General features: G+C 48.6%; 1 protein-coding gene across 1 annotated transcript; it reads right to left on the bottom strand.

Annotated features, from left to right (window-relative positions):
• Positions 1-18,910: 18,910 nt before the first annotated feature.
• ATP1A1 (ATPase Na+/K+ transporting subunit alpha 1) lies at positions 18,911-45,297 on the bottom strand. The gene is made up of 23 exons (XM_052794267.1): positions 45,083-45,297; positions 38,407-38,514; positions 37,116-37,175; positions 35,896-36,099; positions 35,427-35,540; positions 34,756-34,890; positions 34,441-34,558; positions 33,221-33,489; positions 31,971-32,169; positions 30,436-30,545; positions 28,866-29,000; positions 28,121-28,313; positions 27,447-27,622; positions 26,768-26,904; positions 24,746-24,896; positions 24,036-24,204; positions 23,264-23,418; positions 22,784-22,907; positions 21,855-22,000; positions 21,598-21,728; positions 20,925-21,026; positions 19,709-19,800; positions 18,911-19,248 (listed from the first exon to the last, which is right to left on the bottom strand). Exons 1-23 carry the CDS (start codon positions 45,092-45,094, stop codon positions 19,220-19,222), a joined length of 3,069 nt encoding a protein of 1,022 aa, XP_052650227.1. The 5' UTR covers positions 45,095-45,297; the 3' UTR covers positions 18,911-19,219.
• Between the last annotated feature and the right edge of the window lie 25,777 nt (positions 45,298-71,074).

Genomic DNA, 71,074 nt, shown 5'->3' with positions numbered 1-71,074 from the left:
TTAATGAGGCAGTGGGGCTCTAAAGAGTGTGGTTTTGTTCCTGCCAAGGTCTGAGCTGGGAGGCTTACCTCTGAGCTTACTTTGCACTAGCTGCTTGCAGCGGGAGCTCTGCCTGCGACCTGAGCGAGGGAGCAGGACAGGGTGCTCGAGGGAGCTCTCTCTGCCTAGTAGGAAGGTAATTCACCGGCGTGGCTGCGGTTTCCAAAGCAATCTGCCCTTTTATTGGAAATCAAACTAGCTGACACAGGCAAGGGGAAATGTTTGTTCAGTTTGAGATCAGAGGCTCTTGTTTTGAAAGCTCAGTTTTATCCTCAGTCCTAACTTCTCTCCATACAGCATTAATCACTGGTCTGGGAACAGAGGATTTGAACTGTCTCCAGAGCTATACAAGCAGATTTGGTGGCTCTCAGTAGTACTCTGTAAATAAGTCCCAGCAGGCAACTGTGTAAGTAAACAGCTTCTTTGCGAGCACCAGTGCCTTTCTCCGCAGGTTACGTAGTTCGGCGGAGGGTGCAAGGGAAAGGCTCTGCTAGCTTTTGCAGGGACAGCCTAAGCGCCGCGCACAACAGGCACGGACGATCTGCAACTACCGATCGACAGTTTTCCCACCCGCTTCGCTGCAGCTCAGCAAGAGCAGGATTTGTATCAGGGAGCCAGGAAACCAGCTGTGTTGTAGAAACAGCTGTGCCATGACATCATCTTTGTCCCTTGGTGCGTATGTGTTTCAACATAGGCTTTAATTACACAAGCGTGAACTCACCTTACCTACAGGGCCAGGTTTCTTACAAAGCAGTTTGTGCCTGCGAGAGGAAAGGCATGGTTTTAGGATGAATGAGTGAGGCACAAATTCTCTTTTAATGCTTCGTGGTAGAATTCTAGAGCAGGGCATTCTGGTGCAACTGAGAGTAATGTATGCCCTGAGACCTTGCCAATATTTTTTGGAGTATCCCCCTCAGAAAATGACAAGTTTTTGACCGTTTGCATAGAATATTTCAGAAATTCTTTGTGCACACATTTGTGTGGTTGAAAATTCAGAGAAAAGGAATGCATTTGCCTTTAAAAGTGTTCATTTCCATTAAAAGGCTGTTTTTCTCTTAAGTAATACCTGTTGTGGGTCTTTTTCCAGCTGGACAATATTGCCTAGCCCTCGGGGGCCTGATGCTATCAGGCAAGACTCAAATTATTGAACCACCAAGGATATAAATAAATGCCGCTAAATGGCTTAGCTCAATGGCCTTTGCCCTTCCTGGGGGATGGAGCCGATCTTCCATCAATATGATTAGCGGAGGAGATTGTGTATTGATTAATTGTCCAGACTCATTTCTCATTAGCTGGCAGTAGCCTGTGATGCGTGACCTTTTCCACCGAAGTCAAAGCAGCACATTTTACTCCCTAGTGGTTGGGTGCCCAAATCCTGCAAGCTCTTGAGGGTCCGTGCTAACAGATTTGATAGCTGTCTCAATGAGGGTAAACAACCCCCCAGCCTCCTCCAGGATGCCCCTGGGGCAGAGCTGAAGCTGCCTGCCAGGTTGGGGGAAAATGCCCTGCTACTCCCTTCTTTCTCTGGGGGAAAGCACCCCTAACGCCCAGACCTACGGAAAAAAGAAGGACAAAATAGAGCCTGGCGTGCAGGTGTGCTCCTTGGCGCGCGCACAGCTCACGCGTTGGGCCGGTGCGTTGCCAAACGGGCTGCTTAATCACCCCGTCTGGGCATTGTCCATAAATCAGTGTTTTCCTGCCGGGGCTGGAGCGCAGTCAGCTGGGCGTTGCTGCTTTCCCGGGGAGGAACTCGCGGTCCCACGGGCGAGGGAGTGCTGGTGCAGCTGGACGGAGCTCCGGCATTTCCAGCACAACGTGTCCCCAGGCCTCCAGCCTCCAGAGCTGGCACCTCTCGCTGCCTATTGTGTGCGCGGCGGGGGTTTCAGCACGAGTGTTAACCTGTTCTTGAGCTTCCCAACACCTGGGCATTTGTACCGCTCTTGGATGGATGTTGCTTTTTCCCAGCAGGGCCTGGCCCTGGGACAAGTGGGATAAGGAGGTGGCATTCACGAGCTCTATTCCTGTCGCTGCCATGCGGCGTGACCTTGAGCAAGGCTGACGGGAAGCGAGGGGAGACGGTCCCGTGACGCTGCCGCCGTCCTTTGCCGTGCCGTGGCAGTTTACCTCTCGGCCCAGCAAGCGGGAGCATCGTGTCACTCGCCCCGGACAACGCAACCCTATCTGGGATGGAAACTTAACGGAAGAAACCCGAGCGATGCTACCCAGCGGTGCTGTGCTGAACGGCGCGGTCCCCAAGCGAAAGAGGCAGGAGAGCTGTGGGAAGGACTGTCGTTCAGGCGTTAGCAGAGGGGAGCCGGAGGTATCACGCTTGGACTAGGGTACCGAAGAGGTGTCCATCGTTTCTGCCTCCACCTGAGTTAATTGGCTAGGACCAGGGATTCTAGGCAACGCAGTCAGGTGGAGATACCTACAACAGGGGCACATCGCCCAAGTCCGGCACCCCCCCGGCAGCTCTCACCCAGGGCCGAGAGGCAGGCAGCAGCGGTGTCTATAGCTGTCTTCTGTCGATAACAACAAGCGGGTTACTTAACCTCTGTCTGTCACCGTGATGTACGATGTGAGCCGTAGTAGCTGCCTACCTCCTGGGGAAATGAGTTTCACAACTCAAACTTGTAATTGGAATTGCTGTCTCGAGGGAAAGGCTGTTGTATGTTCTGGCCTTGTGCTGCTGCAGCCTGCCTTTGCTGCTTGAAGTCAGCAGGTCACTTCGGAGCTGGGATCTGGGTAAGGCTAAATTAGGATTACGGCTTCTGTGCTGATGAAATCTCACAGCCCTTTTTCGGGAGTTCAGGTTTTCAGTACAGAGAGGGATGCACCCAGGTCATCCCTACTGTACCTTCTGAGCAAAGATCAGAGCAGAGCTTATCATCAGGCACGTTAGCAAGTTCTTTCTTGCTACTGCCTCATTTCAAGTTCAGGAAAAAGCTTGTGGACTGGCAATGGGGAGGAAAAGCAACAAGGAGAAAGGGAAAACTAAACCCAGCGGAGAATGAAAAGAGGAGATGATGGGGATGGCTCGAGGTCAGAGGCCAGGGAAGCGTGAGTCCAGGAACCTGCAAAGGAGGAGAGGCTGCAGGAGGAGCTGCAAAGGACAAGGGGAAGGGACAAAATGAAGCTGGAGACCCCCAGGACCACCAGGAAAGATATATCTGTGTGAGTGGGGAACCTTTAAGACAAATCATCACCCTGTTACGAAGGGGATCTGGAAGTGAAAAGGAGCCTGACAGGAAGAAAGAATAATCCAGCGATTCCCTTCATGTTGAGACAAATGAAGGAGCTAGATTTCCACTGAAATGGAAGAAGGATGACTGCAGATACTGCTCAAGGCACTTTACATACCTCAGTGAAACATGTCGTAGGAGAAGAAGGGCAAATCCATGGCCCAGACATTACAGACACCTTGGGAACTGCTGCCAGCAATGTGCTGTCTCTTTCTTTGAAGGCATCCACAGAAAGAGGGCTCTCCTTGGCAGCTTGAGCGTGCGCGTGGAGGAACGCAGCCTGCTGAGAGCGAGGTGGCCGAGACAGGCTCTAGACTAAGGCATGGGGAGAAGGACTTGGGATTTTGTGTGGGCTTTTTAGTTGGGACTTGTGTGGTTTCCGTGCTGGCTTTTGATGTGTAGTTGAAGGAAGAGCATAGATATTAAGATAGAGCGATGGCTAAAGGAACATATGAGAACAGGAGTGTAATATTAATTTGAGCAGGAAACTGATACTCCATCCAAGATTATAAAGCCATTATATATGGGAAACTGGGAGAAACAGTGGAAGTGCCTGAACACTAAGACAAGGAGCTCATGAGCAATATGCAGAACTGGGGTGTGAAACTGTGTGTGCCAGGGCTTTCGGAGGTAGGATGGAGACCTGGCATGGCTGGACCACTGAGACAGACGAACTGAAATATTTGCACTGCTGAGAAGAGCAAAGAAAAGTGGGGTGTGTGGTAGTATTGCCTGTGCATGATATTGTTGAGTGTGACGAAACAAGCAGAGGTGATAAAACAGAATCTGTTTGGGTTCAAATCACCTTGAGGAAAGACAGCTGTAGTTCTGCTGCAGTTATCCAGGGTTGCATCAGGATATTGATGAAGGCCTCTTATGTTTTTAGAAAGATATGCAGTACCAGGGATTGTCATTACTACAGGTTTGAATTTCTTGCGTGGAGAAAAATTGCTACTAGCATAGGCTGGGCCCAGGTATTCCTGAATACACTGGCTGACATATTTCTTCACTAAAGAGGCAGCAGACTAATCAGAGCCGCTGTTGTGTTTGACCTGGTCTTGGTAACCAGTGAGACATTACAGAACAATGTGGCAGAAGATAACTTTTAACCTTGACTGTGCACGGACTGATTCTGTTTAAATTAAATGGAAGAGTAAATATCATGGGGCCACAGCTAAGATTTTTCAGCCTCAAAACAGGAGTGGTCAGAGAAGCTATAGGACTGAAGCGATAAAGCAATTTGAGTTAAAAGTCTCAAGTACTTGTATGTGGAAGGCATTCAGACTCAGCATGGCAAAAGCTAACTTGCTTTCCTGACCAAGAGAGTGGTGGGAGAGCATATAGAAAATGTGGCTCTCTGGTGAAAAAATTTCCTCAGTGAAAGATGGGAGTGGTCAGCAAAGAAATCTACATTGCAGAGGTCACAAAGTTTAGGGGAAAAGACACGTCAGTCGGCAGAAATCAAGGTGAGATAGACCTGGCAGAGTTGCTGAAAGAAGTTCTTTGTAAAGGTAAAAAGGCGGCGGCAAGAAATCAGACCTCTGCACAGTGTGGCTAAGATCAAGGTATGCCTCAGAAACCCAAAGTTTTGCCTCATTTTGCAGGAAAGACAGCGTAGAAGGCGGCGACTACAAGTTGAAGGCTAAAAGTATCTGGAAATAGAAACAATCCCATTAGAGGTCAAGGCAAAACTCGCAAGGTTTATTCAGATCAGAAGGATCCTGGAGACACATCAAGTAGTAAATCCAATAGCATCGATGTTCAGTCAACTGGTTTGACTGAAGGTTGGATGGGGACCACGTAGTTGCACAGTATCAACAGCTTTACCTAAATTTGATTAAGGAACAAAAAAGGGATGTGGTTACTTACAGACCCAAGGGCTTAGAACAACTTTTTATCCTAGAACAAAGTAGGAATAATTAAAGATATTGAAGTGCATAGACAATGGGACAAAATTCAACATGGCTGTATGAAAGGTATTTTCAATTATTTTTGTGCTTGCAGGGGGAGAATAGATCATTTTTTAAACACTGGTTAGGTGCTATATGAAATGTATCTAGGTTTCACAGAAGGTGGTTGGGAAGCTGTGAAAGCAGGGAAGTACAGGGATTCACACTTGAACTGAAAACTGGGTAACGAATTGCTTAATGAAGAGACCCTGAAACATAAAGTAGTAGGCAATTGCTAATGAAATTCCTTAGGGACCGGTTTTGGCACCAGTTAATTTCATATCTTCACTGATGACCTTGGAGAAAAAATGTAAATGTTAGCTGAAGAGACAAAACAAGGAGGCATTGCCAGTACGGAGGAGGAGAAAAGTACCTTCCAGAAGAGCTGGGAAAAGAGAGAGAAAATTGTTACAAGTGCAAAGGCGGCACTAGAGTGATCTAGGGAAAAAGAGAGAGGATGAGAGTAGGAGTCTAGATGGTCTTTGCTTTTTTTAGCCCAGCAAAAGGAATGTTAAGAGGGCATATGATTGCTGCCTATTAATACATCGGATGGGTAAATCCCAGTGAAAGAGAACTGCTATTTCAGCTAAAAGACTGAAGAGTACTGGCATGAGAACATATATGCATCACCTACTTAAAATAGAGGCTAGATAATAAGAGGTCATTTTAACCGCAATAACATAGACGCTTCCTTCTAGCCACATGTAAACTGTTTTCAGATGTGTGCCATAAAAAACAGCTCTGGAGACAAACCCTATCTCTCCCTTGACCAATCTCAAATAAGCTTAAGCTCTTCCCCCTGCTCTGTTGTGGGAAACGTTAGCTAAGCCATGCTGTAGGTAACTTGTAATTCCTGCCGCAGAAGGTCAGTCCCCCCCAAATGTCATAGATTCAAGGGCATGTGTTTTTGCCCAGCTTCTCACGAGCTACGAAGTACAGTCCCTGGTCTCATTGCTCCTGAGATCTGGATGCACGGGTGGCTCCTATTAGCATAAAGAAGAAACTTCTTTGCTGACCTCCCCAAAAGGCGCATATTTGGCACAGCCTTTACCGGTGTGCACTCTCCGATACAAACGGATGCGTTACCGCAGCTCCTCACGGGGCTCTGGACAGTAGCCCGTGAGGTGAGAGAAATAAAGACGTATGGGTTAAGCAAGATGTCTTGCACCACAAAGCGTCTTTTACCTTCCCTTTTCATTTTTCTCCTGAACTTACCCTACCTATACGTGGAGTCATCTGGCCCATCCCTACTCTAAAAAAACCACCAGTCCGGGACTCAAACCCCAGAGGAGAGTCTGAGCTGTGTTCCTGGGCTGCCTGTGGAGACCTCAGGACGGAGGCAGGTCCGTCTTCGTGCGTGTGCACCAGTGCCTGCTAGGCTTCGTGTGAGTTGTGTTGCCTGGCATCAGACACAGCCCAAAGGGGAAAAATTACCTCCCGAGGAAGCGTAGGGAGAGAGGAGCACATTAGTCACGAGTCCCTTGTTTGCTTCTTTCAGCAGCGGTAACTCGCCCCTTCTCAGGTGCTGGCAAAAGCTTCTGAAGTCTTTTCTTCCACGCGGGGGGAGAAAGAGGTCACCCCGATGAACACCAGCTAAGACTTACCACCACCACCTCCCTTTCCCCTGCCCTCATCTGCCAGGAGAGGTGGGAGAGAGCAGAGTGCCCAAGTGACAAGTTTAGGAGGCGTTGAGCGTAACCAGAGAGATCAACCAGAAAGCGACAGGAGCACCGTGCGTGCTCCTGGTGTCCTGCAGACCCGTCGGCTCCGGACTTGTGATCTGTGGGTGTGCTTAGTACCAACGGGAGCGCGCGGCTCCACCGAGCGATACGGAGATGGACCTTTGCCTGTGTCCTCCACGGAGGGCACCGGTGCACGAGAGGAGGACCTGCCAAGGGGCAGGGGTGGCGGAGGTCCTGATGGACCAGGGACCTGGCCGAGGCGTGCCACCCATAGCCGATATAGTCTTAAAACACGCACTGTTCCAACACGCCTAGGAACAACTCGAGGGAGGTAAAGGAAAGAAGGGAGCCCTTTGTCACCGCGCCGGGAACAAAGGCCCGTCTGTGAGACCGAGAGGAATACTGACCCAACCAGCATCAGCTGCCGTTGTTTCTTCCGTCACGCTGACAATGCACAGTTGCAGGGTTTCTTTCCCTGGGAGGAGAATGGGATTTAGTGATACCGTAAGTTAGTCAAACAGCAGCCAAGCTACCAATTCACGTCCCGTTCAATGGATGCAGCGTGTGCTTTGTGTTGTTTTTCTCCCACTTCCTCTATTTTGCACTAAGTCTGATTTCCTCTCGCTCTCTTTCTCTGCAGCGTGAGCACCGCAAGCGCGCACACGCTTTCACTCGCTTCCATTTACCTCCTATTTTTGGAGGAAGCAGCTGGGCATTTATATTGCTAGGGAGATCAAATGTTTTTGCCAACGCGGCCCTCAGAGACGCAAACAATCGTTAACCACCGAAATCAGCATCGGCGTTCACCGGCGGCGGCGTGTCCACCCAAATGAGTGGGACGGCACACCTTGCTCTTTCAGGCTGTCTTTGCCGGGGTCTTGGGTAGACACCGGACCGGGGTCTTCCAGTAAGTTTCCTCCTGGGTTGGGAGAGAGGCCACAGCCGATCCCCGCTGGGTGCTGGTCTCTGGGCAGGGACCACAGGCGAGGAAGCAAGGCTGTGACGTTGACCGCTGGACGTACGGACGTCGAACAGGTCTGCCGCCCATCCGCCCTCGGCCAAAAGGTGCCTTCCCCCGTCTGCTGAAAAAGGCAGTCCTGACCCCACGGCTCCCACCACTGCCGGTGTCCTCGAACCTTGGGGCACACTCGATGGCCAGAAGCAGCCGCCGAGCTACAGCTTCCCTTTTCTCTCGAGCTGCGATCCAGGTGCAAAGAGCACTCTCTCAAGTTTCCTTCTTCGTCACAGATGTGCTCACCGTCTGCGTGGTCAGGAGGAAGGCATGCAGTCTGGCTAGATTTTGTCTCTGTCTGCAAGCCACTTGCTTAACTGCTCCCTGTTGAGCCATATTCCTGTAAAATCAGGACAGTTCTGGCTGGCTATCTGAAGGGCTAGAGGTTGGCCACAGATAGAAAGACCAGCTGGTATTTGATCAGGTTGAGCTGAGAAACCTCTCAAGGATCTCCCTGGTGCATCTTGTTCACGTATTCAAGGGTAAACCAGAGTCCAGAGCCAAGCCAGGAAACGATCTTTGTTCTGGTCAGGTAGGGAAGAATTGTGGGGATGTGATTTGTCCCCCAGGATTTCACCTGGCAGATCTAGTCCTGCTATTGCAAGAAGCTGGGAACTGGCAGTCCTGTGGCTTTTGTATTGAAGGGTTTCCATCAGTTATAGGTGCTGGGAAGCATTTCTCGGCACAGAGAAGGGGCAGAGCTTGCATGCAATAAACAGAAAGGCACCTCCTTATTGACCATAGGCAGGCCCCTGTCCTGCAAATTAATACCTGAATTACTGAGTAATCTCTGATGATCACACAGTGCCAGACATGCAGAGGAAACATCAGAGCAGAAGGATGGAGCACGCACTGAAAAGCTCCACTGGAGCTCTGGTGCTGTGGGAAGCAGCAGAGGAAGGTCGAAGGCTGTTTCGCTGCCTGCACAAGGTGCGAGGAAATAAAAAGGCCTCGAGAAATAGTCCTAGTTCTTACACCGGCTGGCTCTGATGTGCTTGATAGGTTTGGTAGTTTTAGGGGAGGAGAAAGGAAAAGAGGAGCATAGCCAACTCCCTTAGAGGAGACCAGCCCACGGCTGGAACTGAAAACAAGAAGAACTGCTGGAGAGCCAGAACTAACCCCGACTATGCCAAGCAACACAGCGCATTCCCTCCAAAAGCACGGCTACGGCTGGGCAACTGGGACCCTGAAACTGTTTGCAGAGCTGGGAATTCGCAGCACCACAAGAAAGAGAGTTAGGACCTGCAGAGCAAGGTGTGGGGGTCAAGGATGGCTGCACACAGACCTGCGGGCCCTAGGCAAGCCATGCAAGCCACGAAAATATGAACACGGCTGGATACAGCTGATATCTGATGCTGTAATGTGGTAATGCATGAGACTGGCTACAGTTCAGTGAGTCTGTGGTAGAGCAGCCTGCGCAGAAGAGATTCAGGCTGGTGGCTGCTGATGCCTATCATTACCAATGCAATGGAGGAACGGACAAAATGGAAAATAATCCTGCTTATTTCGAAAAAGACCCAAAGAAGGGCCTAAACTGGTTCAGAAACTTGCCATGGAGCTCATCTCCCAGATACGCCGCTATCACCATTTCAAGAACACTTCTACTGCAAAGCACTGCGGAGCAACTAGTAATATACGAGAATCGCTTGTGTAAATGTAGACACAGATGACGGAGATATATGTATGTTTGTATATGTATGAATATATATACACGCTCACAGGCAACATACATATAGTACACTTATTATATATATTATATATGTTACAACAGAGCACTTAATGAAGAGCGGGTTTCTGCCTGCTGACATCACCGTCAAAAGAAATCTGAAGAGAAAGACTCTGCTGCCCGGGACGGGGGGATTTGAAGCAGTACAAAGAGACAAGGAAGATGAAAAAGCCACCACCACCACCAAGGATCTGAGTTTGGGGAGCAGGAGCCCACTGCCCTCCTCTGCCCAGCCCGTGCAGGCTCCTTCCCCCGCCAAGGGCAGAGCAGCCTGGGGTAGGTTGAAGCAGGTGCTGCCCGGCCAAAATTAACGTGCTCCTCGTTGGCTAATCTGTGAGGAGCCATTCCAGGGAATCCTGAAAAAGCCTCAAGCCGTCGTACGCGGGGGTGGAGGGCAGAGCAGCACCTTGCTTGCGTTAACGGTACCATCACGTGTTACTCTAGGCAAGGGTGTGCTTTTGTCACTGTTATCACCGGGGTGTGATCGCTTACTGGAAAGCTTGCTTATCCTGGGGCACAGAATCTAAAGGGAAGTGGTTGGATTGCATCCCTGGCTTCGGCACACATAACTGAGCTCCCCAAATATTGCTTTAGCAGCGAGTTGGACACAGAGCAGAACGAGGAGGGTGTCTCTCTCGCACGGCGCAGTTTCACGTAGTTCAGCATAAAGGAAGAACAGCAGCAAAAGCATCCTTGAGATTCAGCCAAAATCCGCTCCGGAGGGCCCTTCGGGTGCCAATTCTGCTGGGAGGTCAGGCTGGCGTGCACAAGGTCAGATTCCTGTCAGAGGCGGCTCCGTTGGCTGCAAGGCGATTCCCACATTAAGCCTGAAATGGTGGTGGGCAACTGGAGCACCTCCACCTTGGCCGGCACCGCCAGGGCCACGGACACAGCATCCTTGTGGAAACTGTAAAGCTGGGAGCATCCTCGAGCATGAGGATGGCTTTCCTCAGCGGGGAGGGTGGACGGGGGCATTTTCCTGCTGAGGAGAGTCGGGGGGGTCTGGAGCGAGGCACAGCCGGTCCCTGATGGCAGCTCTGCTCTGGCTGTGCCCTCCTGCCCCAGCTCCAAGCCCGCGTGCTGGCCCTGCAATTTAAGGTTGGCTTGACCAGCAGGGACCGATGAAAGAGCGTGTTCGGTCTTTCTGGTGGCAACAGCATCTCCTTTAAGAAGGAAAAGGGGGAGTGAGTCTGGGTTGTTTGTTGAAGAGACCAGGAGAGTGGAGGAAGGATCTGGTCTGAGGTTCCTCACCTTCATGCAACTCAGCGTAAGTCAGAGCCATAAATGTGCAGGGCAGGAAAGAGGTTAAGTGAAGAAGAGTGGAAAAGGTAAAACCACAAATACCCCCATACAAAGGCTGGGAAGGGAACATTCTGCTTAGCTGCCTTGGACAGAGGTTTATGAATTTTTTCCTATGCAGTTCAGTGGTGTTATCCACTGTGAAAAATCATTGGCCGTGGAGATATCTGATAAGAACTGAGCTGGCATCAGTTGGGAGAACAAAATGTCAAGAATGCATTGGGCTGCACCCCCACTTTTACCAGCAGGCAGGACATGGAGCTGGGAACAGCGTGTTGCTTGCCCTTATCTCTAATTGCCCTGCCTGCCTAGCTTCTTTACTGCTTCCTAATGAGTGCAAATACAATGCTTTGAGATTTGATCTTCTCCTAAGAACCCCTGCTCCTCCTACGTCTCACCCCCTGTCCTGTGTTCCCTAACGCATAGCCTTGGCTGGTGATGGGAAGTTTAGGGAGCTGGGAATGAGGTGGGTACAGAGGAATACCTCTGATTTGGCTAGCTCTGCATTCCTAGGCCAAGGGTGACATCGTTTTCCCCATAGAGCAGCAAAAAGTTGCCATTTATAGCAAAAATCTGTCTGCTCCCAAGCGCTTTACAATGAAGGAAAGCAAAAAAAATCCCCTTTCTCACTTTTTTTTGGTGAGAAAGGGGATAGGAGCTGTGGGGTGCTGGACAGCCTCAGCCAACACTACAACCGTCCAGGGTGCACCGGCGATGTCCCACCGCCTGTCAGGGACGGGCACCAGAAAGAAGAACAGCTTCAAGGGGAACCAGTGGGCCAAAGTGGGACGCACCGTGCACTCCCCTACGGGGCTGCTGCGCGTCTCAAGGGCTTTTCTTCTCCTGCCTGTGCCACGTCGCCTTCCGTCAAACCTACCGCTCCGACGGCGCGACTCCCGCCTCACCTCTGCGAGGCTGGAGGGTTGTGTCCTCGCCGTACTCGGCGAGCGCAGAAACTCGTCCCACGGACGCGTGAAGAGCTGTTTGTCTAACAGTAACACAACGCATGGCGTCGGAGGACGCTTTTGCTCCTCAGCAAGGTGGGACAGGCCTTGTTAGGGCTGGATCATGGATGTTAGCCCAAAATTCAGAGAGGGACTGACTTCCCTTTTCCTGCTCAAGGCTTGATAGGAGCGAAGCTGTGAAAGAAAAAGCTTTGCTGTACTCCTTCCTTCCTCAAGCTTGACTCTAGTAGGGTGCCTTTCTCAAACCTGGCTTGGGAGGTTTTGCTCCCCCCGCATCCCTTGTGAGCCATCATAGAATCATAGAATCATAGAATCATTTCGGTTGGAAAAGACCTTCAAGATCATCGAGTCCAACCATTAACCATGCCCCCTAAACCATGCCCTGGAGTACCCTGTCCACTCGCTTTTTGAATACCTCCAGGGATGGTGACTCAACCACTTCCCTGGGCAGCCCATTCCAATGTTTGACAACCCTCTCAGTAAAAAAATTTTTCCTAATATCTAACCTAAATCACATACTTACAGCCCCACAAGGCACATCCTAAGCTGCTCCCCAAGGCTGCTGGCAATTCACTTAATTTCAGTGCAACCTTGGGCAAAATACCTGCCTCTCCCTGTGTTTTTTGAGCAGAGGGTGCAAGCTTTGTCCCTGGGGGCTGCTGCACCTTTCCAAGGCTGCCGTAGAGGGTATCCAGAGCCAGCTCTCTGCTCTCCTTCAGGGCACAACTGGGATGCTGAGCTGTTGGGGGGGGGTCAAGCCCCACCGATACCCTGGGAGCAATGGCATTGCTGTGCTCTCCCTAGACAGCGGACAAGCCTATTCAAGTCTGAAAGGTGGTCAGGCAAAAGAGTATTTATGTAGCTGTATTTATACAGCTGCAGCTGTAAGACATCTGTGGTCATGTATTTAAACAACTACACCTTGCCTGAGTGTTCAGGTGTTAATATTCCACAGATGTGAGTGAAGACAGGGCAATCCTTCAGGATAAGATGGACAGAAAAGTCCTCTTATAGCATGGTGGTTATACACCACACGGGTGTGTTTTGGGGAGGTGGGTTCGTGTGTGTTGGCTGAGGATCCAGCACCCACGTGCATGCAGCAGTGTGAGTGGAGAGCTTCACGTGAGGGGATAACTAACTCGAGGATGAGGCACAGAGAGGAGGAAGAGATGCTTAGTGCTTCTTCCAAATTTGGTAGTAATTTGGGGATTTCACATGACTTCATTGATAAAATGAAACCAGCGACATCCTGAGGGCGTGAAAAGGGACCCTGCTGACACCAGTGTAAGTTCCTTGACGCCAGTAATGACACATGGGGGTTTAAAGATGTTGATGGGTTCAGACAGCTGATTACAAAACCACACTGAAATCCAGAATGGACGAGGCAGGCTCAGACAAACTGTAGCTATATCTGACTGCTTCCAGAGGAGGTAGTGAGGATCCTGCCTTGACTGCTCTGTCTGTGACCAAAATAGATCTTCCCCAGCAGCTCCTGAGTGTGCTCATCCCAGTATTAAGTTTTCTTTCCTATCATACCTTCATATTTCCAGGTGATGACACTGTTTCCACCAGCTTGTGCTGGATGCCGGCGGTGCAGCTGACCCCTGGTCTACAGTAATGAGAAGACTTTGCTCAAAGCCTGCGAGTGGTATCTGTTGCTTTGGGAGCAGTTCATCCAAGATGGTCATGTTTCACCAAGGAGGAGAAAGAAGGTCGCTCAGAAGTATTCTTCTCTCCAAGGAAAAACTCTTCATTTCTATTTTAATCTCTCTGGGGATGAATCGCCTCCTAAAAAACCTGGGAGAGCAGAGAAGTAAGAGCGTGTAGGTGAGCACATGTGAGAAAGAGGAGGCTGGGGACAACCATGTTTCAGACTGGCTGTCACACTGATTTGCTTTTAGAAAGTATTTTTAAAAGGAAAAAAAAAAAGAAGGAGCAGGAAAAAAGTGCCTGGATGATTAGCTGTAGTTACAATTGAAAACAACAGGGGAAAATAGCCAAACTGGGGAAAAGAAAAAACCCAACTACCTGCTAAGCCTCTTCCCCCTCTCCTCTGCCCGTGGGCCCAGCTTTGGGTGCTGGGGCAGCACCGAGGTGCGGGGAGACTCTTCCCAGCCATTTCAGGTTGTAGCTTGATGATGTGGTAAACCTGACTGGAGGGCTCCTGACATCAGATCAAACACAGCCCAGCTGTGCCATGCACAGGGCAGATGAGTATAAACTTGTCAGTTCAAAATCTTTTGTGAACTTTTGAGACAATAATTCTTGCACAGCCAGGCTTCACGCCTGTGCTGCTCTGTTTTTTTTTTTTTTTTTTTCTGGCTGAGGTGCTGCCCATCCTCCCACACATGGGATGAAGCCATCACAAGCACCATGCGATGCTCTGGCTCATTCGACAGAAATGCAGCCCTGTTACCGTGCCTCAGCAGACCAGATTTATAGGGATGGGTAATGCAGGCGGGCACCAGTTGGATATAAACTATCAGATCCTCACCACTTAATACATATCGCCAAATACATGCATGGATAGACAGGTAGGTATTGTACGAATGAAGGGTTTCGGGAGGTTAGTTGAAAGCCCCATTCAGCAAGCAGCATCATGACTTAGCTGGGTCAGTTTGCCTGGGCAAGGGTCCACAACCAGAAACTCCTTTGGCCGGTGCAGTTGCTGAGAAGTTGCGTGGAGCTGCATCCTCCATAACGGTGCTTCTATCGACTTCTTGGCCGTCTCCCCATCGGGCCCAGATCTGTTTAGTTGTGAAACCTGAGACTAATATCCTATGTCCGGCAGGTATGAAGACCAAGGCAAATAACCCTCAATAGAAACCACACTTGTTAGGGAGAGAATGCGTGTTAGATTTCATAATTCACCTTGGGACTCATTCACCGAAGGCTGCTCTGAGCCCGTTAACGCCGATGTCTATTTTTAACCCTGATTCCAGTCAGCTGTGGGTCCCAGTCCATGCACGTGATGTGCTGTCAAGAATCCTTTTTTTTTTTATTTCCCTTTAACATTTAAAAAAAAACTACTGTGAATTTTTTCTGCTGGCCGCTCAACCTCCTCTCTGCAGCATTACGGGGAGGAGCGGAGCTGCTCTGCCCGCGGAGAGGTTTCCCATTCCTCACAGCTGATGGTTTTCAAACCAGCCCTCACTTTCTGGCTTGTTTCTACGCATCGGGGATCCAGTTTGGCAAGCAGACTGGACGTGGGGGTGCCGGCTGGGCAAGCCTCTGCAGGGGGTGACACCAACTTTCCCAGGCATGGGGACCAGAGTCCCGTGCTCCTTAAGCAGCACAGCTTTTTCCAGCTATAGTAGGAAAGTTCTGTTGGCATTTCACTGGAGAAGCTTTTCGGTATCTCCCTCCCCATCAGATCTCCCCTCTGGGCTGTTTGAACTGGCTGTTTGCCTGACAGCAGCAGCACAAGCCTCCCGGAGGCAGAGGGAATTTTTTTGTGTACCGTGCAGGAAATTTGGGGCCTTTTAAAGTGAAAGGAAGCATAGAAATACAAGACCCCATTGCTGCTGTTACCAGCGCTGGGCAAACTGGCCGTATTTGCTTTCCAGCCTTCTGAAAAGTCAGAGGGCTCAGAAGTTCACGCAAGTGAAGATGTTACCACGTTCGGGAAGCCAGATGAAAGAAGCAGGGAGACAGATGATCTCGTGGGAGGAAAGACGAATGTAATGAGAGGAATTTCTATCCCTCCCTATGGAAAGTAAAACTTTCCATAGACACAGACCCTCTGCCTTACTCTTTGTCACCAAAGTCCAGGGGTCCAGAGTCTCTTGGGAGGGTATGTGGAGTAAGGGGAAGAGAGAAGGAGGAGGGCTGGAGGAGAGGAAGAAGGAGAAGGAGAAGGAGAAGGAGAAGGAGAAGGAGAAGGAGAAGGAGAAGGAGAAGGAGAAGGAGAGGAGGAACACAGCAACCTCTGAAGCAAGTGCCGGTAGGGTCTGAGCAAGCCTGCAGCAGAGAGCTATGGGAGAGCACGGAAGGGGCCCCGAGCATCGGTATTGTTTGGGAGCTGATGGAGGATGAAGCTGTGAGTGGGAGCTATGGAAGGTCCCTGGGAGGTGTGTTCAAAGCCAGGCTCCCGGGGAGCCTATCCAAAAGGCTTTACTGAATATGTTTGTTTATACATTTCCACCTAATTGGGGTTAATCTGCTTTGTGTTTTGGCTAATCGGCTGGTTCAGAGGCCTAATAGGTTGGAGGGGGGTGTTTTGCCCTCTTCTTGTTTGCAGGCCGTCGGGTCTGGCAGAAAAGTGCTTTATCCCTTGAGGAACGGTGCTGGGGAGCAGGTCCCTGGGAGGGACTAGTGCCTTTCATCTCGCTAATTGGTGGGTCTCGTGAAAACGAAGGATTACTGGGGAAAAAAAAAAAAAGACAAAACCCAAACCCACCTCAGCGAGAGCCTGGCACTAAGCGAGGTAACTGCTCTGTAGGGATCTGCTGAGGCTCCCAAATCCTGGCGGGCACCATTCCCAGCTGGCCCCATGCCCTGCCCTCACCCTTCTGCCTCGGGCCCCCACCTCGAGCAAAGGAGACGCGTGGGTCGGGCACACGCCTCTTCTGTCCCTCTGTCCCGTCAACTTTGTCCCCTGGGAGCCCTTCTGCACCCGACTGCTCAGGAACTGTTGCTATTTCAGGTCCCTTTTCTGGCCGGGAGGAGGGTGACTCATGGACATCTCATGCAAAGTCTTCCCTGTCGCTTTAGGTTAAAGGAGACTCTGTTACCACCAGAAGCACACCCTGCCCTCTGAGGGTGGAAAAAAGAGTCAGGAGGATGAGTTCAGCCGTGTGACAAGAGCCCATTGCACTAAGGGGAAGCTGCTGTAAATGCTGTCTCTACCGCACATTGCTTATAAATATTGCCCAACATCTAGGGCCAATATAAAACACCTTGTGTTGCCGTCACCGTGAGCCTGGCCCCGGTTAGCTGCTCCCTTCCCCAAGCATCAGAGCCCCGTTTGCCCTCAGTCCCTTATCCAGGCAAGGATATTAAAGCGGCGTGAAGCTTTCCTTTAACATTAGCCAGTGCTCGCTCCAGACTTGGCTTCCGAGTAGTTTTCTTTTGGGAGATCATGACTAGACTGGCGAGTGACATCATGAAATGCAAGAGACATTCCTGGACTGGTACGAGATGTCCAGGTGAGGTGTTACTCCGGAGCAGCAAAGCGTAGCCACGAAGCATTCCTGCAAGACGTGGCTTGGACCTGGCTGCAAGGGAGCCTCAGCACAAGGCCAGCCTAGCGAGGAACCGTGTGAGCCCGCAGGGCACACATTCGGCTCTGGCATAGGTGCTCAGGGGTACGGGACCCCCGTCCTCCCTGCCGATATTCAGATCTCAGCTCAACAAAGGCCATCAGCAGCCTGACCATGCTTTGAAAGTAGCTGCGCCTTGAGCAGGCAGCTGGACCTTCAGGGGTCCCTCCTCACCTACACCTTTTATTTTAACAAGAGGCCCACTGCTCAGGCTGTTTAAAGCTGAAATGCCAGGGGGAAGAAGAACAGGTTCCTTTTTTTTTTTTTTTTTTTTTTTGCCTGCACCATACAAGCAACACTGATTTTGCAACTTCATTGCAGCAGGACTCTGAGGAAGTCTCAGGCACTAATCAAAAAGTTCAAGTGTCACGCCCGGGGTGGAACAAGTATCATTTCTGCATCACTACTCCATCATCATCAGATTCAGTAAAATTCATCCCACCTTCTTCCTTCCTCCCTCCCTTAGAGCAACTCATCTCCCCTTCCCAGCTAGGATCACCTCAAGACTAGTTGCATCAATTTAGTTGTCAGCATGGGCAGACTCCAACAATTGGAAGACTTTATTTTTTTTTTTTAATGACCTCCAACTGGGGGTTCCACATTAGAGTGTCCAAGACAAGTTAAAACAGTTGCCAACCTCAGCCTCTCATTTGTTCTCTCCCTAGTGCTCTCTTCACTATTTGAGCTTATATTGTTCAGCACATGAGAGAAGTGACCTGGCTTTAAAACACCACCAAAAAAAAAAAAAAAAAAAAGGAAGGAAGGAGGCACAACAACATGGAGTTTTAACCACAGATCGTTTACAGTGCTGTGGTTTTAAAGCAATCCTTTGCAGAGGTAGACACAGACCAGCAGTTCAGGAATAGGACCAAGGGCCCAAAGCATCTCCAGCTGGCTTTAGCACAACAGCACTAGAAGCACAAAGTTAGGACTTCGTGGTGACTGTCCACATGCAAAAAGCCAGCTCTCCCACCGAGTTCGCAGAAGTGAACCATACAAGCATTAAACAGTAAATCAAAACAGATGGAAAATGGCTAGATATTCAGAGGGAGGCAGCATGACCCACTTCAGCCCACAGAGCCAACTTGGCACCCAGACAACAGCAATGCCTTCCTCAGAAGTAGAAGATTTAAGATCCTGTACCCATGACCAGCCTCTGCCCCCACTCCACTGCAGGCACGAGCCACTAGCAGGATGGGACAAGTGCCATGCTGGAACAAGCGTGTGCATGCACAGAGGACACTAGGAAACACTACCCCTGGCTTGGCAAAGCAAGCAGGAAAATCAGTCAGAATTTTGAGAACAAGGCTGCTTGGATCCAAGTGCCATTCAGTGGAAGCCTGTTCTCATTCTGAACCCGGCAAGCAAGTCACAGCCTCTCAAAGCAGGCCAGAGCAGACATCCAGCCACCAGCTCTTCTCTCCACTCAATGCTACGTTTGCAGAAAGTAACCACGATGCATAGTTAGATGCCAGCAAGCCTCCTGAGCTTTAGGCTTTGAAATGCAAGTGTTTGCAAGCAGTTTGTCACATTAGGCACTGAACTACAGAGTGGGATACATCACGGCTTTTAAAAACTGCATATGCTGTTGCCTCCGGGTCAAGCAGCTCTGCTTCCCTGCTGCAAAAATGGGAAGCCAAGAGCTAACCCATGCTGTCACCACCACACCCTAAGCAGGGAGGGGAGGCTGCTCTGAACCATTTTGCCTTGAGAAAAACATCCACCTAAGACCATGTGGGGGCATCCTCTTATAATCCATCTTTATTTGTAAAAATCCACATATAAAATCTTCAGTTTCCTTTTACAAAAACAAAAAGGCACATAAAACTACTCAAACTCTCATCCCCATGGACTGATGGTCGGACACTCCCCCCACCCCAACCTCCCCCTTGCTTTCTCCTCCAGTCCATGTTTCTTCATGTTTCCTTTCGTTTCAGCTCGCTCCTGTCCAGGAAGTTCTGCACTTGCAAAGATGAAGTACACACACAGGGGAGATGGTGGAGAGGTGGCATGGGCTGTGCGTGGAATGTTTTACAGGTGCTTTTTAGTAGTAGGTCTCTTTTTCCACCCAACCTAAAGGAAAAGGAGGGAGAAAGCAGAGTTAGTCTTAAGGCAGACCAGGTTATGAGGTTCACAAGAGCTCCTTTTATAAGCTCTGGAAACTTGCACTGTAGCACCTGAGCTAGTAAGTGACCTGCCACGATGGAAACGTCTTGCCAAACTGTTGATGTGCTGCAGCTTTCAGGCCCTATTCCAGCTTTCTAGAACTACCCGAGCTTTAATCAGTCTTTTCCATCTACTTCAGTGCATTGCTACTTTCATATACTGCAGGATAATGCAGGGAGAGGGACAGAGAAAGTCCTTAATTTGAACTAACTGCACTATTTAATGCTGAGGAAGGGAAAACACAGCAAAATACACCCCTGCATAGGGCTCAGCACTGGGGGTCCCTGAGCATTATCAGAGCTTCTACAGAACTTGGCAGCATGAAGAGGTGGGGAAGGAAACACACAGATTAGCAGCATATTCTTACCACCAGGGTTGCGTCTGATAATGAGCTTTCTGACTTCATCATACAGGAATATGAGGAGGGAGTATGGGAAAGCGCAGAACCACCAGGTTGGCCTGTTTGGGAGAGGAGACAGTGAGAACGCAGGCAGTGGAGATGCTCTTTGCCTAGCAGAGCTCTGACTTGATGGCACAGAAGAGTGGAGGAAGGCTGGCACGTCCCAGCTTGCCAGCGTACCAGCTCCCACAAGGCTGTGGTTCAGCCGAGAATCCTCCAAGCCAAGAATTACCACCAAGTTTTCTGCTGCAATAGGTTAATCCGCTTTTGGGATATTAATTCCAACACGAGGTGCGTCACAGCACCTTTGTTCATCTCTGTACCAGCACCTCCCCACCTATTAATCTAGGAATATTTCCTCTAAGTACACATAACCTTTGTGCCCACAGCCTTGCTCGCTTAAACCGTATTGGTTTCCCTTACAATTTACACATGCTAACATCTAGCTGCTGCAGGCACTGGGCAGAGGCCAGCTTTCTTGTCAGGAAATGCTCACACTTCAGCATCAAACTCCAGACAACACTTCTGAAGGGAACGCAAGATGTACCAGGATTTTTTTTGCCATGAGAATTTCATGGCACTTAAGCCAGAGGACTGTTTGAAGTTTGAGACTAAACCCTGCCATGAAATGTTGCATGCTGTTGAGCAATAATGCTTAAGATGTTGGCACCCTCCCAACTGTTAGGAAAGTTACTGTGCGCCAACTGGTCATCTGCAGCTATGTAGCATCTTTCAAAAGACTTTACTACTTGTGCTATTTCTGTGGAAGGTAGAAAAATGCACAAGATGTCATCACCAGTTCTTTAGTAAAGAACAGTCCCTTGGCCTATGGAGGCTTTCTGGCTTTCTTTGGAGGTACAGTCCCCTACCCATAAAAATACCCCATGCAAGTAAGTACAAGAGCAGCTGCACTACAGCGCACTGGTACAAGTTGTGTTGCTAGTTTTTAGTGGGGCAAACTGCAGGCTCCCCACAAACTTTCCATAAGCAGTAAAGAAAAGCAAACCCCTGGCGTGCCACATTACAGCAAAGGATCACTCACACCCTCTAGGCTGAGCTCTTCTGGGTTAAGACTAGGTTTCATGACCCACAAGCTCACAACTACTTTTTATCCATCTCACCACCCAAGCACTATTGTTCTGTGGTACACAGCCTGCTGCACAAAAAGCATGACGCAACTTACTTGAGAGGGTACATCCTTAGAGCAACATCCATCCCAGGGCAGTAGGAGAGGAAGGCAGCCAGAGCAGTCTCCTCAAAGAGACCAAATATTAAGATCTTGTTCCTAGTAGAAACAGGAAAGCAGTCAGGGACTTTCACAGATGAAATCCTAAAAAAACACCTAGTGGCCACATGGTAGTGAATGGAAACAGACATTCTGGGCTAGACCAGAAGTCCATCAGGTGGGGACTATCAGGCCATCCAAGCTGATGGCACGGTTGTCACAAGGGTCTTTTATGTCTCTAGACAGAGATATTCCAGTTCACAACTAAGTCAACCAGCAATTGCTTTCATCACAAATTCAGGTGGCTGGGGTTCACGCCACCAGGTCTCTTGATACACCAGCTGCTCTGCTGCCGCACAAGGCTGTGTGCTGGAGTACGTCACTAGCCTCTGAGGTGGGCTACCTCCCACAGATAATGCCAGCAGAAGTCAGCGTTTCACTGTCTCAGCCTGACAACTGTAGCAGGTACTACAAGAGAGCACCCAGTCCCTCTTATTCACTGCCAAGGCACCAGACTGTTCAAGACTTATGCCAAGATGCCCAGACGCTGCTGGGACGAAGAACTAGAATGCCGTGTGCTGGAGAATACGCAGAGTCCCATTCTAAATCCTCCATGGGCAGCCTCACTTACTTCATCCCCTGCTGGAAGACAGAGTTTCTTCGGGTCTTACAAATGATCAAGTCCGCCCACTGCACAACCACAATGCTGACAAAGAAGGCTGTATGGCAAGTGAACTCCACTATTTTCCTCTGTTCGTAGGTCTAGGAAGCAGACAAAGCAGAGAGCACTCGTTCAGACATGCTGCCTTTGCTCTCTGGTGCTCACACCAAGTTCAGCAGGCATTAGTATTCTGGCTGGCAGCCTCTAAGCTGTGCCTCAAAACTTACCCATTGCTGCCCATAGCTGTCTTCCACATCGTTAATCCATCGGTCATCCCACTGAACTCTGATCCCTAGCAAGCCAGAAGGCCAGAAACCATTCTCTGCCATGATTACAAAATAGGTAAAGAAACCTCCAAGGGCCTGGATCATACCTAAACAGACAAGAAAGGATGATAAAACTGATGAAGCTACTGTGTGGTGCAATTGTAACAGAAAGCAGTTTGCAGGAGACCCCAACCACCTAAAAAATTACTCCTTGTGGGGCTCAGTCTGCCAAACAGCAGCTATAGAAATAGTTCACACTAACATCAAATTCAGCTGCAACCCTTTTGCTGAGCGGCTTCTGCTCCCAACTTTGTACAGAGTTACTTCTGTTCTGCCCTGTGCTGTGATGGCATGGTACTCAAGGACACAAGATAAAACTCCCTTTGTATTCTCATTAAGCCTTGCCCACCCCCAACCCTTGCAAAATACAGTCAAGAAGGTTCCCAAGGTCTGCTGCAATTAAGCATGAGCTCCCGTCCTGTGAACTGGGCACATCTCTGTAGCTGCCTTTAATCAAGGCTCCTAATACTGTGTGTTTAGGGATACGCTGGAGAGAATCCTTTACTTCTAATTAAACTAACAATGGGATCTATGTTCTTGCTGAACAAGTCTGAACCAGAGGAGAGCTGGTTGTCAGCCAGTTCCTTTACAGCGCTATGCAATTAAACAAAATTACTGTGAAAGCGATTCAATGGATCAAGCTGCACAAGCCACCGCTATGTGCCATGGGGGCAGAATCACGGCAAGTTCTTAACAGCCTGAGGTTCTGGTTTACACATCCCAAACCTCAACCCTACCAAAATAAGCAGAAAAGTCACTGACTCAGGATGGTGTATAACCCCCGCTACCACCAAGTTCAAATCAGTGCCAGAGAAAACAGACCAGCTTACCAATCTGCCCATAGGCCATGCTGATCAGCCGTTCATTCACCAGCTTGTCTGTTTTGGGATTTCTGGGCTGCCTCTTCATGATGTCACTCTCTGCTTGCTCATATGCCAGGGAGATAGCAGGGACCTTCGCAAGTGGTAGAACTGCTGTTAGAACTGTTTCAATTTTCCACTGTGTATAGCCTTCCCTGCCCCATGTTTTCAGCCTGAGAAACAGCACTGCCTGAAAGCCCTAGCTGTAGTGTTCAAGGAAGGACCTTACCACCTTCCCCATCCCCAGTTTGTCCTTACATGGAACTGAAGGATCCTCAGACTCAGAGCCATGAGACAGGGAGTGTGGATTAAGGGAATATCAAATGGTCGCTTGTTTTAAATCAGAACACTAGAGAAAACCGTATTTAAGCATTTTCCTTCTACCTGTCCTTTCTTTAGGATACCTAAGAACACCCACATTTCTTCTTGAGACAAAAAAAAGACATTCACCATGTCAGTGCCCAAGTCAATGCAGAGGATGGTGACTGTTCCCAGTGGAAGGGGTATGTTCGCAATGATGAAGATCAGGAACGGCGTGATTTCAGGAATGTTACTGGTCAAGGTGTAAGCAATAGACTTCTTCAGGTTATCAAAGATCAGACGCCCTGGGGCAAGGAAGAGAGAACATAACTCTCACTTATCAGCAGAAGGCAGCCAAGTAGCTCATAGGCAGCTTCAGTGGTAACACTGAAAGGCAAAATGCTAGTGCAGCAAACCGAAGAGGTCTCTTGCATGTAAGGGTGAGACTGTGTGCTCCACCACAGCATCACCTATACAGAGTAACATTTCTGGTCACAGCAATCAGGCTTCACTGCATACAGCAGTAAGATACTAAGCCCTGGTTTCTGAAGATCATCAAGAGCCCCTGGAGGTATCCTCTGTTCTGCTCCTTTGAGAGCTACTGCTCCATCAGGGAGGAAAATGTGTCAGACTCAGCTGGCAAAGATGACTGTAGGGTCAGTGTTAGGCAAAAGGACAAAGTAGCTTTTGTTACTCAGCTGCTTTCTACTGTTACCCATCCCAAAGGGTCATGCTGGTCCCATGGAAAGGGAGAAGACTTTGAATGGAGGAGGGAAGTGCTGTCCTCCTTGAAAACACTTGTCATGGAGACAAGCTCAAATAAAGGAGGGCCCTCCAGACACCTTTATTTCAGAGGGAATGAGTAAGTAACATTGCCAAAGCACGTCACTTCGCCACCACTGCACACAAGTGATAAACTCACCTTCTTCAACCCCAGTGACAATGGAAGCAAAGTTGTCATCCAGCAGAATCATGTCAGCTGCCTGCTTGGAGACGTCTGAGCCAGCAATACCCATAGCAACACCAATGTCAGCCTTTTTCAGGGCTGGGGAATCATTCACACCATCACCTGTGACTGCTACAATGGCACCCTAGTCAAAGAGAGGGATATAAAGACTGAAATCATCATGTAAGATGTTTTGGGCAGAAAAAGCTTTCTTCTGTCTTTCAGGAGATGAAGCATAAAAATCCCTATTTCACTTTGCTGTAAAGAGACCTCAGTTTCTCCTTGCCCTCCCCTCACCCCTTTCCCCATTCTGATCAGGCTTATCAGAGAACCATACTGCTCTCTCCAAAGGAGATGTTGGAGAATATCTAAACTTGTTGAATCCTCTGCCAAGCATCTCCAGAGCATTTAGGAATTAAGTGTGTTAAACATCCTAGGATCAGAAGAAAGCCTCAGTACAAACCGAAGGTGTTTTCCTGCAAGACCCTTTTATTTATGTATTGTACAGCAGCCAGCCATCAGCAGCTGAAGGCTGCTGACAGATTGAGATCTAGTCTGGCCCTTTACCTGAAGGCACTGAGAAGAATAAGCCCTGCCACTTCAGAAGGCAGCACTGGTTAGTAGTTTATATATCTACATGTCTGGGGATTTCTCCGATATGAAATCCTTGGACTCCCTCTCTTTACCTGTCGCTGACAGCCTTCCACAATTATAAGCTTCTGCTGAGGAGATGTTCTGGCAAAGACAATTTCTGTATGATGAATCAGGATGTCATCCAGTTGCTCACTAGTCATGTCCTTCAAATCTGAGCCATGAACAACACAAGCTTTGGCATCCCTGCAATCAAGAAACAATATAATGTTTTACTTCACAAGTTAAACTAAGTTTCTCCTTAGTTGTATTTGCCCCTTAAAACTATGGCTCTTCAGTGCTCTAGGGAAAGACCAACGCCTGCTGTGACTGAATACTAACCCAGGCAGCCTCTGCACAAAAGTTTGATGCTCCAAGTTTAAAAGGTAGATGGGGAACACAGACAACAAGACAGTGCCAAGCAACAGCAAAAAACCCCATGAGCAGACTAATTCTTTCTATGGCTTTTTAAAATGCATCAAGGCAAAGACTAGTTATTTCCACAGCTCCTGGCCTCTCTGCAAGAAAGGAACCCCTGGCTCAGGCAGTTAGCTTCCAACATCACAAGAGATGCTGTGGGCTTCTGCAGGCAATCCTTTTTGCAATAGACTGATGATCTACATGTGGCTCTTCACAGAGAGAGCTCACGCAATGCCAGCTCAGACTATTTTACACTCTTCAGCAACAAAAGCATGCAACGTTATATTTAGACTGGTTTGGTACCCTGCATGCTACAGCAAACTACCACCTCTCTAACCCAGCATACCATCCCTTATAGGTCTAGAAGACTATCCACACAGCTCGTGCTATCACCCAGTTTAGACAGGGAAATTCCTTCCCCACCCTTACAGCCAGCTGCTGACCTGCTCAGTCACACAGCCCAGTGATCCCCAGCCTGCATTGCTAGGTTGTGAAGTTACCCTCAAAAAAAAAAAAAAAAAAAAAAGAATTCAGTCACAATACTTGTCTTCCCCAAGCAATTTCATTCCACAGGGTGTCTCTATTCACAGTTCATAAGCTACATGGCTACCCTCCAGCCCAAACACAGGCTGGGTCAAGCTAAGCAATGCAGACAGCCCAGCCATTCTGCAAACAGCCCGCTTATGCCAAAGCACATTTTCTGAGGATGCCTCAGTTCTGCACTAGGCTATGAAGGCAAACATTAACCCCTAAGAGGAAAGAATTCCATTGTCACATTTATTCTGCTTGTAGCTACTGACTAGTGCCAATTCCTCTACCCAGTCCAAATCCTGCTCCCTTTGCCCACCTACAATCAGACCCAGAAAAGAGTCTGAGAGCAGGAGGGACAGAACTGGGCTTTGAATGATCAAGTTTAGAAGTGGCATTTCAGTTCTTCTCTCTAAACAGCATAAACCAGTTAAAGAGAGTTTACTTTCGGTAGCACATTCAGTCTGGATTGTGACTAACAAACTAGGCATTTTCTTTTTACCAGAGTTTTCCCATGAATCTGTAAGTTATCTTACTAAATACGCTTGATTAAGTATATGTTTGGGGGCAAAACTAGACCTAGCCTCTGTTTAAAGATCTGGAATCACAGGAGCATGTGGTTTCAGGCTCTGCAGCAGCATTGCTCAAAACAGTCCCCAAACAGCCACCTCCCTCCCCCATGCCGTTTTAGATACTTTTTCCTGCCTGCTACGTTGGGCCAGTACATGGTGCTTGTGCAGCGACATGAACCAGGCAGGGCAAATGCTTAGCTCAAGGGGAAAAATTCAGCCCCCCGAAAGACTCCACCCAGCCAGCTGTTTCTTTCCCCCAGCATGGGGACAGACCATCAGGACAGGCAGGGCAGAGAAAGGACAGAAGAAACTGCCCGAGTTTCCTGTATCGAGCTTGCTCCTAACTAATTCCTGTGCACAAGAGACATGCACATTCAAGACAGCCTTTTGCATTCTTCACATAACTCATGATACACTCTGAGGAGCCACAACATGCTGAGCTAAGCAGATGCCAAGCTTTTCATATCTAGGGAGAGATGCTGAGGGATTATCCAAGGCAAGGAGAGAGGCAAATGCTTAATTCTTTGAACAGCTCTGGCCTTCCCCACCAGTCAGTACCTAGGGTTGACCTGGCTGACAGGAATGTTGAGTCGAGCAGCAATATCTTCTACTGTTTCATTGCCCTCGGAGATGATGCCGACACCCTTGGCAATGGCTTTGGCTGTGATCGGATGGTCTCCAGTAACCATGATAACCTGAAATGCAAACAGACCGCCGTGAAAGCCTTGCCGGTACTGCAGAGCAACACTGCCCAAAAGGCAGGTTCCCTTGAGACTGAAAAGGCCACGTGGCTTTTGTTCTACTAGCAAGCCCTGGCACAGAGCATGCCTGAGGTACAGGCAGTAACCTGTTACCAGTATGCAAGGGATTGAGGTGGATAGAAGACAAAGAAAATTGTTAATACTGAGTCAATAGATCTAGTTCCGTTTCCAGCCTGTGCTTTGCTCCCTCGTCTCAGTCAGTACTGTGGGACATGCAGAACACACCTGAGCCAAATCACATGCTTGGGGACACCATGCCATCAGCACCTGCCAGTGCCCTAGCAGTCTGGAGTCTAACTCATTTTTCAGTCCATTAACATACAATCATTTGTAACTCAAATGAAGCCTGAAGTAGTACTAGTTAAAACCTGATCAATACGTCTCTTCATTCACATTACAGCAACACAGAGAGTAACAGAAGCCCTTTGTATCTACAGGTATAGAGCAAGGTGATTTTCAACCCTGAAATAAACTACCTTGATCCCAGCGCTTCTGCATTTGCCAACAGCATCTGGCACAGCAGCACGAGGAGGGTCAATCATAGACATCAGTCCTACAAAGCAGAGTTTGTCTACAGGAAAGTTCACGTCGTCTGTATCAAACTGGAAGCCTTCAGGGAACTGGTCATCAGGCAGAGCCAAGTGACAGAATCCTGTAACACATCAAACCCATGTTTACTCTGTTCCTACGTATCAGGACGCAGAGAGAGCAAACGCTTATTGCTTCTGCAAACAGCTACGCAAGAATAACAGGGCAGCATCAGAGGTTTAGCCAGGGCTATTGAGGCAGGAGTCACACTCATATTCTGATAACTAATAGCTGTTGCTAGGTGCCCAGACACAGCTTGGTTCACATGCAGTGGAGCAAATCTAATACCATGTGGCCCCGTGGAGACTGAAGGTACCAAATGCTTTGCTTCATTTTGATCTAGGCGACCCAGCTGCTGGGCAAGACAAGACCCTGCAGGCTGCCTTTTAGATTAAAGGCTAAAGACAGGACTGTTCCTATGTGAATTGCTGAAGTGACCTTGACTCAACACTATGGTTACACTGCAGGAACAGAGTACAACCCTCCACTTAATCTGTGGGGACTCCGCACAGGAGCATGAGGGACAAATCTTTCCCCATTTATTAAGGCTGCTTTTCCTTACCTAACACTCTCTCCCCAAGGCCTCCCAACTCAAGGTAGGCATTCTGAAAAGCATCTTTCATTTCCTCATCTAGTGATTGCTCTTTGCCATGAATAAGAATGGTGCTGCAGCGATCCAAGATCCTCTCTGGAGCTCCCTTCATCACCAGCAAGTAACGGGATTCTGATGGATTTGCATTTTTGTGGATAGACAGCTAGGGTGGAAGAAATAAAACTGTTTTATTGACGTGTACCACAAAGGTCACAAGTAATCACCATCGATCAGTGTTTTGTGACTAGCTCAGGACAGTTTGATATTCTGCTCTAGTTTTCATTTACCCACAACTTTAAAGAGGTTCACAAACTAAGGAATTACTACATTTTTTTTTAACATTAACATATAACCACAGATGTTGCAATGGCCTTTTTTATATCCAAGTTCCACCTGTTAAGGTAATTTCCCAGCAATTCATTCCTATTCCCAGATTTGAGTTCTTCCATTCTCCATGCACTATGGCTGCACAGGTAGGAAGCATGTCTGGTCTTTGCTCAGCAGCTGACACCTTAGTGTCAAGGCAGCTCCAGAAGCTCTTACACAGTGTAACTAAATATGGTCCGTTAACTTAAATTTATAGTCTTGAGCAGTCTACAAGCAAGCAATGGCTAGACAAGATTTTGGCACCAAAACAAGTTTTGAGGCACACTGCGTGCAAATTTATGTTAAGTGCTTCACATAGCAGCTCTCGCTCAAGAGGACACATGCTTACCTGGTACTTGTTGGTAGAGTTAAATGGTATTTCCACCACTTTGGGATACCTTTCTCTCATCTCCTTGACAGAACCACAGCACAATTCAATGCATTTCAGAAGTGCAGACTCAGAGGCGTCTCCTGCCACTGCTCTCTGAGGAAAGAAACAACTATCAAAGCGTACATCCCAGCAGACTCACCACAGAAGATCTGATATTTCAAAAAAAAAAAAGTGTATTCATCTCTGCCCAGTCCCAGCTTCTACATAACATGATACGAGAGCAAAGAATAAATAATTCTATTATCCAGTACTGACAAATACTGCATTTCAGAATGCCAGGCCTCCCAGCCTGAGAGAGCAGCAGTCTTCTGGTGCAAAAGTCAAGAAGCCCTTTTAAAGGGGGCTAAAGAAAGTCAGGTAGGCAGGTGCAGTCAGAGAAAGAGAGGCTGAAGGGTAAACTTTAAGAACTGCTGTAAGTTGCTTCCCATGAAGAATAGCAAATGTGAGATGAAGACTGATGACATGCACACAGAAAGACTTGTATGGGCTCTCCCACCCCAATATAAGATCAGCTTATCAAGCCTCTGGCAGGTAAGATTTAATCTGTCCATGCCTCCTGCCCCATAAAGTTAGCACTGGTAGAGATTGTAGATGGGGGTTCTCAGCCCTGGACATCTGTGTGTTCTCAATGTCCTGCTTGAGTTTCCTTTGCTGCAATTTAAACCAAATATTTCTTGCCCTTCTGGTCTCTTTGTCCATGAGAAATTTTTTTTTTTTTTTTTTTCTCGTTTTTATACTGCTTTTTGGTATCTAAAGACTTTCAAGACTCCCCCCTCCCAAGTCTTCCTTGGATGGAAAGAACTCCAGCTCTTTATCTTAGGTCTAAAAAACATGACATGAAGTTATAGTCAGAGAAGTGCTAGGGAAAAATAGTTTTTCCATCACTTCTGTTACCACAGCATCAGAACACCCTTGGGAAGTTTACTAAGCAACATGACTGATGTTTGACAGGTTATAAGCACTTTACAGTTAATTTCAGCCCTTGCTGGGTCACAGTTCAGAAGCAGGAATCTGAATTGATGTTATGCTATCATTTGCACCAGCGCTGAACCAGCAAAAGCTTAAAAAGTCAAGACTTGCCAGTGAGAACAGACTGGCTAAAGACAAACAGTCTCCCACGACTGCTGCTCCCCCAGCTCTGGTGTCTACTTCTCCCAGCTCCCAGAACCATGTGTTTGTAGCTTTTAAGTGTACAAATGCCAGAGATAGCGATTCTTGGAACAGCCAGACATTGGGAAATGCCTAGGAAAGCTTTCTGGTCTTTCCTAGCCCTGTCTGAATTGTCTGACCTCCCAAACAGACTGTAGATGCTAGTGGATGGCAGGGAGTCTGCTGTGGGAAATGTCTTCCCAGTCTCATCTCCTCTGCCCACAGCACATCTCCTACAAGAGTGCCAGACTGCAGAAAAGATTAGGAATGGCAGATACCTCTACTTTGCAGGTTCCTGTGACCCACAGGATGTAGTCTCACTACCACTATGGGAACATGGTGGTGGGGAACAGGACAAACGTTTCTTTTAGGAACTCACCTTAAGAATTGGTACATTTTCCTGGTTGGCCTGAAACACAGCACGGTTGCAGAGACCTGCAACTCTGGACAATGCACTCCAAGTAGCTGAGCTCTTGTCAAAGGAAGCACCTGAAAGCCAAGGAAGAATGTCAATAAGCCCAAAATCCCACAGGCTTAAGAGCAAGAAACCTTTACCTTAGAAACAGGAAACAGAGCCTGTTGGCACACTACATCTCTTTCAATCCTCCTCCCTTCCCAGGTACTTGAGGAGTAGCTGATTATTTTAAGACCAGAGGGTGAAATACCAACAGTGCAAGAGAACACCTCTGCTTTCAAGATTCCAGTAATGGCTGCATCCAGCAGCAGCAGAGGCCATGCTGACAGAGCCAAGGAATTCTGGACAGATAACAATCTTTCAGAGAGGCTTGAGTCAGGGATGCTGGGTTCCACCTCCAGGTTTTCTCACTTTATCTATCACCCAGGAACTGGATGAAATAGCTCCCAAAGGAACAATGCTTAAATAAAGATACTGCTTCTCCCATGCTGGCTCTTAAGTTGGCTCCAAGGGAGATGAACTGAACAGACAGTTAACTGATAAGCTAGTGTACTTTCCATGAAGTGAAGTCTTCTAGGTTTATTTCTATTGCAGCCAAGCCAACCGTTGCCAGGCCAAAACTGAGTGCTTCCACTTTATTTATAGCTTGTTACTTTGCACTAGTGTTAAAGACAAAAAAAACTGCTTTACTGTTCTTGAAGTGGTTCAGGCAAGCACAATGTTTTGGAGTGGTTGGGGGCAGGGTGCAGCACCACCACTGGAAAAAGTTTATGCTAATAATGTGTTGCAAGCACAACATTTCACAAGGTAGATGACAGCTAGGAAACTCCTGAATTTGGTTGTACTAAACAGTTCTGGAGAGATAAGTACCTCCTCAATTGCACAGCACACTGAGATTTCAGATTCTTATCAGTGTCTAGAAGAAACTTCCTGCTGAAGTCTTACAGTCACTTCATTCATTGCTACCGCTCTGCAAACACAACGAGGATGTTCTGGGAAAACCCCTGTTCGAGGGCAGCCATCTAGTTCAACATGGGAAATTTCCATCTATGTCCAGTTTATTAGACCCAATTTATTATCAGAGTCAACACCTCTGCTTCCCACACTTTCAGCAGACTTAAGATGGGGCAATTTAATCAGATACACTTCGGCAAAAATAATCAGGTACTTTGAAGTACAGAACAGCAAATATTTCTACATACAGGACAAACATAAGGGGCTGAACATTCAAGAGGCTCAAATTCCAATGGAGTAATTCTGAGCAAAAGCAGCCTATATGGAGTCTGATTAAACAAAACTGTGGTACAGTGCAAAGCTTTTTATGTGTTACTGCAAGTCTTTTAAGGCTCATTGTAGATCATATGTTAGAAGTCCTTGCACTATGAACTTCACTTGGACTGGAGAGCTAGAAAGATGGGTTCTTAGAAGTACAAGTGTACAAGAAGCCCCAGAAAAAGCCATTTTTTAATGAAATGCCTCAAGTGCAGAGATGGTCTTACCACTCTGGTTCTCGGTAGTATCAGCCTCATGAATCTGATTGTCAAACCACATGTGTGCAACCGTCATGCGATTCTGTGTCAGAGTGCCTGTTTTGTCAGAGCAGATAGTGGATGTGGAGCCCAGGGTTTCCACAGCTTCCAGGTTCTTCACCAAGCAGTTCTTACGAGCCATACGCTTGGCTGTTAGTGTCAGACATACCTGGAGACAAGGAAGAAGACAACAGGTTAGATGTGCTTGGCACTAATACACTGCTACCCAACTCACTGTGGGCATGGAATGACGACCAGCTTATGTGCCCTGCAGCAATTCCCTAACTCCATGCCCACCCTGCCAACGTAAAATAAATAGCAACATTTAGGCCCAGCTGCTAGGTTTAAATGACACATTTTCCTCATCACAAAACCTCCAGAAAAGGACTCACAAGGCTTCAGTCCCCAGCTTCTCAGTGCATTAGGAAGGAAATAACATGCCCCAGACTAACATTTTAGTTAAAGTTGCAGTTCCCTAATCATAAGAACTCTCAAAATACGTGAAGGCAGGTCACATACGAGAAGGCCCAAAATAGCTCTGGTGATAGGGCTGCAACCTACTGGTGTAGGAAGTGAGCAGCCCCAGCTACCCTTTCTTGCCAGAGGCTCTTAACCTGCTTCCAGCTCCCAACTGTTCACTCCCCAGCTCAGCTGCTGCTCTGCTTCCTAAGGCTGTATGGAAGCCTCTAGCCCTGTCCACCACCACCCTCTACACAGCCGAGCACACCTAGATACTCCCACCAGCTCTTCAGGAAACCAAACTTACAAGAACCTCTGCCAGGTCCCAGATCAAAAGCTGGGACTAGAGTGAAGCTTGCTGGATGCTCTGCCAGCCCTTCAGGGTTGGAGGGGCTGGTGTGCCTGTGAGTATAGAGGCCCCGAACAGTTGTAACAGGAAGGCCTCTTCTTGCCACAGAAAAAGGCAAGACAAGTCCAGAACTCCTAGTCTTGCTCACTTTAGTTCTATGATGCCAAGCCTCTGTGCAGGTCTAGCTTAGGGACTCATCTTCATTAGAAAAACAGCTGCAGAACTTGACACTGATACAGGCAACTAGTCTGAATACACCAAATTTATAAAGCCTAGCCCTACACACACACCACAGAGCTCCTTCCATTACTTTAGTGTTTACCCCTGTGAAAGCGCACTGATCATGAAGCACTCCGCTTCCTTAAGAACCATATACGTAACTCATTCAATCTTTTTTACCAGCTTCACTCACCGTGACAGTTGCAAGCAGCCCCTCAGGGACGTTGGCAACAATGATCCCGATGAGGAAGATTACAGCCTCCAGCCATGTGTACTCAAGGATGAGTGACAGGATGAAGAAGGAGACACCCAGGAACACAGCCACTCCAGTGATGAGGTGGATAAAGTGCTCGATCTCCATGGCAATTGGAGTTTTCCCACCTTCCAGTCCAGAAGCCAGACTGGCGATACGGCCCATCACAGTGCGATCCCCAGTGCTAATGACAATGCCACGGGCAGTGCCTAGAAGAGAGACAGGTTTTAGAAAACAAAAACCCTTCCCAAAACACACTAAACTCAGTTTGTTCAGCCTGTCCTAGAGTTTAGCGAGCTTTGCCCAAAATAATGCAGGTAGGCATTCCAATGGCCAAAGTCTCCCACTGCAGCCTTTTTCACTCTAGCAGCGTGAGAAATAAATGGAGATAAGTGCTGCACAGGATTCTCACGTGACTGGTCAAGCTGTATGCCCTCTGCCTTCTATCCCAGGGAATCAAGTGCCAATTGCAGGGAATGAGAGGAAGCCATCTTCAAGAAGTAGACAGCATTCTCTTCCCTTCTGTAAGGGCTCATTTTCTTTCCCTGAGGCTCTTGAGAAAGATCAAGAATATCCTTCAGTTTTGCTGGGTTGGGTTTTTTTGGGGGGTGGGAAAGAACAGGGGACAGTCTGCTGGTAAGAATCTGTCTGGAGAGGACACAATAGGAGTCAGGCAGAATTCTACACCATCACTGAACAGTCACACCTTGACACCCTGCGGGTGTGGAAAAGATGCTCTGGGCTTCAGCACAGAGTACCTACCACCATACCGCTGCAACAGGAAGTTCTGCCAGAGATGTGTGAAGCTCCTGCTTTCTGCAGCAGCTGGAGTATTTCTTATAGCTCTGCCTAACCATTTGCATTCACATTACGTTATCTGCACTTTAGCGCTGCTGTAATAAGGCAGTCATGCTTTAAGACATACCACCCCTCTAGGAGCAGCTACAAAGAAAAAACAGTAGCGCTGTGGAGCCTTCTTTGCCCATTGTATGGTATTGCAGTTGGAATGGGCAAAGCCTTTACTGGGAACCTCCAGCCTGCTCTTGCATGGTAGGAGTAGGCTACCAACTAACACACTGAACTCACACAGCATTTGCATTGTTTACCTATGCAGTTCAATCACTAGCATTGTCAATACTTTATAGGGGAGAGTCACATACCTTCCACACAGTTGGTGGAAAAGAAAGCAATGTTCCTGGTCTCCAGCGGGTTCTCATTGGAGAAGTCTGGAGACCTCGTCTGAGGCTCCGATTCACCAGTAAGTGAGGAGTTATCCACCTACATGGAAGACATTACTTTGTCATACGCAAGCAGGCAGATGCCTTCCGCAATGAAAGCGGATAAAACACTAGGCTCTCCCCCCGCCCTTCTCTTCCACTCCACCACCCATTCACAGCATAGAAGACATTCTTCGAAACCAGACTAATTCATCATCCTTCATAATAAAGTTTTCAAACAGCGTGTCACTGCTGTACCTTGCAACCATGTGCAGATATGATCCGAAGGTCGGCTGGAATTCTGTCGCCTCCTTTCACCTCCACTAGATCTCCAACTACAACACCTTCAGCATTTATGCTGATCTTCTCACCATTCCTGACTACAAGAGCTTGCTGAAAGACAGTAAAGAAACAAACTATGTCAAAAGCAGCTCTTAAGGGGCTCAAAAGATCTGAGTGCCTTAAAATAATTGTGCTATGATTCTATGAGGTTTCTATTTGTACTAAGATATTTATCTCCAATATGTATGTTATTTTAGAAAAACAGCTATTTTTGTTTTCTTGGTATTAAAGTTCCTTGTTGCCAAGGTAACAGTAAGATAGTTAGGTACGATACAGACTATCCATGAAGGAATCTGAGTTTTAATACTTATCACACCAGTTACTGAACTCCCCAGGCTATCGAGAAAGTGTCCTCTGAATGTTAATAAGCTGGTGGAACTCACAGGGTGCCAGGAACTGGCCCTGGCCTATTAGCATAGTTACTTGGAGTATATAGAGGAAGGAGTCTCATAGACCCCTCGAAATTAAGAGCTAGTAACCCACACTAACAGCCAGGCCTTTTGCAATTGAAGTCGATGTTTAAAACAGTTAATAACCCCAAGCAAGCTACAGCTTGGCAGATCTCAAGGAAATGAGGTATTCCATACCTGAGGCACCATGTTCTTGAAGGACTCCATGATCTTGGAACTTTTTGCTTCTTGGTAATAAGAGAAACAGCCAGTTATGATAACCACAGCTGCCAACACAACACCCAGATACAGCTACAAGGAGCAGAGAAAGTGAGTCAGAGGACAGTCTGCCTGAGAGGCTTCCAGTTTGTCCAGATAAATTGCTTGGTATTTAAGTGCCCCATTACAAAGCATGGAGGTACTTGCAGTCTCTGTACATTTTGTACACAAAGGCCGTCCGCAAGCTAGTGTTGCTAACACAACACGAAGGAAGTCAGCTGTTCATTTCATTATGTGGAAGCACTCCAAGACATGTTAAGCTCACACACTGAATTTCCCATGCTTATGGGAAAAGCTTCTGGACTGAATGCTTAGAGGAAGTTAATCTGCTTTGAGCCAAACAGGCTGCTCAACCTGCCTTTGAAGTAAACCAGACATTTTTACTTACATTATCGTTGTTGGGTTCCTCCTCCATCACACTTTGTATGCCGTAAGCCAGAAAACATAGAATAGCACCAATCCACAACAGGAGCGAGAATCCTCCAAAGAGCTGCCGACAGAACTTTACCCATTCAGGAGTGGTGGGTGGGGGTGTGAGGGAATTTGGGCCATCGCGAGCCAAAATCTCAGCCGCACGTGCAGAAGTCAAACCCTAGAAGAGAGGTTCCTTTTATAAGCATTGTGGCAAGACTGACTGGGGAAGGTAGCCCTGAAATTGTTCATGTTCTACCACAGCAACAAGGAGATGCTAACAGGTAATGAGATCTCCACAGCTGCCAGGGCTCTGCAACACAAGTGCAGGATGTGAAAGCTGAATGCCAAAAGAGGAGCTATGGGGTGTTGGATGCTCCTTGAGGAGCCTGCAGGCCATGGGCCTACAAACACTGAAGAGGGGCAGGACAAGAAGGCTCCAGCAGCAGACTTTGAGCTCTGAGGAACAGCCCAGTGCAATCCATCCTATCAAATTATAGAACTAGTGAAAGCTGGGGGCCATAAAGATGATGACACTTTGGATTGGCCTTCCAGGAAGTTCAGCTTTCAGAAGCCAAGTTCTCTCACAGAAATATGCAAGTCTCTGTGCTGTTATAGAGTAAAAGCAGACTTGTTGCTATATGCAATCATGCAAAAAACACATCAAGCAAAACAAACAAGAGCAAAGGTGCAAAACTGCTGCAGTGCTTCTGCACTGGACTTTGATGTTAGCTAGGACATTTGCACACTTCTTACTATAAAAGGGTAAAATTTTAACTGCTACTAGCCATCATTAAATCTCTGGGCACGTGCTAGCTCACTAGACTACATCTGCAATATAACAAACATTTGCCTTTATTACAAGCTCCTTGGGAAAAAAAAATAAATCCAAGAATCAACTTGACCTTGGAACAAGTCAGAGGCAGATAACAGTGACTTTGTTAGAAACAAAGTCACTAAAGTATTGCAGCCAGGCTGTGCAGTGGGAGGACGACGAGAAGTATTTGTGAGCTTGACAGTTCTCCCAAAGTCTGGGAAACTTAACTGGAGGAGGGGAGATTAAACAAGAGAGGAAAAAAAGAAAAAAACCAACAAAAAAACCCAGACCACCCGGATCTCCCTTTGTGAAGTGCTCTGAGCCAAGACTGATCCTTTTCAGATCAGGGCAAGGAAAGAGGGAAAACAAAGTCTACCTACCCGACTCAAGTCTGTCCCATATTTACGATGAAGTTCATCAAGGCTCAGCTTGTGGTCATCCTGAAAGACGAGAAATGGTTGGGGAGGAAAGAGATCAGCAAAAGCTCAGCAAGTCCACCCCCCACCCCAGGTTTCCTATCTGTAACAGTTTGGTGAGATAGCAAGCCTCTAGCTCACCTTCTCTGTGAAGAAAATCTCAATCTCATTCCACAACTCAAAGCAGCCTCATCTTCAGCATTGTGTCTATTTGGATATGACATAACAGCTTTTTAAACAAACTCTGACTGTATCTCAGTGCAGTCTTTATGCCCCCAGATTCTGTGAAGCCTCAGTGGGGTGGTTGGTTGGTTGGTTTTTTTTTTTTGGGGGGGGGGGGGGGGGGTGAGGAGGGGAAAGGAAAAGAGTTAGGAAGGAAGGTAGGAATGTACAGAAGAAGATTAACCCTATAATTTCACACATTTTTAAGTAATGCTGCCAGCTTAAGCAGTGTTTCTTCCCCCAAAGAGGCTCCTTTTTGCAGCCAGGCTATTTTTCAATTGGATCCTATTGGTGCAGAGCAGTGCCTCACTTAAAAGGTTGTACTGGAGGGAGCAGATGCTTTCAGTTAGCATCACTACTGAACACAAAATTTCATCTTAAAGCAAGCTTTAGCATCCCCTCTCCCTAACAGAGGGGACAAAAATGTGAAAGCCCAGACTCAAATCCACAGCACAGAAATAAAACCTGCATCACCTTCAAGGAGAGCAGCTCTAAGCCGGATGATGCTCATAGACAGATGTATAGCACCATCCAACATTCACAGATGGGGAGGGGAGACACTTCCCACAGACTCAAACATGATTACAAGGAATAATACTGAGGTCAGTCTGAGCAGAGGCCAGCAGTAAATGGAGCTACACAGACTCAACTCCTCAGCTGGAATGAAAACAGCAGTCTCACTCATATGACAGGACAATAAAGCCTGCAATGCTGCTATCCAGACAGCGCTTGCCCGGGTGAGGAAATACAGCTACACTGTGCTATGGGTAATGCAGGCAAGCAGAGACTTGGGTTCTGTGTCAAGTGCCTTTTGAGAAGTGATGTTTTCGGGGCCTACTGCGTGGTCATCTTGGTGCTGAAACACTTGCAGCATGTCTGGCTTGGAGACAGAGGGGACAAGAAGGGAGATCAATGCCTTCAGTCACACCATGCTGTCAACACACCAGCTCTTTTCTCTTAGTCACACAAGGCACAGGGCTTTGGGGGTAGTAAACGTTCTTAAAGCTCCTCTTTCTGTGCCCTACACTCTTACCATTGTGACTTCCTTTTTAAGCTCATCCATGTCCCTCTCCTTCTTCCCCTTTTTCTTCTTTGCGCCATGCTCTGATGTAGCAGTGGGCTCATACTTGTCTCTTCCAGCCTGCAAGCAAAGACACAGTACTGTTAGAAACACCTTACAGTCAACTTCTACAGTAGTAGACATGAACTATGCACAGGAGACTGCCATGCAGACAAAATGATTACGGTTTATTAAAGTTATGCCACTTCAGTAAACAAACGAACAAGAAAAGAGCTAGTGAGCAGACAAGTGTGCTCAACAGCATCCCCAATACACAGATCACAGCCAGATATTGTGCAAGTCTAGCTAGGAGGAAAGCAAGCTACATGCTACTCAGTCTTGATGTGCGAGCCCCAGCTCAAGCTGAAACAGTGATGAAGAGCAGAAGAAACCAATTCCTGAGTGCATACGTATGTTCCCTTCAAGGCATTAACTTCTCCTCCCCCCTTTCAGTCTTCCACATCCTCTGGCAAGGAGCAGCCTATCAACTGAAGGTAAATAAGAGGTGGTATCTCTGACTGGTCGAATCTGGGGGTAAATTCCAACACTTTCATTCTCAGTTTGGCACTCTAGCTGGCTGGTTACGCAACAGAAATCTGCTTTCAATTTATGGCAGTTGGACCAGCAAGAATGGTATACAAAGCAGCAGGACACTTTCGCAGATTCAATCTGTGCTCAGTCCTGCTTACACTTCACAGAGCAGATGATTCGCTTAAAGCCTCTTTATTCAGATGGATTTTCATTCACTGTCATTATGGTTAATTCTACATGAAATCATGCAGAGATTTAGGTCTTGTCACGATGGGGTAAACAAGCATCTACAGACAAACAAGTCATGATGTAGCACATATAAACATCACTTAAAAGACAAAAAAAAAAAGTACATAAGAGTTACAGGCAGAAATAATCCTGAACCGCAAGAAGTTTAGACACCCTGTGCGATACCAAAACCAGGTACCAGTACAGCCTCGCAGTGCAGTTCCTTCATTAAGTACTCCATACATTTCCTGACTCTTACAAGCCTCCAACAGCAGCTTTTTCCTCCCTTCCCTTCTGCATGGGTCCTATTACATCCCTGCCAAGTTTTATGCGATGAGGTTTTCACCCAATAAGATCCCCGAGAAGTGTTTTGAGATGAAACAGCAGTTAGTGGCACCAGAGTCAAACCGTTAACAAGATTAAGAAAAGGTTTCAAAGGCATCGCCTTGCTTGATCTTTGCATGAGCACCTCAAATCACAAACTGGATTCCAGAGAGCGATCTGGACACAGAAACTATTGTTAGGATCCAAGAACAGTCCTGTTGAGCGGCAAGCACAGGAAATTTTTATTATTTACTCCAAGAGAAGTAGAAAACAAAACCAAAAGTGAAACTACACACACAAAAAAGGAAAAAAGTAATGACTTTTCTAAAAGAACCCATCTAGACAAGGATTTTTATTGTTCCAAGAAAGCTCTGTGCACACCACTGCAGCCGTGGTCATACATTTCACATGCACAGAAGCCCTCTCTTGCCCTGTTCAGTAAAGGCAGGCTTTGCATCCCCCATATCCTTGCATGCAGCTAGAGCTGTGCAATGGAAACAGTTTTCAGTAAGTGCAACAGAGGCGAGCTGTTTGCCTCCTCTCGTCTAGGAAAAGGACACAGAACTACAGACTGTCAGCATTCCTAACATTCTCTTCCCTGCACCTAAATTCCCATTTCAATTCTTAAAAAAAAAAGCAAAAGCCACAGAACTTAAACTATCACGGTCCTCGCATTCCAGCATCACAAGAATTTGCCATAGGGCAATTCACAAAAAGTCACCATGAAGCATCTCTCTTCTTAAGTCTCCAAAGGAAACAACTTTGATTTCTGCTAGAGCTCTAGCAGACAAGTCCAAACACACTCCTGCACAAAACACATGCTTCTTGATTACTGCTTGGAGACAAGATGTGATTTCTAATGAAGGTGAAGGAGCTGGTGCCTTGACTAGCAGTCCCTCACCTTCAGCTTCACCCCTTCCCCCCAGAAAAGGTTGGCAAGCTCTTGCAGGTGATCTAAAAACCTCCTGGTACTTTGAAACTTCTGTGAGAAGTACAGTTACTCAGCTTGTCGGGGGCAGCGGTGGTGAAGAGCACAGGAACGTAGGAGTGTTTAGCCCTTTCAGCCGCAGAGACAACCTACAAGTGGGCAAACACGGAAAAGGCTCACCGCCCTTGTTCAAGCATCATTTGCTTAAAAAAAACCTGAACGAAAACCCCAGCGATCAGCTGCAGTCAGGACAAAAAGCGGATAGTTACTCCTTTCTTTAAGCACCCAAGTATTTGGGTCTTAATGAAGTCCATCTTACCGAGGAGCTCAGAGTTACACAGTTAAAAAAAAAAAATAAATAAAAAGAAAGCACAATACCTTCCCTTCTGTTACTTTAGTACCACATCCCACCCTTACAGAAAAGGTAAGTCAGTAGAATCAGTTTCAGCTCTTACTATAGGATCATTTCATGCAGAGTCTGAACTTCCCACTCCATCATTCAAATCTAAGCTTGACACAGACCGGAGTCAAAGTCCTGCCCCTGTTCTGTGCCTTCAGGGCCATTGTCTCTCTTTTGGCAAGATGAACCCGATCTGTTCAAGAAAGACTTGTGCTGGCTGGGCTGCCAGGGACAAGGGGTTCATCCCACCCCTCAGCGCTGTAGGATTTCCCAGCTCTCCCCTCCTTTTCCTGCCATACGAGGAGAAGGCAGCCTACAGTACTCCAGATTCACATCTTACGGAGAATTAATCACATGGCCTGAACACAAAGGAAGGTCTGTCTCATCAGAAATGTCACCCCTGTTACTTGACTTAGCCTAGGAACTCTGACTCATCAAAACTGCCACAGAAAAAAACCAACACAGCTTTTTTTTTTTCCATGCAAGATTTTTTTTTCCATTGGCTTAAGCACAACATTTGTACACACCAGTATAAGAAGTTTTATACAGCCCCCAGAAAATCCTGTTGTCTTTCAGATACAGCTTATGCTTTTCCGCTCTGGACTAATTGAGCCATTCATGGCTGATGTTCTCAACACAAGCCATGATTGACCAGGAAACGGGAGGGGTGCAAATCAGCAGACAAACTCAGAAGTACCCTATTCTAACATCACCTAATCCAACAAGAAATGTCAAGCAACAGCCAAAATAAATTACACAGTCTCTGGAGGCCTGGTCTGTTCTAGTACTTATGTCATTATAATCAACTGTGTAGAGAAAACAGAAAAGTTACTGTCCTGCTGCCTCATGAGACAGTCTCCAGTAAATATATTAACCAGATGAGTCATGATACGGACTATGCCTATTGGACTGGAAACACCACTCCATGACCCTATGTAATCTTACCAAGGGATGTGAATGCCTTCTCTGGATCCTTCTTACTCCCTCCGAAGAGCTGTGTTCAATCTCCTATCTTTAACCACGAGTCTAACCAACCGCATCAATTGAACAGACTCTCAGCATCTAGGACAGTACAAAGCAGTTTTTACTCAACAGCTATTAATTGCTCATTGTGAGCAGACTGCTGCTTCCCAAATTACGGAAGGACAAGCTCTCCTGCCACAACGAGGAATCTAAACCTTGCAAGGGTTTTCATCATCAGGGTAAAAACAGGACCACCCACACACCTTAAGACTTCTCTGGATATTAGCACAAACATCTCCACTTCTCGTGGAGCTGCTTGAAGACCCAAATGCAGAGCTGGCCTTCCAAATGCCACTGCTGCACAGCTGAGCAGCCCCTCCTGGTTTTTCGGCGCTGTGCCAACTACAGACTGTCATCTCCCACACTTCTTTGCCTGGAATGTTAGCGCATCTCTACCACCAATCCAGACATCTCTAGCAGTCAAACACATGAAGATCAGTAGACTGGACACAGTTCTCCCCCAGAGGAGCTGGTGACTTGACCTACCCCTTGAAAAGGCCTGTGTGAAGCATGACCTTCTGCAGTTTTCAGCAGGTCAGGATCCCACTGCGTTGTGGGATTGCAAGCCGCAGGTACAGACCACTTGCCAGAGACCCTTCATCCTGTTACACTGCTGTCGCAAAAACATGCCTTGACTGGACCCAGGGTTTTCTCTGGCAAAAGGAGTATCCTCTAGCCATTGTAATAAAAAGCAGGAATGAAAAAGATGGGGGAGGGGCAGAGTAATATATTAAGATTTCTTAATCGCACCAGATAAGGATCGCTTTAATTTGCGTAATTTTTCCTCAGTTGGTGCATTATGCAGTAAGCCTTCCTAGTTTCTGACAGGAAAAAAACCCCTTAACTGGGGTTCAGGCATTAGCACTGACCTCCAGAAGCAACTCACAGCACACACTAATGATCGTGTGCTGTGCCTATGCGGCGAGGGAGACAGAGCGAGGGAGACACAGCGAAACACGCTGCTGTCCGCAGACAGTTTCCAGGCACCTCTGAACAGAAATGAAATCCCGTCTGCCTTCCTCCACTACGCACACCCCCTTGGATAATCTGCTTTTTGGGCTGAACAACATTCCCCTGCAGCTCACGGCCCTCCCCTCGTCCCGTTACCATTTAAAGTAAAACAGACACTCCGCTCGGCTTCTCCTCACAGCCACAAAGACAAGGAACTTGTTCTCTCACACTTAACGCTCTTACTTTCTCTTCCATCGCATGCTCCCATGGGAAAGAGGTTTCCTTTTCGGGCACCCCAACTTGGGGCAGGCACATGCTGTTCAGCGTTCCATCCACACAGTGCCTTTTTCACAACCTTGCTCTCTCACATCCTCATTTTTCTGGTCCCCAACTACCCACATGCATTCTCAACACTAAATGAACAAGTCTTGTGACTTACTACCAGAAAGCCTAAGGCAGCCATACACTGCTGGATTATCCCTTGTGTCGGCGCTTCAGCTTCAGGCCAATTGCTCTATTATCCATGCAACCTACGAAATTTGAAATGGAAGCAAGACAGCTAACAGCCTTCTATATTAGAAAGCATTTGTGCCTCCTATTAGTCCAGCCAAGGCAGCCTAAGCCCCTGAAGCCTTTTGCACTACAGTCATACGTACACACACAAGCCTAAGGCTTCTTTGACGATTTAAAGCATCCAGAGGACTGCAGCAACACCAAAACCCCTCTCAATGTTTTATCTCTTAGGTGACCTCTTAGTGTGCACGCTGCCTGTTGCCCACCAAACTGAAATACATCACGCTGGGCTGCCAAGCATCAAAAGGACTTCACTGAGGAAAAAAACCACCCCCCCCAAATCCTGAAAACCCACCCCACACACTCCTCAACCCCCATTTCCAAGTAACTGTCCATTCAGCCATGTTCTTGCAGCTCCCCTACTATTCACACGGCTATGTCAACATTGCCACCATTGTACCGCAGCGATGAGGACAACGCAAAGTCAAGTCCATGTTTGAACAGCGCTTGGGAAGCGCAGAACACCTGTAGGCAGGGACACGCCACCACCTCAGCATCTCACGGCCCTGCGTGGTTACCCTCTCCTCGAGCAGCGGAGAGATTTGGGAATTTTCCAGGAGCAAGTCTAAAACAAAAGTAAGTAAAAGTCTACCCACATCCAACTATACAAGCTACACAGGGAAGTATTTGAAGGGAAAAAAACAAACATCCAAACAATAAAACCCAGCAACTAGTCTTTACTTTTTCAACATAAAATAAAAACAGAGCGACCCAAGAGGTGTTTCTGCTCCGCACACGGGTGTTTGATCACAACATCCCACTTCAAAAAGTCTTCACGCCTGTTTTCGAGCGTGGAGCTTCACATCCACTTTTCCTTAGTCAAAAGATACGGTCTGAATTAAGGGCTTCTCCTCCTTGTGGGTTACAAGGTGGAAACAACGCCGGTACAGGGCAGAAACCGCTGCACGGCCTTCCGTGAGGCTTTTATCACCCCAATTAACAGGATAATCACGACAAAGTCAGGGGCCATCGCCTCCCTCCTGCCACCATCTCCCAGCACGCCCTCACCGCTGCCAATAGGCAAATTAGCCCTAATAAACCCTAATAATCCTCACAACTCCCCTTCCCCCCCCCCGGCCCTCGTGTCTCGAGAAGTCTAAAGTACTCTTACGAGACAAGGGGAGCAGCCACGCTCCGCAGCTCAGCTCCAAAAGGGCATCAGATAACACCAGCCCCGGGGGCTGCGGGCCCCGCGGGCGGGAGGCCCTTTTTCGGGGGGGGGGGGGGGGACACACGACACAGACACACACACGACGTTAAGAAGAAGGCGGCGGGGTTTGGTTCCCCCCCCCCCCCCCCTTCCCTGCCCAGCCTCCACCGGCAACAGGGCCCCCTCCGCGGCCATGTCTGCGGCCGGGCCGGCGGGGAGAGGCCGCCGGAGTCCCGTCCCCCCCCATTCCCGCTCCCGTTACTTCCTCTACCGGCGGCGGGAGGCACGTTGTTCGGTACGGGGTGGGGGGGTGGGGGGGTGGCAGGCGGCACCGGCACCGCCCTCTAACGGCCGTTACCGGCCCTCACACACGACGTGGCCTCCCCAGACAAAGCGGAGCCCCGCCCGCCCTCAGCCCTGAAGGGAAAAGGGGGTGACCGGTCAACCGCCCGGCTCCTTGAATTTCCCACTCCCGGCCGCACGCCCACGCCCCGGCCACGCGCTCCGCCCCGCTCAACCCGCCCGCGTCCCCGCCGCTCACCCCTCTGCCCATGGTGCCGGGGCGACTGCGTGCGGGTCAGGCGGCTGGGGGGCGAGGAACGGGGCTCAGCGGCGCCACGTGTCCCGCCCGGCGGCAGGTGCGGAACAACAGCAGCGCCCCGGCCGCCGCTCCCCTTCTTCTCCTTCTCCTTCCTCCTCCTCGGCGGCGGCTCCTCTCCTTCGCCTCGCCCCCCCGCCCCGGATCGCTCCTCTCTGTCGCTGCAGCCACCCGCAGCTCCGAGAGCCGCCGGCTTCCCGCCGCATAAAAGAACCCTCGCTACGCACCGCCCCGCCCCGGCTCCCCGCCGCACCGCCCCTCTGAGGCGGCGGGTCGGCGGAGACGGGCCGGGCCGGGCTGTGGGCGGGAGCGGTGCCCGCCGGGGCCGGCCCTGGCTGCACCTTGGGGTTCTCACCTCGGCTGGCCCCGCCGCGCCTCACCGGGGGGAGAGGGAGGAGGATCGGGGTTCGGGGGCTCCTTCCGCGACGGGGAAAGTTCTTCCCGCCCTCCCGGGGGCGAGGCCGGGCCGGGCCGGGCTTCAGCGCCGCCGCCATGGCGGGCCGCGCCTCAAGCCCCGCTGCCTCCCCTGCCTGAGGGGAGCCCGCCCCGCCGTCGCGGCCGCCTGGAGTCTCGGCCTGCCCCGTGGGTTTCCCGCCGGTCTTGCATCCCCCCCTGCTTCACACGGAGGGGCAGGGGACCTCCGTGGAGGGGGTCATTTCCACTCAAAGCTGAGCCCGTGCCGCTGCTGTGGGGGGCTGCGCCGTGAGGGACGGGCGTGGGTGGCACGGCGCCCGCCACGCTTCGGAGTGGGCGACCCCGTAAGCTGGGAGATGGCGCGGTACACGCGCCAGAAGCCGGTTTAGAGCGTGGCGATCGGCACGCTTGGTGATCAAGGGCTCGGTGAAGAGTTACGGGGCGCCTTTCTGCCGCTCGGGGAGACGGCCTGCCCAGGGGACAGTCGTCTTTGCCTTACGCTTCAAATTCTGGGAAAGGCGGGTGCAGAAGTTGTGACTGTTTGTCTGATCGCTTTGCTTTTTACTTCTGTCTAGATTCCCTGGCAAAGAAAATCGGTTCCTGCTCTTTTTCGTTCTTGATGGCTTAGTAGAACCTCGAGGACCCTGTATGAGCTTGGAAATGAGAAAGTGTTTCAGCAGCCTCTTCCCCGCAGGAGGCTTCACCTGCCAAGGGCCCCCAAAATTAGCTGGGAACTTTCCTGCAGAGGAAGAACATAGTTACGGCACTTCCCTGCTAAGCAGGGCTTGAAGCTCCCCTCCACAGGAGAAGAGAACTGAATTCAGGTCTCAAACATCCTGGACAAGAGCTTGCTCATCAAAGTGTTTGCCCACAGACCCATATATGTAAGGGGAAAGAATGCCACTACCACCATCACGGTTCTTTAAAAGGTGGTGGAGGCACCACACCGCTGGTGGGGCTTGATCCTGTCGCTGTGCCCTAGACCAGCTTTTAGAGCTTCCGATGGATCTGGCACTTGCAGATGTGCAGGATGCTCCATCTTTGTGATTCCAGCTGGACTTATAAACAGTTCGACCCACTCAGTATTGAGGTGCTTCTGGGACCGAATGTAGTGAACTTAAAAGTAAAAACCAGCAGTGAAATCAGATGCAATGTTAGATGGCAGGCCAGCACTTCAGAGACGCTTTTTTAGCCTCCTGCATAAGCTCCATTTTGTGCCTCTGATGGTTTTTATTGGATCTGGCACTGTGTTGACAGGCTGGGAGACTGAAGCTTTTGGTTTACCTAGAAAATACACGGCACCTGGGCAGCCGTCTCCCTCCCAGGCTGCACCGTCTTGACCCTGAGGCAGCGCTCTCAGTTAGCTCTCATTACTCATCTTTGAGGTTTTCTTTTAAGACTTCCCAGGAAGGGCCTGGCTCTTGCAAGGGGGTGGGGAGAAGGGCATAGGCATTAGGAACGGAGTAGAAATTTCAGAGCCTGAAATCACCTCTTCATTTCATTTTCACTCCTTAAGAGCATTTCACTCAAGAGCAATCCACCGTACCAAACTTGGTTTTCTTTCTATGTGGCAGTGAAGCATCATGAATGTGACACTAAAAGAAGACCTCCAGACAGCTTCTGAGCCATGTTGCCCCTTGAAGTGCCGCCTAACCAGTGTAGTTGATTTGTCACACTATCAGTCTGATCCATCTTTTGCCTTGGGATAGTTGATGCATTACCATTTCTTCACAACATGAAACTGTAGCGTGCAACTGTGGTGCTGTAAACTCAGGCCTAGTGTCTCTTTCAGGAGAAAAATGCGTCTCCGTTCTGTTACTGGCAGTGATTTAAAGAGAGAGCAAATCCATATGGGTCAAAGGAAATTTTATTATGTCAAACCAGGCAGGGAGGGTAGAGTACTTGTGTTCTCCCGTAATAGGTATCAGTGAGATTAGCTTAAGAAAAATCAGGAGAGCTCTGTTTCCAGTATCTACAAGCAATTACAAACTCTTTTTGATACCTTGGCAGGGTGACCGAGAGAAGCAGAGATAACATACAGGGAACTTCACTGCTGCCAGTGGGTCATTTCCACATCAGGTTTTAATACCTGAAAATTCCTGCTTTTTGGCTTGCGCGTCCCTCGGTTCATCCCGGGAGTAATCATGAATCACTATTTTGCAGATTTGCAGCAATACATTGTTTTTCCCCTCGGACCGCTGACTGTTTGTGGTGCAGTTGTGGGCTGCTGAACAGCAGTCAAATTCCAGGGGTAGGTAGCATGGGACGAGATGAAAGGAGAAGGGTGGGCCTTAGGTAAACACTACAGGGCATTATGTGAATACCTGCTGCTGTGGACATCCCATGGCCCTTCTGCAGCATTTTTTACTTCGAGAAGCCGGGAGACTTTTACAGCGGGGAGTTTTATTCTGGCCATTTTAGGGATGCGAAAACCGAGTCACAGAGAGGGAAGGCAGGCATGCAGGAAAGCTTTAGCTGGTTCTAGTTAAGAGTCCAAGGGTCTGAAAGCCCTTTGCTCTTGCTGCTAGATACGACAGTTTCTGCTCAGGCATATTCCTGCTTCCAGCAATAGACTGCATGTAGCTCGACACAGAGAAGCAAATCTTTATCCCTTTGCAACTGCCACAGCCTAGGGCTGCATTTTCTGGGAAAACTAGGACCCCAGCAGAGGATACTACCTAGAAAAGGAAAGAATGTTATCTCCCACCTGTTTTTTCTTTCTGTGACATCTCCTGCGTTCACCAGCGTTTTGCATGTGTTGCAAGAAGAGCCACACTTTGGCCTTCACCTTGAAAATCACAGCCGCTTCTTCAGTGCCAATTAATATGCCCATGTTGGGGCAGTTTGCCTATGGACAGCACAGCGCCCTTCCTAGCAGAGAAGAAAAGCTCCCGTGGCTCCCACTTACTCAGCAGAAAAGAAAAGGAATGGAGCTGGGCCCAAATAAGCTCTTTTTCCCTCATCCACTTGTACCTTATCTCAAGAGTCTCCAGAGGATGGGGTTACCTACAGCAGACTAAAGCAGGCAAGAAAAGAAGCAGCTGTGCAGATAAAGCGAGATGTGCTCCACCATGAGGTCTCCATCAGTGTGGTTCAGAAAGGCGGTCAAAAGGGATTCATGCTTTTTGAAGGGTAATTCCCTTAAGAGGGGACCCAGAGAAGACAAGGTGATTGTATGTAACTGTATTTCTATCGACCTTCCCTCCGTAATTGGAGTTCTCGCACCCCCTGCTGTCTTGTCCCCTGCTTTTAATGAGATCACTTTAAGAGATAAGGCAGTGACTCCATTAAATGCGGGGGGGGGGGACGGGGACGGACGACACAATATCTAACTATGGGGTGAGCAAAGATCAAGATCCACTGTACCCGGTCAGGCTTGGCTAAGCTTCTTCCAGCCCTTTTTTCCTCCCCCTGGCTGAGGGATACAAACATTTTGCATTTTTGACAGTATTTTGCATTTTTCTGAAGCCTTCCGAGTCATTCAAATACTGTGGCAAAAACATGCCAAAGGCTCCTCAAAAGCCCTGTGAAAATTAGGGCTCTGGCCTTCGCTATTGCATATAAATGGTATTACCTTCCTTCAGAGCCATGGCGTTACGGGCTGCAGAGGCGAAGGGCAGAAATAGGCAGCATTCCCGTCATTTCAAGTGCCTCAGTGCTATGCCTGTACAAAATTCCTGGGCGCTTGGCACTTCCGTAGGTGGGAACTTTGGCTGCTCAGCCTTTCTCAATAGTAAGCTCAAAGTGCCTCAGCCTGAAAACTTGAAAACTGTGGATTTTTTGTGTTTTACCAGAGAGGAGGTGGAGGCTTAGTAGAGTCGTGCAGTGAATCAGATCAATGTGTGGGATTTAGGAGAGCGTGGTTCCTGTCCGACTGCTAGGAGATGGGTTTCTACTACTGGTTCACAAATCCCCAAAGGCTGCTTGGAGGGGGGGCATGCTGTGAGAGCACGAAAAGCAAAGCCATCACCAGTAGCTTGAAATACACTATTCAAGGATTTGCGCTTCTCCAGGAAAAATGTTTATGAACCCACAAATGAAAAAAAGAAAGGGTTAAACTCTTGCTCTGGACAAATCTGTAACATGCATGTAAGTGACACTTCTTTTTTAAAGCCCATAATCATAATCTATCATTCCATTTTTAGTTACCAACGCTGTTTTTAATTTACCCTTCTTTGCCAGTGAGTTATCTGGGAGATAAAGCAGCTTTGAAATCCCTAGACTGCCTGGAACCACAGTGTATATCTGTGTCTGCACTTTGCCATTCCAGAGCAGATAAACCGGGTGCCATGTAACTTACGCCTTCTCTGTAAATCGTTTGAGCGCTAGTAGCTGTATGGGAATATATCTAAAAGAGCATAAGGTTGAGCCAAAAATATCTGCAGGTACTCTTTCCCCCCCCCCCCCTCCCATTTGCACCTGCCTGTATTCCATGGCAGGGAGGTGACTGCATATAAGTATATACAAGCTGGTGAAAAATGCCAGATTTCTTTTTTTTAATCCATACTTCAACTGTTTTTTACCTAGCTGAGAAGGGAAGTGGGTGTATTATTGATAAGTAAAAGGGAGTTGAAGATTGTTGCTCTAGGGTGACCAAGGGAAAAAAATAAAGTATATGTTGACATATGAGAAACAGCTCTGGCATTTTACTATGCTACAGATACGTTTTCAAACACATAAAAGGCACTGATAACTTTCCATTAAAATTTTTTGTTAGAAAAATACGACGTTTCCAAAGAGAAACACCCCAAAGTCAGGATGTGCCAAAGTCCAACCTCTGCTCTCTCACCTGCCTGCACGCACTGTGGTGCAGCCTTCAGTTACAACACGCTGCTGCATCCAGCATGTCGGGTGAAATGCTGCACAATGAATGGGAGGGAGCCAGCTTTAATAGACCGACGTTTATCTTCACCTGCCATAATGCTTCGTTTTCCAAGACTAAAGTTCTCCGAGTTTGAGAGCCCCTTCTAGCAGGATGGCCGGAGGTGTTAAAAGAGAGGAGAGCAGGCTGATGGGGACCCTTGCTGGCTGCAACCTCAGAGACCAAGGTCAGCATGGAGCTCAGCACCCTGCCTGTTGACTGATGGCCAAGTAAGGGTGACAGCAGGATCTTACGACCTGTCCAGTGGTGCTCCACCATGTCGATCATACCTTCTGATATCTGATCTGGGCTGCAGGAGGCCGTGCCTCACTTCCCCATACCTTACGCAGCCAATAGGGGTACTAAAGCTGAGCGTTCCTGGTAGGAAAAGAGAGGATATGGCTGAAACTTGTTGATCTGAAATAGCCTGAATGTGACAAGTTTCTAAGCAAGCTACATAAGCCATCAAATTGACAGGGTGCTGGGGGAGGACTGAGAATATTCTTCCCAGCATGACAGGGATGGATTTTCTGGAGGTGGCTGCTTCTGTTCCCATACAAATGATTACTTTAATACAATAAAAAATGAACAATATGAATTTGGGCACCTCTGGCCTTAAATAGCCATGTCTTTAATTTTCACTTAAGTCTGCATCCATCGATAAAATATTTGATACTGTTCGCTAGACAACTGAGTTCTGCACAAGATGTTGAATCTGGCCCTGGTTCATCAAAACACTTAAGTGCTTTGCTGAATCAGGGACTTGCTCCTCATTAGAGCAGGCACTTTTTATTAAAGGAAGGAGAGAGCATGGTGCAACCTTACCTCACTATGTGGGCTCTCTTGGCAAGTGCTGCGCACAGTAATAGGTTATGGATTAGGACTCTGTTCTCAAGGCCCAGACTCTCACTCCGGGTCTTCCACCAGATAAATTTTTCAGCTGGTAGTTATCAAACTGGCATGGGAGTGCTTGAGCTTTGGGAAGGAGCTAGTTGTTGGTTAGAAGTGGTACTGATTTGGTGGGGTTTTTCCCCCTGAACCAGGGAAATTCTTCTATACAGCCTTAGGATTATAGAGAAAAGGCTGAAAGTATTGGGTGCTGAAATGGAGTCAGTCCTTGTGCAGGTTCACTTTTGGGATAATCCAGCCCCCATGAAGATTTTTGCAAAAAGCTACAAAATCAGGTATTGTGATAAGGCAAGTGCTACAGAGCAGGCATTTTAGTAGTACCTCTATGTAATTGTCTAAAAAGCAGTGCGTGGTAAGGAGGAAACCAAAATGAAAAAAGGCATATCCCCCAGGTACATTCAAAGGATGTCTCACTAAGAAAGAGGGAGGGTAATCTCATCATTCAGGAGTCTGGGGCCGTGCCTGGATGTCCCAAAACATCCGTCAGCACTAGCAGGGCAAAAGCTTTGCCTCACTACCATAATCCCCTGTCCCTTTCTTCTGCTGCCTTGGCACTTCCCCATCTCTCCCAGCAGCTGTGTTGGCCCAAGTGCTGTGGACAAACACTGTGAAACAGGTTGGAGAACCGATCCCACTTAAAGCAAACATGCAGAAAGCATCCCCCCCCCTTTTTTTTTTTCCTTGGAGTCTTTTATTCAGGGATCTGCTCTCACATCAGGTCTGCACAAACAGCAGTTCCAGCACAAGGCAGCATTGCTGTAAACCGGCATTGCCACCACAGCATGGGAGCCAAGAGGCCCCAGACTTGCTGGTAATTGAGTACAGTTCCTACACAGGTCCCATAGCTTATAATGGCCAAGTACTTCATAGCTGTTAGGAAAAGCATCCTGCCCACCTGGAATTAGTATAAGGAAATGCTCTTGTAGCCCTGAGGCATGGAGGTAGGACCTCACGTAGGATGTCCCTGGGGTCCTGCAGAAGTGACAGAGCTGGGGAAGGGGCTAGGAAACACCCCAGTCTGGATTTGGGACAGTCTGAAAATGGTCCTAATTCCTGATGCTCGGAAGTACTCCTGACTCCTGGAGTTTACGTGCAGAGACGCTGCTTGTCATCTTTGCTGAGATGCACAAGAAGTCTAGGAAAGAGCAAGGATGTCACCTACACCAGCCGCAGCCAGCCTAGTAGTTCTCCTAAACTGTGTTTGTAGAAGGAGTGTTGTACCCTGGGAAATGTGAAGCACATACACATGATTGGTGTTTATATATGGGGCTATTTCAGGACAATGTAACTGCTGGGAAAAAAGATGATTAAAAAAGGGTTTCGAAACAGACAAGATAGCTCCATAAAATCCTCCACTGCCTGAGATGGAAAGCCAGCAAAAATAAGCCTCACCAACAAATACAATTCATTCCAGCTCTTGCGGTGGGGAAATAAAACAAGAGAACTGCCAGAACAGTGGGTTGCAGTTCATGGTGTGAGTGCATCAGTATCATTATAGCCTTGAGATGAGCAGTTACCCTTAGTAAGAAATGCACATTCAGCAGCAAAATTGTTCTATGCAGATGGGCTATAGCCCAAGGATGCGTTGTATTCCCAGAGCGTTTACTGCCCAGAGCAACTCAAATAGGCATGAGCAAGCAAAGCGCTGACCAGCTAGAGATTTTTGCTTTAAGTTTATGAGTCCTCCTTATCTGCAACGCAATTTTGATTCAGTAACAAGTTCTGTTTGCAGAACATCTTTCTCTTCAAGGATTTTAAAACCAGTTTGCACTGATCACTGTTCCGGGGCAAAAGAAAAGAACTGCTTATCAACACTCTGTAATAATACCCGATGGAAAAAAGTAAGGAAAGTAATTACAAGAAGAGGATTGATGAGAGAGAGAGAGAACTCAGATGACAGGCATAGTTGACAAAGTTGCTGGCTTTTACAGAAATGTCATTTTAAAAATTTTGTGTCTGTGTGTTCAGAACCCAAACAAGAAAGCCTAAAAAGCAGCCTCGACTAGTGGTAATTGAGATCTTGAGAAGGGTTCCTTTGCACAGTGGATAGGTATAGCATCTCTTCAAAAGCAAATACTTAGAAATCCATTCTGTCCTTTGTCACAAGGGCGCAGCTTAACCCCCTCTCCTTCACTGGCATTACTTCGGGTTTCTGGTGTCCACAAGGACAAGTGCTAGCCCAGAGATTTTTCCAGCAGAGTTTCACACAAATGCATGTATATATGTTTGCTTCATTTTTTAAATAAGCTGGGGATGGCTGCTTACTGCAACGGGAAGGACAAGATGTAGTTCCCCTACAGTTTCAGAAAGAACCTGCATAAACCTGCAGGTTTACCTTTACTGCGGATGAAGTTTGTTAGATCCTGGAAAATGAGAGTGAAGTCCTAGCAAGTGTTGTCTGTATTGCTGCTTACTCTGTGTAAACACCAGAGGACACGGAGGCTCTTATACTTTAATCAGCTTCAGCAAGCGTTGCAAAGAAAGGGTTTGAATGGGCACGGACGTACGGCATACCCACAGGATCGTGTCTGGACACTGCCAGCCTAGCGCTCCTGCGCGACCGTATGCTGAGCACAGCCGTGGTCTGAACGCAGACCAGAGCAGCAAGGAGCGCATCATCCTTCCAAAAGTTAGTGCAGAGCAGCGGTGGCTCGGACTCAAACCAGGGAAGGACCCACGTTGTCTCCTCCAAGCGTGCAAGTCATACGGTCCTTGTTGGCAGCGCGGAGCCAGCCGTCGAGGAGAAAGAAGCTCTGGGGAGGATGCTGCTCCATTTCTTCCTCCACATTCTCTTACCCTGGGGCTCTGCAGGCCGAGGGGATTTACAGCCCTGCTCTGAGATGGCCAAAAGGCTGCTCCAAATTACCTGTCCAGATGTGCTTCTGAGTTATAACTTCCAGGCTGCCCCAGGCACTCCCCTGTACCAGCAAGGCACCTCGGTGGTCCCTCTGTGCTGCTTCTGGCAGCCCTAGAAAATAAAAGAGTTGCGCATTGGCCAGCGGCTGTGATAGGCTCTGTCTGAGGGATTATACCCAGATTAAGAAAAAGTGGTCCTGTGTTTAACCAAATTAGCAAAAGTCTGAAGTACGAGCTGGCAGCCGACAGGAGCGCAGACCATGTACATGGGAAAAAGTTATTGCTGGGGAAGATGACGTGGCTTTATAATGTATCGGCTCCCTTGGCTGCCCAAGGCAACGCCTGCAGAGGGAAGGATGCTGTCCATTTGCCATAAGTAACAAGAGGTCCGCGTGGTACGCCCGTCTGAGAGCTCGCTTGTGCTCTCGTAGTGGCTTTGATGCACGGCATTAGCCGCTCGTGGATTTACCCAGCTGGCAAACTGTATCTCCAAGTGTAGTCCCACACTAAAAGCCTCATGGTGCCATTACCTACATTGTACAGGCAGGAGAAAGAAACACACACAGAAGGGCAAGGGTAGGATTTGTGTTGTTTCCATACTCACTAAAGAGCACCTCTCCAAAGTGCAATTCATTCTACTGACATCCACCACTGAACCTAGAGTGAGGCGTCACTCTGGAAGACCCCATGTTTTTCCACTAACTTTGGCCCTGTTCAGAGACCTCAACTTTTGAGTAAGCTAAAGTTAGGGGCAGTGAATTGGACCAAAACTTGTCTTGCCTGAGCTTCTTGGAAAGTTCATGGCTGACCTCAGATCTTCCCATATTCCGCTTGGGATCCCAGTGCCAGGCAAACCTGAAAGCCCAGCCTCTGCTTAGGTGGATAACAGCTCTTCACCAGGATACCAATGGTTCTTTTCAACATCCTTCTGGTACCGGCTGCTTTTGGGCAAGTGCAACTTTACTTTCATGCAAGACATACGCGTACCAGGACCGCAATGTTGGGTTAACAGCACCTGAAATTGTGGTAAATCTGCTGACTTGTAGCTTGTTTTTTTCCCTGATAAAGAGCAAGGTGCCTACTGCTGTGTCTCCTGTCACCCTCTTTGTTCTTTCCCACAGGCTGCTGAAAAAGCAGCATTCCCTGGGGCTATAGTGTTAACATCTGGCTCTCCAAGAGGCAATTACAGTGGAGAGAGACAACCAGGGAAGCACCTCTGAGGAACAGCATGTCCCAGGAGAACGCGCTCTGCTCCTCCGGTGACATTGCTTTGTACAGTACACAGGTATCTGCCAAGTACACGCAGTACAGCAGCCCAGCTCCCTGTCCCCCAGTGTGTTTTTTTTTTAACAATTACATAGTGTTTAGATACATTTAGACATTGGCTTGCCAGCACATAGCTATTGTCTGCACGGGCATGTCCTCCAGAAACAATGCAGAGAGCCCATTATGGTTAGTGATAGACCTGACCTGCATAATTGAGATCCACCCTTAAGCCTCAAGATGTTCTGATCTAATGCTCAAATCCAGCAGATTCCTCTGTTGCAGATAAAAGCAAAAAACACCAGACCCAGCATTTCCAGAGCTGAATTTTCCCAGTTCTAAAGAGCCTGAGGGTTTTATTTTGGTTTGAGGGCTGTCAGAGTTCAGATCTTGTTCCCATATGCGAGTGTTCAGGAGGACTGCTGGATGTGCTAGCCTGTTTCAAGCCCAGCCTCTAGTTACATTGAAAATGTTTAGTGGGGAGAGGCTAATCATGAGCTGAGTAAATACCTGGGAAAATTAATTTGAAGGCAGGTCTATGAAAGTATTTTTTTGGTGCCAGAATAGCAATATTGTTAAGGAACATCTCTTTTTCCCCCACCCTTTTTTTTGGCAGAGAAGTTGAAATTTCCATAATGGCAAAAACCTCAGTGCAAATGCTGTTGAATCCACTTATAAGTCTTTTTGCCAATATATAGTCACTTTTGTTTCACTTATCGAAATCAGCTAAACCAACAGAACTCTCTTGTGGCAGCAAAAGCAGTACTCCCACGAGGAAGGTTTGCTGGGATAGCTCTTCTGGAATTTTCAAGAATAAGACCTTGCTGAAGTAAATAGGTATAAATATATATATATATTGCAAAGAGCTAGTGAGGAAAACAACCTGAGTTATCTCCAGTCTATCCCAGTGGACAGGTGAGAATGTTGTGCCTTGCTTCCAGTTCCTACATAAACAGTGGGAGCTTTCTCTGTTATTTATGCCCCGATGAATAGGAAGACACCGGTAACAAACACCACCAGCCTTGTCTTCGTTCTTAGCAGCTTATTACCCTCACAGTGTGCACACAAGCTTCTCCAAGGGCATTGCCAAACTCACCAGACAGCCTCCCCGAGGTATGTTCTGAAGAACTAATGCACGTCACGCCCATGCAATCCTCTTTTCCTGCATCTCCAGGCAAGGGCACGCACCGCCCATAAAAGCATGCAAATCATTCCCTAGGTATTGTACCAACACATAAAAGAAAAGTATTTCCTTGCCCTGAGGAAGTCGCCAGCAACGAAGAGATGGAAAAGACCAAGGAGGAAGCGGAGAGGGTCAGCTGTTCTCTAGCCGAAATAACAGGGGTCTGGAGCTGGAACAAACTGGGTGATGGGGAAGCCAAAACCACCATGCTGGCCAGCAGGACTGGAGAGCGGGACAGAGGGCTCAGTGCACCCCGAGCTGATCAGCTGCGGTGATCCTTGTCTGGGCTCAGGGTGCTGCTAATCCGTCAGGACCGGGACCAGGCTAGGACCTGCCACCCAGCCTGAGCTAGCCTGGCTCTCTTGGCCATCACAGGGGACTTCATCTCAGCCTTGGCCAAGGCCACCAGCTTGGACCCAAGAGAAATATGTGTCTTCTGAGGCCGACTTAGTGCCCAGGGCACTGGCAGTAACATCTTATTTCAGCTGGCGGACCAAAGGAGCTGCAGTAGGCACAGAGGGGACTACTTGCAAGCAGTTGATGCTCTGCTGCTGGCCTTTGCAGGCTGCAGCTATTGCAGAAAGGGCCTCTCGTTTTTTACAGATATTTTTTAATCTTGCTTAACAGCTTAAAGAAATACCCTTTTCCTCTTCCTTCATTTTTGGGGCAACATTTCCCAGGTGTACTTCCAAACTCAAAACACAGGCTTCCTGGTGCAAGCTGAGCATATTGAGCAAGAAGCTGGCATTACTAAATTGGAGCGGTACCATCTTCTCCCGGAGAACAACAGTGGAGGAAACAGAAGGTTTTGCAAACCTAATCAACTAGTTCTACGGGAAGTCATGAGACCAGCTCCTCTCAAGCCAAATTACTGAATGCTTAAACAACAAATGGAGATGTTGATTAGTAGGAAATAAGCCTTTTAAATCTATATTGGCCAATGCAGTTCAGAAGGGAGGTTTATTGTTGTAAGTGTATATACTGTAAATAAGGGGGTTGTTTGATGTTCTGGGAGTTGCGCAACAGACCGTTTCACGCGATCTTTCAAGAAATGATTTTAGCATGAGTGAGGTGGGTGGTTCTCTGAGGTATTGAATATGCTGAGGCTTTTGGGAGAGCTTCCACCCTAAGAAAGACAGATCTGTCATGTTGGGTTTTCTGCCTCTCCCAGGCAACACAGAACAGACAGGGTGATAAAAGGGCACAACCCCCTCTGAAGTAGGGTTCAAAAATAGAAAGGGAAAAAAAAAAAAAAAAAAAAAGGATTGCTTGGGTAAAAGAGGAAGGGAGATTTGTTTACTGCTCCTCCAGAGAGGGAGTCTGCTCTGCATTTGAGTTTTGGAAATACTTTTTGTCTGTGTTGCCAACACAGGCAGGAGTGTATTGGGAGCTGGCTAGATTCTGGCACCGGTTCCCAAGTCCCCTGTAGCAAAACACAGGTGCCTTCGTGATCCGTGGCCATCGAGCAATCCTGAAATCACTTTCTAAGGTGGTGAGAAATAATCACAGCACAACAAGCACCGGTGTGCGATCAGAGATGGGAACTCCAGGCAGGGTGCCATGAAGCAGCTGTGGCAAGCTGGAGGGCAGTAGAAACATGTCAGCTCCCCTTCCTCACCTGAAGGTCTTCAGGACTGCAGAGGGACATGGGCATAACTGGTGCTCCACCTCACACTGTTAGCTTTTTAAATTTCTACTCTCCTGTTGTGCCATGTGGAGCCTCATTTCCTCCGCTCGGGAACATTGATTGCAAAAGGTCTCTTGTGGATGCAAGGCCATTAGCAAATGTGATGGTCAGAGAAGGCTGAGGTGGAAAACAACTGTGCAAGTGGATGCAGGTTACACCTCTGGTTCCTGCTGGCAAGTAGTGCTTGTGCCTCTGTTGATGCAGGATTTTTTTGTGTTTGTTTGATGTGGTTGGGGCAGGAAAGCCAAGCTCCTTGTTGCCAGCCCACCCAAGTTAATGAGTATGAACTGGGTCATTGCCACTATAAAAGGGTATGCCTTGAAGGAAGATTGTAGCATAATAAAAAAGGTAATCCGAGTACTGCACCTAATTCTGTGTTTAGCACCGTGTGGCTGAGATGTTACTCACTCTTACTAGACCTTTACACCAGTCTGACTGTGAGAGTAGATTTCTACCCTAAGTCTGAAAGGGAAAGAAAAGTTTGATCCAAGGGGTAAGGTTTAGAGCTGAACCATGAGGAAGATCAAGCTGTAAGCTTCACTGCACAGGCATTGCCCCGCTTCTAGCTATACTTAAGTCTAAACCACCACGTACTAATTGCTGAGGATTCCCCATAGAGCCCAGGAAACTCCAGCTACATCCTAAATGAAAACCTGCAGTTCCCCGTTGGGCCATGCAATTATATACACGGTGCCCCCACGCTTTCTCCTACAGTGGTACAGCAGGGAGATCTCTGGCTCTGCTCACCCAGGCCCAAAAAAGCCACCTTCTTCCAAGGAAAAAGGCCATGGGCTGTACCCGATTGCCTCACCGATTAGCTCATGCTGATCTAACCCACCCATTGCTCTGGGACAGGATCAAGGATACCTACCCCACCCTGCCTGAACTGAGGAGACTTTTAAGCACTGATGGGTGGTAGCCCAGCAGCAGAGGCTATGGGTACTTATTGGCGGACTAGCGACCCTTAAAAACTTGAAAAATATTTCCCCGGTGCTACCATAAATCATCCTTACTGTAAATCAAGCCAGGCCCGCTTCGCCTCTGTGGACATGGAGAACAACACATCGCAACTTTTACGAAATGGCAGGTTTTCTGGTCTCTCCCCAGTTGCTGTGTCAGGAGGAAAACACGCTGGACTCTATCACATGTTCCTCAAAGGTCATGTTTTCTGAGCCCTCTGCCCAGCTTTCTGCTTTCTCTTAAAAGTTTTTGCTCACGTCTCCGAGTCTTTAACCCGATATAATGCAAACCTAGTCTGAATTCTGACCCCAACATAAAGTTACCTGTGGCCCTAAGTGAACAATTTCCCTGGTGAGGGAGTAGAAACAAAACTGAAACCTGGGTCCCATCCATCTATAAGGATGCTTGTCCCTGGGTCATAACTTCATAGGTCTTTTTTAAAAAAGAAAGACCGAGCCAAAATCCTGCCTTTAGCCATCTCCAAACTCTGGATAAGCTTACACTTGAAATGAGCACATAGGCCCATAAGCGGAGCCTGATCCACATTAATTCCTGAGCAAAACATTAATAATGCAGGAGAATTAGAAACTCGGGACACTCGGCTTGATTTACCAAAAAGGTTGTGCCCGTGGATTGAGTTGCAGGTCTTAGCACCGAGGCTTGCATGACCCCTCTGTGGTGGCAGAGCTGGAGGAGCCTTTGCAGCTGGCTCTTCTTCTTGCTCTCCTGCAAGCATGGGCAGCAGAAGGCCCGGTGTGTGTTAGTGATCTGGGTTTCAGCACATCTACGTGTGGTAACCAGAGAAGCCGTAGCAGAGCCACAAGGCAGGCAAGCTGAAATCGATCCGAGAAACGTGTAGACCATCAGCTATCCTGTTGCAAATCCCACTGAGAGGATGTCAGTACAGCAGCATTGGAGATTATTGAGGAACAGGCCTTTCACGTTTTATGAATATGAAAAGCAAAATGCAAACCCAGCAAGTTTGCAGCTTATGTGTCCCTGTCTTTGAGAATCTGAGAGACCACACGTAGGAAAGTGATGGCAAGAGAGCTGATTCTCACAGGTATCAGCTTGACCCCTGAAACTTAGCATCCAGGAGGAAGGCTGACACATCTGGAGTGCCAGGTTATATATAGAGGAGGCCGCTGCTATCAAGCCAGCAGTCTGAGTCTCAGTTGCACAGGAGCTCTGCCTGGCACGACTGCATCTGTGCGTTTCCCTCTTGGGATGGGGAAGAAGAGGTTAATAGTCTTATAGCTACCTACTACAGCCCGAAGGCACTGTACATGCCTAGACAGAGAGGAGGATTGATGGGGCCCTCAGGCTGCTCAGGGAAAGGGATGGTTGCAGGGTGATGCCCCAGTGCTCTTGGAGAGCACGCAGCAGCACTGGTGCGGCTGCATTTTGTACCAGCGCAGCAAAGCCACCCCAGGTCCCCAGGCAAAGCAGGCTGGGCTGGTAATGCTCAAGAGAAAGCCATACCTGCCAGGCACCCTGCTTGCCCCAGGTCTGTGTGTCCTTCCACCCCTGGCTGAGCTGGTGAGGGACATGGAGCAACATGGGATACCTTGCAGCCTGGCACCTAGCGCTTCATCCAGCGTGCCGGTGGCTGCATCGGCACTTACCCACGTCCTCAGAGGGCTTCTGGTCAGCCTGCCACGTCCCCGGGTGCTCAGGGCTCGCCTCCCTCCTCCGGAGCTGGGGATGCCTCAATCCTCCTACAGACGGTGTGAAATCCACACCTCTGCATTCATCTGCCTCTCCTACCATGTTACAGGGCTGGCAGAAGACATGCTCCCCGTGCTGGGGCTTATCTGTAATTCCCAATGCCTCTCAGCTGTGTCCTGTTAATCAGAAAAAGGCAGGGTGGTCCGAAAGAGTCAGGGCTGCCCTGGTGCTGCCAGGACCCATCCCATGTGTGACCGTGCCTGGAGGAGAGGGGAAGGTGAACCCTGATCAGTGATCTGACACGGGGTGATGGGGTGGGGGGGCTGCCCCTCATGTTTGCTGGTGTTGGGACTTCACTGAGGGGCTGCTCTGCTTGTAAAAAACATCGCTGGCAGGCCTGCTCTGGAAGCTGTGGTTTTCCAATTACATGTCATGGGGGCTAGGTCCTCTCAAACCATGCCTCTTGTCCCCTTTACACTATAGCAATGAGATGAGAAACAGATAAGGTTGACACTGCTAAGGTCCTTCGCCTGGGTTACCTGAAAAGCAATGCCTAGATGACAACAACTGCTGCTGAGATGGGATTTTTCTGGCTGACTTCTGCTGGACTCACTCCCATTCTCCTCTGCTTTACCTGTTCTCTGCCCCTTCAAATGACGAGAGTTAATTTCCTTATTCTCCCTAAGTCGGGCAAATATCCAGCTGAGTGTGGAGAGGGAGAAAGGACAAGGGATCATTAGCAGCCTCAGAATAATGTATGAGAAATCGTGGGCTGTATCCATCACTCAGCTCCGTCACAGAGACTTGGACTGGATCGGCACTGTTTCCCCACTTGTAAAACAGAGATAATCAGTCTTCCCAAATCTGTTGCTGGGAGAAAGATTGTTATTGCTCATTAAGCCATTCGAGCTTGTTAAAGGGCAGGCTAGCTGGCCGAACGACACGAGGTGTATCACCTGGCTGGAAGGCACTCTGTGACTTGAAATACAACAGCCCTTTGCGGGGGGGAGGATCATAAATTCCACAGGGCACCAGATAAACTGGAGGAGGTGAAAAGACAAAGGGGCAGCTGAAGTTTCAAGTCCCTTCCCCTCCATCCCCTGCCTCCTCCCTCCCACCTTTGCCATGCCAACACAACAATACCAGTGTGACAGCCCTCTCCATCATCAATCCGGGCAAAAGCAGCCTACGATTGTGCTGCACCAGGACCAGGACCCACGGACCGCCTTTCTCCTTCATCCTTGTTCCTCCTCCTTGGTCAGCAGGTGGACAGTCTGAGCGGCCCCTCTCCTGGGAAAAAAAAAAAAAGAAGAGGAATGGTGATGGAGGGGGAAGACAGGGTTGAAGGCAGGCAGGGGGAATGGAGGGTTGCAGTATGGGGCGGGATGGAAAAGCTAGAGCTGAGCAGAAGGAGAAAGTAGAGATCCTGGGGTAAGAGAGGGAAGGGGAGAAAGGAGCACGCAGACACCCTTGCAAAAGAAAGGCAACGGGTGGAAGTATGGAGGAGGGCCTGGCAATGGGAGCTGGTGTTGCACGTATTTGCTGGCAAGTGGGAAAAGACGAGAGGTCACACAGAACCTCCTTCCCAGCACACGCATCTCCGGGCAGGTGCCTTGCACACCCAGGAGGCAGCACTGATGTACACAGTTAGGAACCGTCATCACCTGCCACCGCTGGAGCAGAGTTTTGGGACCAGACCAGAGATCCACAAAAGTAACACCGTCTTCATTTGGTGTAAGAGGTGCCCACTTCGCCCCACTCCAGCCCCAGCTGTTTGCCTTCCCCGCTGTGCGGTGGTGATCAGTCACACCGTGGTCACCCAACATGTTCTACTGCTTTGGTTGGACAACAGGGAACTGTTACAGGAGCCTGGAGGGTTCCTGTGAGGGTGAAGACAAGGAAAACAAGGCTGTACTTAAAAGTGGTATCAGTGTAATCGTTTTGGAAGGAGGCTGGGAAGGGGAAGGAAGACGGCACTTTGTCAGAGCAGTAACAACCCAAGGGTAGGTAGAGTTATGCTGCAAAAGAGCACTTTTACTAGGAAAGCTTATTTCACTTGGAAATTCCTGCAAACAATGTCAACAACTGCTTTGTATGGAGAAGTATGTATACAAGAGCCTAGATATGCACCCTGGTCCCTGTGGTGTAGCAAACTCCTCCTTATCAGCTGCATATTGCCTGGGAAGGAATCTCTGAGTTCACAACACATGCAGGGTCATTGAACATAGACAAAGAAGGGACAATCATTATTTATTAGTAGTTCATTACCATCAATACCTTGAGAGTGTGTCTAAGCTCTAAAATGTGTGCTGTGCAGGGAAAATGGGGGAGGAGGCCATATACAACTTCGGGAATGCATGCTACTGACAAACCTCTTCGGTGAAGAGAAAGTCTTCGCTGGTTGTTTTTCATTGCACAGAGGAATAGCTACAGCAGCTATGCAGAAAAAGCCATGTCCACACTGCTGGGAGACTTCTCTGCTACAGCTTCCCAGGACAGGTACAGCCACAGAAAGGGAACAAAGCCAGAGAAGCTACAACAGCTAGATTGACTGACTTCAGCCCAGCTCCTTCTGCTCTTGGACTCACCTCCAAACTCTCCTTCATCCAGAAACATGAAATCCAAGCCCTTGCTGACTGCATCCGTTTTTCACAAGCCATGCACACACAGGCTTGGAATGGGTCATTAATGGATCCTACTGTGACAGACAGGGACCGCAGGCTACTCGCAGCCCGTAGGCTGAAAACTGCATTCCCCCAAATGAAGGGTAAAAGAATTTGCCTCTTTGTTTTAGGGTTTGTTCTCCCAACCCTAAGCACAAGCTGAATATTCATGAACCTCCTATATGAATTAGTTATCTTCTAAAAGCAAACACAAAGTCCCCATTCTGCATGAGGTGCCCGGGCGCCGGACAAAGCCAAGCGTCTGCTCTAGCAGTGGGTTTCCCAGGGACTCTGCATGCTTCCTTAAACCAGTTACTCTTGCCTATTAAAGCAGGATCAAAACTGAACAAAGACAAAGATCCTTCCAGAGCTGTTGGAGGCAGCTGCAGCTAGTTCAGACTTCTACATCTCTTGACCTAACATGACTCCCAGGCTGCCAGAATTGTCTGGATGGGAAGCCAGAAGGGAAGATCACGAGATTTTTGCTGTAAGCGCTGCTCACCAGTGCAGTCAGTCTAGTTTATGTTAAGAGTTCAGGTTGCTAAGTAGCTTGCCAGTGCAGAGGTTCAGATTTGTGTTCGAGCTGTATTTGTGGTAGGAACGAATGGGTGCGTATGAGCACAAATGTGTGTAATGGCTCATTTGCAGGTGTTTGTGGTAGCACGCACGAGGGAAATGGGCATCTCTGAGCGGGAGCACTCCTGAGGTTGTTGAGGACATGAGAGAATGGTTCATTGTATACATGGTGGAGCTGACACGATGGCATTTAAGAAATGGGTATCACTGGGAAGGCAGACCCAGGTCCAAGTGAGATGCCAAAAGCGTGCAAAAAAAAAAAAAAAGCGATTGCAAGTGTGTGTACAAAAGAGACAAGATATGCCTACTGTCTGTCCTGGGTCTGTCTGGGACGGAGTTATACGAAGTTAACTTTCTTCACAGAAGCCCGTATGATGCTGTGCTTTGCATTTGTGGCTAAAACAGCGTTGATAGCACACCACTGTTTTGGCTACTGCTGAACAACGCTTGCATAGTGTCAAGGCCTTGTCTCTCTCCTCCCTGCATCCCTCAAGTAAATAGGCTGGGGGTGGACAACAGGTTGGAAGGGGACAGCCAGGACAGCTGACCCAAACTGACCAAAGGGACATTCTATACTGTATGACTATACTATATATCATACTCAGCAATAAAAGCTCAGGAAAAGGAGGAAGGAGGGGCATTCAGGGTTATGGAGTTTGTCTTCCCAAGCAAACACTATGCGTACAGAAGCCCTGCTTCCCAGGACGTGGCTGGACATCTGCCTGCCGATGGAAAGTAGTGAATGAACTCCTCTTTTTGTTTTGCTTGTACAGCTTTTGCTTTTCTTGTTAAACTGTTAAAATCTTGACCACGAGGGGGTTTTTTCATCTTATTTTCACCCCCTGTCCTGTTGAGGTGGGGGAAGAGAGAGAATGGCTGGGTGGGCGGCTGGCAGCCGGCCATGGTCAACCCACCACACTGTCCTTTCATTCAGGTGGCCTGTGTCCCTCCCGAGACCCCGTGTCCGGGCAGCAGGGTTTGTTAGGGACATTTAGGAAGCTGCTGAGCAATTCAGAGGGCCTGTGTGGGGAACTTTCTGGGGCTGGGGGACAGAAAGGAGTACCAGGGTCAGACTGACCTTGTGTCTGTATGCCTGGGAACACAAGCGTCATTGCCCATAAAAATAAAAAAATACCACCACAGTACCAGTGCTACAGCGGTACCCCAGTACAGTAAGGGCCTCTGGGCTGGCCTTACCAGGCTGGACTTTCTGACTTGCCATGGACCCCTGCCTCTCTGCGCAGCGAGGGGAGGGGGCTCGTGCTGAGAAGTGGGCTTGTAGGTGCTGCTCACGGCGGGTGCTGCAGAGCGTTCCCCCTCACCCAGCAGACCTGGTGCACGTGGAGTCTGTCTGGTCACCTATATGGCAGCCTCCCCTGCCCACATCGGTGGGGCCAAGAGCACCCACCACATGGGTCCCTTTGCCGGTGCTCTCTGCCATCCCCAGGGATGCTGCCCAGGGCTGTCTCTGCCACTGATTCCTCTCCAGCCCAGAGCGAGCATCTCAGAGTAACCAGGTCTCCTGCAACCACCAAAGGACAGAGGGGGGATGTCCTTGGTCAGGCTCTCCTCCACCTCTCGTGTGCAGATGGTCACCAAGGTGTCACCAAGATCAGAGCCTTTCTGCGCTACAAGTGGTTGGACTCCACTTGCTCCCTTTTCCCAACCCCTAAATGGAGTCAGCCCTTTCACTCAGAAGATGCTGAAGGACACCAGCAGGACCGCTCGCTCCATAAGCCAACCTGACAGCCCGCAGAAGCAGCAGGCACAAGCATGGTTTACAGGCCCCCGGACACAAATCCCTTCTGCGGCATGACAGACACCCTGGCACACATGCACCCGACATGCCCCAGCCCCTCTCCCATCCCAAGGGCTACGTGTTTTCCTCCCCACCTTTCTACTCGCACCCTCTCCACCTGCGGCCCCACCGTGTCACAAGACCTTGGCAGTCTCCTCTTGGCCCTGGCCAGGCCGACCACCTGCAGCCCCAGGAGGAGGAGGATGGAGAGGGGCGACCACAGTAACTATTTCTCTCCCCGCACTTTGGATGCTCGCAGGGAGAGGTGGGCACAAATGGTGGGGCTCTGCTCTGCGTCCCCTCCTGGCTCCCTGTTCTTGCACTTTTAACCCTCTGACCTTCATCCTTTTTCTCCCACTAATTGTCCCCATTTCTGCTGTTTTCCTTTATGCCCCCCCCCCCCCATCCCAAGAGCTATATGCTTTAGTTAGAATCAGCTGACACCCAACATAAGAGGTAGGGTTTTCCCCAGCAGCCCTTGGCCAGTGGCCACATGATTAAAAGCAGCGGGAGAGCGGCGGCAGGAACCCAATCTGGCATTAATGAGAGCGAGCGGTTGTTGCGTGACCGGCTGAGCAGCAGGAGCCTGGCCAAACAGCGGCATAACAAATGGCACCGTGTGTAGCAAAGCTCCTCGTTAGCATAACGTGGATCTCGGTTACACCTGAGGCACACAGCCTCTCAGCTTTGCCCTTTGCTAATCAGCCCTCTTGCATAAGGGAACGTGAAAGACCGGAGTCTACTTGTTCCTTGCATAAAAAAAAAAAAAAAAAAAAGATGTCTTACATTTCTACGTTAGTTGTGTTTGCGTCTTGCCCATCTCTGGAGCTGACGGTGTCCAGATGGAGCTGGTCAGGCTAAGTGACCTGGGACTGAGCGGTGTGGAAGAGGGCTATCTCGCTTCTCTTTGCTGGGAGCCCGCTTCCCCCATCAGCTGGTGAAGCTGGCAAGGTGTCCGTGGACAGAGAGGACCAGGCGGGACGTGAAGAGTCGTTAGGCTTTGCTATCAAACAGCTCACTGCATGGATCTGAGCCCTGCTTGGGCTTTGCAGGACTCGGTTGCTTTGGGACCTGCCCCTGCTGCCCTTCAGACCACAAAACCCTTATCCTTTCTTCATGCAGGTGCTTGGTGAGGCTGATTGCAGGCTGCTAGCTGCAAAACTCTCTTGGCTGGCCACTCTCTTGCAAGGTCTATATTAAGAAACTCCTTCTCAAGGTAGCTCACTGCTATATTGTACAGCAAAGCACGCGGGGCTTTACACTAACTACCAGTTGTAGTTTATTTCAACTCCTCCATATACAAGACAGCGGGGACTTGCTGACACAGCTCAGTAAGCAAAAGATCACACTTCTTCACAGCCTTAACTGAAGGCAGATGTAGCAAAGGCCTGGTCCTAAAGTCCCTGATATGCATGTGATCAGAAGTAATTATATAGTTCAGCTATTACTATACCCCTACACACAACAGTGGTCCCCAACTGGAAGCTTGGAGGCAGTCCATAACCTTTGTGCAATCTTGGGAATTGACTGCAGTCTGAGGAAGCCGCTGTCTACGCAAGCCAGAGACATCAAAACAGGGTATTGCCCACAACATGTTCTTTGCACGGTATTGTTAGCTCAGGAATGACATATAATATGTGGTCATATCTATCATCTGTTTAGCTACACCAGCATAATTCATACAGTCAATGAAGTTATGTCAGTAAAATTTCCCAAGTGGACAAGCCTCATCATGGTTTTCTGACAACCACATAATACAATATTTTCACACTGCTCAGAGCAGCTAAGCAAGCATCAGACCTGGCTTTCAGTGTAAGAAACCCTCTGAACAAAAGCAGCATGTTAAAAGGTAGGTCACCATCCAAGAATTTTTCCGCCTTTTCTGCACTAAGGAAATGCACGAACGGTTTCTGCCCTTTTAGAGTACAAATTCAGAATAAATTTTGCCAGGGACTTCAAAAATCATCATTTGGAGCCGGGAACCCAAGAAGACAGGCAGCGTTTGGTCCGTATGCATTAGGACAGTTTGTATCACCAACTGCATTTCTGCAGTCAAGATGTGACTCGTTCAGACCCCAGGCAGAAAGCAGACCGGCACAGGAGTTTGCACAGAGCATGTCTGTTGGCACAGATCTCCACTGGAAAACTCTCGTCTCAGGGCAGGGACTCCCAGTTGTGCCCTCAATAGAAGTAGTACCCGATCATTTATGGTTTCGAGGATGTTTCTTTTGCATGCAGCCTGAGCGGGGACCTGTGAGGTCGACCACAGCTCCAAGACCCGTGAAAGAGCTGCTCTGGGGATGGAGGCGAAGCCGTTCAGCGCTGAGCACAGAAAGGCAGAGCTATCAGAGACACTGCTGTGCCGGTCGCTGAGGACGTGGCGCGGTCCCCACGTGTCCCAGTGATCAACCGAAAACTGCCTTTGGGAGGGGGCACCCAACCACCAACGTGAAGTACACCTTGATTTGCAGCATGCAATTGCTCTGGTTGGGAAAAGCACGTACCTGCTCTTGAAAGCTTGTGCGAGTACGTGCTGGGGGGAATTACAAGGGTCTACCGTGCAATGACAAGTGTATCCCAGCAATAGCCCCAGCGCGGGGGATTCATGCTGGCTTTCCAGGGCCTTCTACAGGCAGAACCTCCCCTTTCTGAGTGCATGAAGAGGAGGATACCCGTACAAGCACGTGTAGGTGATACAAGCCACGGTCCTGGCCGCAGGAGAAGCGGAAGGCATGGCATAGGTATGTCCGTGTGGTGGCAGAAAGGATGCTGTGACACTGCATGCAGCTAAGGGGAAACCCTTGGAGGACGGGGCCACAGTGTTAGGTCCAGTCAGCATGCCAAAATGAAGCTATCTGCACTTAGCCAAACACCTTAAACATGGCCCAGGCTTCAGCCTGGTTAGGAAGAGCTGTTGAAATGTTACCTGCAAACGTGATTTTGTCTTGCTGAATACAGGGAGACAATATTGCACTCCACTGCAATACTGATGGGGTGACAGCGGGTCTGAAGTGTGGGAGGGTTAGACAATAACACTAGAGATAGAAAGTGTGTCCGTGCAATAGGTTAGCTGTGGAGCAATGTCCTGCTGTAAACAAAGTTTGGCCTCACCTATGTAGAAGGGATCAGCCTAGGTTTACCATATGACAGCCTTGCAGAAACCGTGGACCAAATCCTGACATTTCACTAGCTTCAAGAGTGGCGCTGACTCAGAAGACAGTTAAATGCCATTCTAGTTCTCTGTGGATGAAAAGGATGGATTTTCCTGTAACATGAGAGGAGCACTGTACCTGGTTGCTTCAGGGCTATGGTATTTGCAACAGGGATGGGACTTTGGCAGGCCAAGGAGTAGGAGGCAAGAACAAGCCACGAGCTGTATGTGTGAGGCCACAACAACAGATGGGGCTGGAGGCAAACCATCCAGATGAAAATTGTCCATGGGTGAAGCAAAGACCTGCTTGCAAAAACCTGTGTCTGAACTTGCCCACGCAGAGTGGGTGTCTGAGTCTCAGTCCAAGCCTCCCTGGAAGCTCAGTGGTGTAAGAGGTAGGAGTCAGAGCAGAAGAGATCACAGGGTTCATATCAGAAGAGGGTACAGACCAGGTAACAGAGTCCAAATCCAGCAGCTCCTTTGTCCTGTGACTCATGAGGATGAGGGGAGTTTTGCAGAATCATAGCTTCAGGCCTTTGGATTGTTTGCAAAAAGGCATCTTGGTGCTGATGCACGTGAATTTCTCTCAGCTGAGCTCTGTGAGTACAGAGCATGGGTGGCATTCCACCTACCCTAGTTTTATCCACTCCCTCTGTATCATCACCATCACAGACAGTGGAAGAATTGCACAAAGGGTTACCCAGCTGCTTTCCCATCACAGCCCCCCACCCTGACTGTGATGGAAGGTCTGGAAAGCATGGCTTGTGTTTTCATCCAGTCCAGAGGAGACTGAGAGGAGCCACGGTAATAGGCTTCAAACATGTGAAAGGTCACTGCAGAAGGCAAGGGAATAACCCGTTCGCTTTTCTCACTGGGGAAAAGTCAAACTCACGTGCCTAAAACACAGTAAAAAGATCCAGGTCAGTACCACGAACCATCTCTAAATAATAAGGTGAGTGAATCACTTCCTGAGTAGGCTGGAGGCTTGGAGGGCTGTTAAAGACATGTCAAAAAACATCTGTCAGGCACGGGCTAGGTTTAATTAATTCTGCCTTGGAGAGGAGGATGGGTTAGCCGATCCCAAGCTCCTTTCCTATTCTGTGTTCAGTGATTTCACCAATCCTCATACTACCCAGGGACCAAATGCAGCTATTAAAAGCTTTATAAGATCCCTACTGGTCTGTGTTTCTTCCATAAAAAAAACCCCAACAGACTCACCCATGGTTTATTTAGGAAGGAAATAGACACCTTCAGGGAAGGAAAACATCCTCCATTTACTCCGTAGCTAATACTTAAGGGAGGACTGTGAGAGGAACCAGGTCCTGCAGTGCTTTCTAAAAGCAGGCAAAACTTCTCCTTCAGAACAAAAAGATACACCACAGCCAGCACAGCCATCTCTCCCATAAGTGCCTCCAGCTTCTTGGACCGGTGCCTTTCATCCTTTCTGATTATAGATCTTCACAAGATTTTCTCCCTTTGAAGATGCAGGCCCCATATAGCGAATTTAAACTGGCAAGCAAAAGGCTTGCTCTCCTTAATTACCTTTCATGGACCTTTCAGAAATAGGGGGTCTGCAGACCACAGGCCAAAGGTCACTTTGCTGAAGAGAGTTCAGATTTAATCTCTTTAAAACCAAGTGCAAGGGATCAGGCGTCTGAAGGTGATATTGCCTGGGCCTCTACCTTGGATTATGCTTCCAGGGGGCATTTTGTATTTTGAAGCTCTTCTTCGGGACAAACCAAAAAGCAAGCAGTTCAGAGTCGAGAGGACTGTGGACAGGCAAAGGGAAAAAAAAAAATACATCTTTTTGATTAACAACGACAGACTGGTCTATAAACCCACCGGGGCTTGTCAACAACCTCATCATAACGTCCGCGCCATTTCTCACGCGCTCAGAGAAGTAGCTGGGCGTTCGCTCAGATGCTAGACGTGCTGTCTTCCTAGGC

The sequence above is a fragment of the Harpia harpyja genome, chromosome 8 (genome assembly GCF_026419915.1).
Source record: "Harpia harpyja isolate bHarHar1 chromosome 8, bHarHar1 primary haplotype, whole genome shotgun sequence".
NCBI lineage: Eukaryota > Metazoa > Chordata > Aves > Accipitriformes > Accipitridae > Harpia > Harpia harpyja.
This window is presented reverse-complemented; position numbering and strand designations above follow the sequence as displayed.

Bases quoted from the DNA above. Each gene is read 5' to 3' on its own strand.
- ATP1A1 (XM_052794267.1), bottom strand. The intron at 29,001-30,435 runs GTGAGTTCCTAA...TTCTTTCCTCAG, and splicing joins AAAATGTACCAATTCTTAAG to AGAGCAGTGGCAGGAGACGC. The intron at 26,905-27,446 runs GTAGTTTATTTC...TTTGCATTTCAG, and splicing joins GCAGAAGCGCTGGGATCAAG to GTTATCATGGTTACTGGAGA.